Raw genomic sequence first — 67,624 nt, 5'->3', positions numbered from 1 at the left:
CATAAGCTCTTTCATCGAGGCGCGAGCGAAAGGCGACGACAGGATTTTCTCCGGGAATTGTGGTCCATGTTCCTCCTCCGAGCCTCGAAGACCAATTTGAGTTGGACCCTCCCTGCTCTGAGAGCACCTCGAAACTCCTCCGGGATCAGATATGGACTCGGAATTGATTCCCTCCTAAGATGCTCGGGAGATTAGATCCCTATCAGGGACTCGAGCAGTTCCTCTATGGCTTCCGGAGAGGAGAGGAGTCTTCAGGCGGAACACTCTACGGCGCAAAATACAATTCTCATCCTTTTTGAAGGTAGCGAACCTGGGTCAGCTTCCATTTAGGTTTGGAACGGGGTCATAGAGGATCGTTCTGCGGAGCACCCCGCATGAACGAGTTCCTGTCTGAGACATCGCAGCGATTCGATTCTTGCTGAACTCGCTGAAGAAGTTAGCGGTCCCAGCTCAAATGATTGAGCTTTGATTTCCGGCAGTCAGAAGTCATCTCTCATCACGAGTGCAACTTCCACGAAAGACTGTGACCATATTTCGTCGCCTTCCGGGGCTCATCGCTTAAGGGTGTCTATCCGAGCTGGAGGAATTCCTAGAACTCCCGACGCCGGCGAGGACTCCTTGAGTGACATCGGGTACGACTCTCCTACTGATAAGCGATACGTTGTGACACATCTCAATTTCTTGAGGGAAAACGATAGCTTCTTTTGTCAGCTCCCAGAGGGCGCCACCTCATTGGGAGCTCTCGCTTAGCAGCCATTGTGCTTGCTCAGATGAGTCCTCCCTTCTCGAGATGGGTGACTGGATGTCTTGAGCCAGATCGATGGACGAACAGGCTCTCACGTCCGTCTCAAAACCGAATGGGAAACCTCCATGGGAATATCACGGTACCTCCTGCCGAATCTTCAGACTTCGAACGTGAATTCAGGACTCACTCCTAAGGGGTGAGGCCGTATGGATTCCTCGATTTCGTTTGCTTATAGAACCCGAACCAGGAGGCCTAACAGAGTTCGAATTGCGCCTGGATGACCGCGATGACTTACTCTGAGCCCCTCGCCCGACCCAGCATTACGGAGCTGGACATCAAGAACAACTCGCTCGAACCCGTATCTCCCCATCTCCGATGTTTCCGAAAATCAGTTCTTGCCTGCAAAGAGTAGGTTTTTGGAACATCATGTCTGATCTCGCGCTCTGAGCTTCCGGGCCGATCACCGGTCCGGAAAAATACAAGTCTCCGCGCAAAATAAGAGAGAAAACCTGCTTGCCTTCTTGGTTCGAATCCCATAAGCTAACCGATCGTGGAGTTCATACGACTCATCCCCGTACACAACATATCTATAAATCCATTCCTTCTTTAATATGCTCCTTGTGGACACATATGAATAAGCCATTCATCCTGCCAGGAGGCGAAATGCTCTCCTGCTATTGTCGAGGGGCCCGAGAAGTCATCAGTCGCCGATTGCGTTTGGAAGTCTGTCGTCAGTGGGTCATAGTCATCGGTCTAAGCGAATGGAGACTTTGCTCCCTTGATCAGTAAATGTAACATAGATGTAACATAGATGTTTGGTGAACGTTCGCGGCGCCGCGATGCGCTCTCTTTACTTCTCGGAGCACCCAATAGATTCGTGTCCTTGGGGCTTCGAACAATGGCTAACTTCCAAAGCCTCATTGCATGCAATCATCCACCCATTTCGGGACTCTACGCGAAGCGATTTAATCCATCAAGTATGATGTTCCCGAATCCAATGGATTCCCAGAGTTTCATCCTCTCATTTCTCGAGCCCGAGGGAACTCATGGGAAGCTATCCGTGGAAATTACTCGAGCAGCAATTCCAAGAACCTGCGACAGACCTCTTGATAGCATCCTGCGGTCACGTAAATGAGCAGGTCTTGCCTATGAACTATGGACGTACCTGTTTCTGTCGCGACCTCAGACCTGTGATGGAAATGTTCAGAGGAGCTCTTGAGCCTGTCAGACCCCTGAGTTTTGGCCGAGGATTTCCACTCTCCGCTACCATGATGAACGTATATAGCGTTCGAGAAACGCCAATAACCCGAATTTACATACATGTCCTGGGCGCGGATTCAGGACCGAGTATGGCCAAGGATCCCGATAAACGTCTGAGCATGATGCGAACTTCGAGAAAACTCGTCGTAAAGGAATCCGGGTAACGATAAATTTCTTCAGATTTATTCGGGTTTAGCGCATATACTTTTTGTACAATGACAGCACCACGCTAGCCGACATCCGAGTAATGTTTTCGACTCGATCATGGGGATATCATATCATATGTTATAGCTCGGGAGCTCATTAGCAATCGTAGTGCCGGAATGGATACGCATGGAAGACGTCCAATCACCCTCAACTTCCGCGTGTTTGTGACGATCGTTTAAAATCTGGGCGTGCGGGTCACAAGAAATCTCAATGAGAGGATATACCTATCGTCTCGATGATCCGCCGCCTCGCCGTGCGATACAATTCCTACGAACCGACCTTCCTGCTCTCCACGTGATTCCACGCAGCGCAAAAGTATCTCCGACGCTTACCGCAATAGCTCTCCTCCTTTCCAAGCTGAGCATGCAGACGCCGCGCTCGAGCTATCCCCTCCACGACAGTTCACCGATAGATTCGCGTGCTCAAAAGACGCCCAGGTCGCCGCTCTCTGCGGAGAGCCTCAGCTTCCGTAAACTCACGCACTCCCTGGAATTAGAAACGAATCTCGAGAAATCGAGAGATCATTCGCGGGCAATCGCCGGAAGATCGCGGTTTCGCCCTTTCAGCGTAAACGATTATCTGTGCTCGTCAAGAACTTGGTAGATGGAGTACAGAGCTAGGAATAGGTATCGATCGACGCAGCAGCGATTCAGGTAGCGTGATAGCCGAGAAGACAACGGGTGAAGGGCTCGAGGGTATTGACGCCCATCGGAGTGGAGTAGAACCGCTTTGAAGGTCGGGCTGAGGCTTCGAATCCATCATCGGATATTTGCTCAGATTCCCCTCTCTTCATTCCTCCGATAATAATAAGTTCCAGTGCGAGCCATCGCTCCTCCTGAACCTGATGGGGAACGTCCGACCTTCGACATTTTTCTCGTCCGTCCTCGGAAGAATCCGAGTTCTCAGCATCGGTGCTTCCTGCGATGGAAGAAACGAGCTATGCTTGTAGGGAAAAGAAGGGGAGGGGGGGGACCGACCTGAAGAGGAAAGCGTCCGATTGAAGATTGTCGGGCTCTTTCCTGGTATCAAGAAATGGTCGACGGCGTTCCTCGGCTAAGGAGTTCCGAGATTTATGTTCCACCTGGACCGATCGCGATACCGCTCGAGAAGCTGGGATCGAAGTGGATGGCGACGCGGAGGAGCGGCGAATCTCCCTATCACGGACCGTCGTCGGAATTCAGAGGCCAAATGCGGTAGAACCCCGTCATAACGGACTCGAAGGAGCCGGCTGGAGCGGTCCGCTATGTCCGGAGTCCGTTTCATCCGAAGAGAGGCTCGGGTCGGAATGAACCGTGAAAATAATCGGAAAGCCCGCCGCAGGCTCTCTCACGGCCCGTTCGAGGGCGAATGACCCTGCAAATCGGCCAACAGGCTATCGCTTCCGAGTTCTCTACTTGCAAGGGAGGCCCGCCATGACCTATTCGATCAGCATGGGAGGAGATAGGACCGGAGCCTGGAAATCCGAACGTCCGTTATCGGGTCCGCTGTAGCCGAGCCACTCGAAATTGAACACCCCATAGGCTTGTCCGGGACCGAGCACTCGGTCCGTTTTACCCGACTGACCTTTACACCCGGGTCCATTATAACGAGGTTATACAGGTCAGACAACATTGTAAGATAAAATTTGCATCGTTTATTGTTCTTTCATTATTATCATTATTATCGTTATCAAGACTCATTCCCCAAGAGATTTATTAATCACGATGTGTTCGCTGTACTATGTCCCAATAGTCATTTCTTCGGGAGATGACGCGCACGGGAACAGTGGTTCTTTTTGTTCATTTTGCACAATAGCCGGGCAGCCCTAGAATATTTGCGATGAGCTGAGATTTGGTTTGGTATCTACGGAGTTGGGTGTCTGGGCGCTCATGTAGGTCGAGTACGGAGACGGGCTTCCCCCACAATTCCACTTGCTTCCAGAAAGACTTCCGCAGGGGCTCTCAGCGCCTAACTTTCCTGGAAAGCGGAAAAAAAACTCGTTAGGAACTCGATGCAAGACTCGATTGTTCCGATGGAGGTTATGTCCATCAAAAGCTCTTGAATTTCCTCATTCGGCCAGCCACTAAGGGGAATGGGATTTCGCAGAGGGTATTGGCGGCTTAGCTCATGGAAGATCCTCTATATTTATGATCGAGGAGCGATTCTCGCTATCACGGAGCGAGAACTTTGTTTTAAATCACTTCGCAATATTCTTCCCCGCGACTCGCTCCTCATTTCATCCTTCGTCCATCCATTCTTTCGTCTTTTCCGTCCTGACACGCGAAGTAAATAATGACTCAACAGCTTCTGCATAATAAGGCACAGCATCGAGAGGACCGGAGCCGCCATTACCGCTCCTACTCCACTCGAATCTGCCTCGTCCTCTGAAACAGCTTTTCCTAAATAGGCTCCCTCGGAGTGTTTCAATGTCGGAGAGCAGCATCGAGCGATCGTGCGTTTCCAGGTACTGGAGCAGCCATCGTTCGAGCTCCCGCTCGATTGCGAGCGGTTGAGGTCAGTACGGAGCGTGAATCGAGCCTGCTTTTCCTGACTCCTGCGAAGGAGCTCCGCATTGGTCTCCAAATCTTACACGGTGTGATTTGGCTCCGTGTCGGCACCTCTCTTGGCAGAGCACGGGCATTAGGTAGCGAAAGCATGAGGCAGTGTTGTAGGAAATCACAGGAAGGGAAGGGCTTCAGCTTCACCGGAGATTCTTCCGGTAACGACCCGGAAGCTCAGCGAGCCCGCTGTGTCAGAAACTATGACAGCTGACGCGTCTTCAGATCCGCCTGTCTAGTCCAGTTCGGGATCAGAACTCATAGCACCGATCCGAGTCGGAGGGAGCGAGGACACCGGAGCAGAGTCGACTCGAGCCGAGCAGCGGCGAGGTGAGTGAACAAGCGAGCGGACGGGCGGGCTAGCTTGCGAGGGCATAATTTGGCAAATATTGGTTGTCTCCCAAGACCTCCTTTCGCTTCCCTGTGGGCGCAAGCCGCGGACGGGCGCAGATGCGAGGAGCACGGAACAAAAGCACCGAGTTAGCGTGTCAGTTCCTCTTTGCTCATCAACTTAAGGGTGACCGTGACCAACACCAGTCCGCAAACGTGTCCGGAAATCTTGGAAGTTTTCACCATGACGAGAGCCCCGGAGATCATTCGCTCCCCTCGCGTGACATCCTCGCTTATTCTCAATGTGCAGGAGAATATTTCCACTATCGATGGGGAACCCGATTGTTCCCGACGGCTAAGCTATGGAGGGCTGCTGCGGGTACCGTGTCCGAAAGGTGCCAGCCGGAGTCGAGCAAGAGTCTCCGAACGGAGACGAAAGATTGAATTCAGCAAGTGCGGTAAAAAATTCGTATTAACTGCAACGATTCGAGACTGTCGGGGAGCTAACAGGCGGGATGGTGGGCAGGCGTCTTTCGGAACAAGCGACCGAGTGGGCAGAGAGCGCAAAATGGCAAGTGCATTTGTCACAGCGAACGCGAGTCGGCCCTCCAGACAGGGAGCGGCTGGTGGGAGAAGTTCTCCAGAGGAAAGCCGTCCTTTAAATCGAAGTAGTTCTTCTTGCCGCTGCGTCTCCGCTCCGCGGCGGCGGTCTTCTACAGCTCGCTGGCTGGTCGAATGACTTGCTGCTCGGCTCACGGGACGGCTGACACTAGCTGAGCGGCTGACTTGGTCTCCTCAACGTTCCTGCCTCTTTCTTTCTGTTTCTCCCTCGGAGCTGTCATCTCGAATTAGTCTCTCGGCTCTCTCACGGCGGGAACTCCGACGGCTCAGTGTCTCCAGGGGCAAGGAAAAGGCGGGCGGCAGGAACGAAGGGAGCTAGGAACAACCAGCGAACAACAAACGAGCAAGACGCTGTCTGCGAGGCCGTCGAGAATGGTATACGACGAATTTTGACTCTGAGGATGATTTTCCACGCGGGATCGCAGGATGTCCCTGCTTTGCGACAATCTGCCGAGACACTTATGCAGAGTTTAGGAACTCGTGTGCCGGATTCCGGGCGGGGATGATGATGCCGGAAAACAGTCGACCCACAATCTCTCACAACAACGCCACTCGAGGATCAACGAAGTGGATTTCCCCCCGCTGAGGATACCTGATCCTGATGGCATCCTGATTATGTATCAACAAACGGAAATAATCCAGTTAGACATGTACTTATATCTATGTAGGTATGCATCCTTTTCAGGAATCTCAGCTCTCTTTGATCTAACATCAAGACCACTGGAACACATCGAGGTTTGCTCTCAAAAGCCTGGAGCATCAGCCGGAACAGCCCCAACGCGAAGTGAATGGGCTCCTTTCAGCGTAGTATAAGATCAGCGATCACGCAATCTTGCGACAGGTGGAAAATGTTCCGCGGCGATCCCTCTGAGCCGGTGAGCGGGCTTCAGGGAGACCCCCGGTACGACCGTGGATTGAGCCACGTCCTTCGCAAACATCCACGTAGACAGAATTTCGATAAATAACTCACCATTATGGATTGATTTGGAATCTGGCGAATGCTGCATCTCTCTTGATTTTTCCTTGCAGTCTTTGAGCCCCTGACAATTGTTGTTTGTCGTGGAATCGGCTGTAGTCGAAATTGGTGATGGTGGCATTCCATCAGAGCTGCTCCTCTGTTGATTCAAGCGTTCCTGCTTGCGGAACTTTGCGCGTCGGTTTTGAAACCACACCTGCAAGGGGACAAGAAGGACCTTCTTCAAAAGGAAGCTCGCTTAGCGGTAAGGGGACACGCTCAATTTTCTCCTTCCAGAGCGAGTTCAACGAGCAGACCACGGGCCCATACGAGAAGCACCAACGGTAGCTCTCGAGTGGTGTATCCTCCCCAGCCCCATTCGTTATAAGAACATATCTTCCGTAATGATCGTATGATCTGTCATTTGCTGTAAGTGTGCGCGTACAAGAATATGAGCACGCGAAGGAGGAGGATGATTCGTTTTGCGGTGACAAAAGCTTAGTGGCCGAGGGAGGCCAAGTGGGCGGGTCGGCTTCCTCGGATCGTATCTTCTTGGCGGTCCCTCGCTGTTTCTATGCTGCGGTATGTCGCAGTCATCGTGTTCGCTGACGCTTGCCTCGCATTACTTCCGTTACATTAAACGCGGTTTTGTTCGAACCGAGTTGCTTGCTCTCTTCATTCTGTCGCGAACGAGTGAGCAAGCGAATGGGTACGGGAAGGAGGAGAATGGCGGGAGGAGACCAGCCTGCACAAGTCGATGCTCGCGCGAACTCCAGCGACCAGACAAGCGTTCCTCTCCGACAAATCGCGTAGGTCTTCATCATTGAGTCCCGTCGGCGAAATTTCCTCGACGGAGTGCTCGTCGTTGTCCCGAGTACATATATGTCGGCGGTCGTTCTATCGTTTGACGACTCGATCACGGCTTACTAAACTTTGGTACCCGCACACACCCTGGTAGAAGTCAGGCGACAGCGATTGGATTCGGAACGGATCGCCGATTAGCCTTGCGGCTTACTCCGTTCAACATTCCGTTTAGTTCCACTTAAGAGTAATGATCGGAGGAGATTTCGCTATAGTGTGCCAATAAAGGGGCAACACACGCCAGAGCGTGGAATCTATTTCCTCGATTTTGTGGGAACGGAATGATCGGTCGCTCGAAGAATCAGCGCCATACCGCACACCGAGGACTCGTGTATACACATCGGGGGAATGGGTGGGCGAACAGGATCGTTGTCAGCGTAGCCATCGAGCAAAGCGACTGGCAATCAGGGGATGGAGGCGACCGTTCGCGCGCGGAGCAAGTGAAAGAACGACGACTGGTCTCGTGTCTGTCTGTTCGTCGACCAATCGACGATTTGTGAACTTGAACGAGTCATGATGTGCGTGTTGTGTGTCTTCGTCGTCTGGAGGGTCGCGCTTTGTCGCTCGCTCGTCGCTCCAGCGACAGCCATCGACATCAACAACAAATGGCGACGAGGGGGAGCAACGACAAGGCACAGGTCATAACTCAGCCCAATGAGGGACGAGGACACAACAGTAGAGCGTTTCCTAAGGAGCCCTGAAGGGGTACTTTCGGGGGGCAGTTTGGAGAATGTAGATGGGGGCCGGAGGGGGAGCGTGTATTCCGCGCCTGCCACGCAACTAGCGGAGGCCAGTCTGCCGACTTCGGCCGCCGCTGCTGCTGCTGCAGTAACAGTAGCAGCAGTAGCGGCGTCAGCCTAGACCCAGTAAGCTAGAAGGGGGAGGGGGCGAGCAAGTGGGTGAGCAAGCAAGCAGCCTATAATCGAGTTAGGCTAATCTAATAGAAGGTTGCATTGCAAGTGCAGATTCGTCATCATCGGCAGCGCCGCGCAGTCCCGGCTATCCCCGTCGCGGCCGCCAACTTGCAGGAGCCCTCAGCCAGTCAAGCAGTCAACCAAGGAAGCGACCGGCCAGGCTGGCGGGCTGTCTGGCTGGCTGGCTGCAAGACGACAGACGATACAAACCTATTTGCTTCTTCTCTTACTGGTCTTCCCCGTCATTGAGCTGCCCTCATGTCATCTTCAATGTCGTCCTTAAAGTTCGACAATCTCGTGCTTCATCACATGCTCCGCTTTCGAGGTCGAGATCGAGTTGGGCTTGGGGAGAACGTCAGAACTCGTTTCGGAGCGGGTACATCTACGGAGAAATCGCGGAGAGCTCTTCGTCGGAGCCAGAACGCGAGCTCATGGGAAGATCTTCGTAGTGGGGTATTCGCGCGGGGAGGAGGTACCTGTTCCCACATTCCCGAGTCCCGTTCGAGTCAAGTGCAGGCGAATGTCGCGTGTCCGGAAGGAAGTCAATAAAATTCCCCTTTGTCGGTCGGGTGGACTGCCACATGCTCGTGTGACCCTCTATAGGAGGGAGGCTGCTTTAGTGAGGGCAATATCTGGACGAGAATCCTGGATAACGAATACGTGGAGGATGACGAATACCTGGTGGTATTTTTGTGAGAAAAGCCGCTGCCACCACCGGCGCGGTAGAAGCAGCAGACAGCGGAGCGAGCGGTTTGACAACGCGTGGTTTTGCTCTCAACTTCACTCTGTCCTCTGGCGCGCCCCTCGTTTTGGTAATTCGATTAGCAGATATACTTTCGCTACCCTACCACCCCTGGCTATCTGACTGGCTACGGTCGCTGGCTGTCCGCCACCATCAGAGGAAAACGCTAACCGACAAACGGGCAGACGGATGGATAGATGGACGGACGCACGGACAGACCAACAAGGCAGCAGACGAGCGAGCAAACGAAAGAAAGAACTAAACGAAAGACCTACTCATCGTGCCCCTCGCAACGACTGAGCCCCGGGGGTGGGCGAGCGGGCGGGCGGGCGGGCGCGAAACGGAGCAAACCACCTAAACTACCACCCACTCCCTTGGACGCCTACGCTCGTCCCGTTGGTCCGTTGTTATTTTTACAACAAACTTCTCTCGCCCGAAAAAGTCATTCTATCCCCTCAATCGCTCTCCCACTGGTGGTGGCACGGAGCTCCACCACCCCCACAACCACTGAAATCCAAATCGAGGTCTGAGCAGGGTTGCCCTCCCTTGCAGCCGCTGCTACTGCTGCGGCTGCCGCTGCTCCACGTTCTTCTCGACGGAAGCGACGAGCAAGTTGGACCCCACGAAGCGCCGAGAGCAGCAGAAATAGTGTGAGCAACGATCCTCCCAACGACCACTAATAGTGGTGAAGGAGACATCCTCTATCGGCACCACGGAGGGCGCTGCGAGGAAAAATATATCGGAGCACCAAGTAAATGATTCTTGTTCTCACTTTGGCGTTGGGCTGGTTGGCTGGTGAATCCGGTCCGGGGAATCGTCGTTCCGGTCTTACCAGCTCGCCGATCTTTCCGAGGAGTCGTCAAACGGAGCTTTCGCGACGAATTCCGGAAGGAGAACCATTGCGACACGAGTAATTAGCTTCTCCAGGAGTTTGTCAGCCCCGGTAGAAGTTTGTCGCAGAGGCTCCCGTAGTCGGAGCTCTTGGTACTCCTCGCAACATCGAACGCCTTGGTAACTATGCCCTTTTCGGAGGCTGCGAGTTGGTGCAAGTGAGCGAGTGAGTGAATGAAAGACGTACTGACTGATTGAAAAGATAAATACTTGCCACCCACACACACACGCACGCACACACCAGGCCAGACGAGCGAGTCAGCAAGAGCCAAGCCTTTGCCGAGCTTTCCCATCGAGAGACATGGCACCCTTCCACTCGTTCGTTCTTCCAGATAGGCAGTCGGTGTGTCTAGTGAGTCGGCGTGTTTCGTCATCTCGTCATTCGTAGCTTCCCACCGTCTTGGTCGTCGCCAACGTTGGCCGTCTCCGTCTCAGCAGTCGTCGTCATCGTCGTTCTCGCTGTCGTCGTCGCCGCCCTCGCGCAGAACCGGAGAGCTTCTCCATGTGCAAACAACTCTATTTACTCAGAAAAGAGTCTTTTTTCATGGCTCTCCAACAAGCGGCGTTTGCCAAGGAGAAGCAAAAAGAAAAAAACCTACTACGACGCGGCAGCTCTTTTCCGTTTGTCGCAATGTGTTCCGACGGAGAACAAGGAAAAGTGAGACGCCCCGCACTCCCGTGCTTCCGGGAAGACTCCCCAACTTTCCAGGTGGACTCGTCACGAGAAGCAGGACTTTCAGGAGCCAGAAGATATTTGACCGGAGAAGATCCCCGAGCATTGCAGCATACCGGGCAGCTGGGGATGAAACCCCAAAAGTGCTCGCGTCGAGGAATAGATTGCAATGAATTTATGGGATCATATCGTGGGTACCTGAACCTCCATCTGCCTTAATCCGATCCTTTCGCGAGTCCTTATCTCGGATGCTTCGAAAATCTCTCACGCACCTCCTCCAGGTGGTATCTTCTGTTGCTCTTCCTTGATCGCCTCTTCTGTATCCGGTAATTCGACCACGTGTCGACTCGTTTCCACCCGCTCGGCACGCACTCTTAGCCACGCCTTTCCGTGAAGGTATTCAAGTGTGAAGAGGAGCGGGAAGCACGGTGCTGATAGGAGAAGGAAAGCGGCCGTTCCACTCCTTAGCGGTAATCCAGTTTACGCCATCGTGAGGTGTCTGCGCACAGATAACGGACAGCTTCCCAGGCACGGACTCCTAACCAGATCAGCTGATAAAGACCTGCGCCCACCAACGCAGCGGGACTCGACACGAGCTCGGCAAATCGCATTCCTCTAATACGTATTGTGCTTCCTCGAAACGTTCTGTTCCGATGGCGCGTACGAGGCCGTGGGACGAATGAAATCAGGAACCTCGTTCGAGCAATACGTTGAAGACCAAGTGGAGAAATGTAATAGATTCTCAGCGGATGGCATTCTCCACGAGTTCCACAATTCGAGACCTCCGGGAAAACATTCGGCCACGTTCGGTGATGTCCGTCAGAGAGAGACTGGGCTCGCGTAGTTCTCCGGGCTTTCCGTTTTGGGGGAGTGCCCCTTCGCATAAATTCGTCCGCGAAGAAGAATAAGCGTCCCGAGAGAAGAGATCTTTTTCGATTTCTCCGGCTTCCTGAACAGCAGCCGAATCTCGAGGCTCTGGAGAGCCGCTGAGCACGACAGATGCAGAAAAAAACAGCGTTCGTTTCTCCTGTTGGTTATCCGTTCGGCCCGGTCGGCGAATTGCATGCGAGGAAGCATCTGTTGCTGTCGAGGCTACGCACTTGCCCAGCTAATCGCGTATGCAAGTGAGTCGTGCTCCTCGTTTCTCGCCGCGCTCCGTATTCAGTGTCCCTCAAAGCAGAGGAAACAATGCACCCGGAGCAAAGTGCGGCCCACGTTCTTGGGCTTAGGTACGAACGATCTGCCCCCACCCTCCGCCCATTTGATTCCTCCCCGGTCCCTTCCTTTACGTGGTCGTCCTTCCTTGCAAAGTACTTTTCAATTGGATGTAAACGGGGCGGAGGGTCCGCTGGTTAGATTGAGGAGAGCACAAGCGGCGGAGGCGGCACGAGAAAGAGCACGATGAGGCGCTGTTGCTCTGGAGAAGGAAGAGCCGGGGGTCCGACGGTCGGTCGGTCGATCGCTCTGTCGCTCTGTCGTGGGATCTGAGTTAAAGAACTCTTTGCTTGAGGCAGACCGGCACTCAACCAGCGGACTCGGTAGGCGAACAGGCTGTTTTCTCCCTCTCTCTTCGTCTCCCGTTATTTTTCTCTCACGGACTGCTCGCGTCGCTGGAGACGAAGAGACCATACGTGGAATAATACACTACGACCAGCGCTGCGTCGACCCGTAGCCAGCAAGCCAACCCACCTGGCTGCTCACACGTCTACGTGCCCAGGTTGCTCTTTGCATTTTGAACCGGGAAAACGGAGGAGGAAACAGGGAGCGGAATCGAGAACCGGGGAGAACAGAGGACGCAGAGGATCCGAAGCCGGGATCCACGTCTCGTATAGCAATGCTCGGAACGTTTTAGAAATTTTCGAAACCAGTCTAAGGTTGCCATGGGCTTCACTTTCCCTTCAGTGCAGAACGAAACCTCTGACTTCCTCGACGTCCCGGGGCAACTTTGTGCACCTGGAAGCTCAGCGAAGAGGCTGCAGCCGGTTCCTAGTCGCGGTATCGCGCGCCCCGCTCCATCCGGCTCATCCATTACAGTTCGACGTAAGAACCCCGAAATCTGTGGAATATCTCCTCGTCATCTTCATCGGATTCGTGAATCTGAACTAGGGTCGGCGGTCGATGTTTCGCAGCCTCGTTAACTTCGATGGCTAATTAGCGTATGGTCGAATAATTATCCCGAGATAAGAAGCTCCACGCACGGACGCCTGCGTGCCCGCCGCCGTCGATACGAGCATCGTCGGACGAGTGAAAAAAAACGTGCCGGATCGGTCGAGAACGCCGAACACAGCGCAGGTCGAGGTGCGTCAAGCTTGATTTGCGTATCGGTCGTCTCTCCAAAATATTCATTCTCGCGCCCAATAGGCTCGAAGAGAACACCGCCCCTCCTTCGTCGCTCAGCCCCTCGTCGTTGCCTGCCGCGCATATCCGTCCGCGCGCCACCCGTGCCGCGGCGTTCGGGACATGAAGCGCGTGGATCGCGAAGGTAGGTAGATTTGACAGCCATCCGGTACAATGTTCGGCAACTCGGGGCAAGGATCAATCGGGCGAGTGAGCAATCGGGGGATTCCGGCTCCGCTTGCTCTTCGCAAACTTTCCAGAGATCTAGCCGAATTACTTTTCCTCCTGCTGTAAAGTTTTGTTGCGGGCTCTGGCTGAAGCTGCTCAACTGGAGAGACCATGGACGCCGAACTGGTTGTCGGGTGAAAAATGAGACAAGTGAGCTGTTGCTCATAGAGCGTTCTTTGCGCACAGATATTGACTAGCTGCCTGCTTTCCTCGCTGACTGAGCAGATGGTACCGAACGCGCATCTTAATTGAGAGATTTTTAACTGTACTACCACCGCCGCCACCACCTCCAGTGGCTGCTCTGACACTACCTCTACCACCGAGCAAACTTGAATGGTGTTGGGTAGCGGTTGGGGATTCCCGTCCGAGATTGCTTGAATGTCTAGTTCGTTGCTCGGCTGGCTACACTGGATGCTCGTGGATCGCCCGTTCAAGAAATGCACGAGTATACACAGGCCGAGCGAGTGAGCGACCGGCCGGCTGACTGGTACCGCTGCGGCTGCCTAACTCAGTTCAAAATGATAGATCGTTTTGCACTCGAAATCCGGAGGACGAGGGGACATGACGAAGCTTGTTAGAAGGCTTGTAATGCAAATTTTCCGAGCGACCATGCGTCCGCGATGTGAAAGCCCAGCGAAGCAACTGATTTCAGGTCCAAATGCGTCGCGATAACACCGTATTGTTTTTCCTTCCGGTAGCGCTGAATGCGCTACCGGAATCGTAATCATGGGGTAGATAGTTGGGGGCTCGTACGGATAGGACGCGTCGGGAATGACGTCGAGAGTGAGAATCCGAAGGCTCTCCCACAGTGAGCACGGCGCATTTACGTCGCTCCATACATGGGTCAAGCACAGTTGGAACTTGACGGGGGATGTCACGATCTCGATCGGATAGCGATCGCCTGAAACGCTACGCGAATCGAATGAGCCAATGAATGATCTCGGGGGACGTGAATCCAGAAATCAAGGCTGAGGCATTTAATTGAATTCAATCGTGGCCGAGATCTGAGTTGACCACTCGAAAGAGATCGTATCGGGCGAGAGAGCGACTGATGGATCCGCGGAGAAGAAAATAAATTGTGACTTCGACTTGTACCAATCGTTTGATTAAATAGAAAGGGCCCAACACCCTTCAGAACGGACGGGAGAGAGAGGGAGAAAGCTGGATCGGAGAGAGTTGTAAGATAGCGAAAGAAACCATGATTTAGAGAGCCTGTAGAAATGAAAGTGACTGAATGTCGACTGCCCGCGAGCGGCCGACCGGCCGGCCAACTGCGACTGACTGACTGTATTGAGTTTCAGTCTCCTGAGGTCGAGGATTGAGTTACGAGGGGTAAACACAACACAAATATGACGAATGAGATGGTTGTTCTGGTCGAGGTCACCACCGGCCGTCTATACACTCGTTCGGAAACCGCGAGCCATGCGATAGAGGCAGACTCGGATCAGACGTCTGCAGCCTCAGCTTAATTATTGAAAGGAATGCGACCTTGGAAGACGGAACGATTGTTAGGAGAAGAAAATCACTCGCGCCCAGCCTCAGCTCCCCAGATCGGGAGCATGAAAAATCGTCAGACTCGTGAAAACGTCAATAAAACGCCCGAGAATGCCACTGTGTTGGGGAGGTAGCTGAGATGCCAGGAATCAATCTCCCATCGACAGAAGCATCTCGCTTTCGATAGAATCATTTGAGGAGGAACTCTCATTGGACTCGCACTGGTCAGCCATATTGTTCGAGCTCTGACTCGACCCACGGACTCGGACCATTGTTGATTGTTGACCCGTTTCGACTGAATCATTTGAAGGCAGACCGTGAATTTTTGTTCGCAGTCCATCAATTCATCTCCTGAACTAGTTAGCGCGAACGGCCGGTCTCGGACCGCTGCTTTCAAGTCCAGCTTGCTCGGATGGTTCGTGAGCACTTTGCATTCAGCCGAGCGACGGCTCGGACAGGAGGCGTGACTTGCAATTTCCCTTATTTATTGGCTGGTAATTGTCAACCTATGCACTATATGGTACTCCAGAGCCTGGCACTGCCTTAAGTGGTAGCGGTAGTTGCAGTGGTGATGGTCGCCGTGGTGGTGCGCAACGACTTACGCAGCCATTGAAAGTTGTAATCGGGCAATAAAACTGTTGAACTCGCGAGCTCAATGGAATCTCATTCTCGATCGCGCGACTCTCTTGCCAGTTTCGGTAGTTTGTCGGAAGGTCTTTGAGTCACGGCAACAACTCCTAGAGGAGATTGTAAACACTTCAAGGAGCTTCTCGCAGATGGTTGACAGGTGGTGGCGTCAAAGGGTGCGAAGTGGCATTCAAACTTTCGCCGTGGCCTGAAGGATATCGCCGCATCGACACATCGAGAATTGAGTCGATGACGAGATGTCAACCCGGAGCTCGGACTGCTCAGACTGGCATCGATGCACTGCCGTCAGGAGTGCACCACTCCTCCTCACTTCAGCGGAGCAGAGGAAACTCACAAAGGAAAGGATGGAAGCGGCTGAACACCGAAATGGCTCGTCCCAGTAAACTGGGTCTGAGCGGGCCGTCTCTCGACCGTCTTCCGAGCAGACAGCTGACCGGACTTGAGTCACCGAGCACAAAAATCTCGAGTGCGTGCGATCACTGGAGACAGGTTAAACAATCATTTAATTGTCCGTATCGTCATCCTTCGCCCGCTCCCTAGTCCCGCTCTCTTGCTCGTGCCGCCATCTGCCAGCTAGTCGTCAGCCAGCAAGCTAGCTAGCTGCCTGGCTACCGGGAGCGACAGGGTATTTAAACACATATAAGCTTAATAGAGTTGTCATCCACGGTCTTTGAGTCCATTGTCATTGAGCTTCGACAACCGCGACAACAGCGACGACGAAGAGAAGGACGACACGGGGTGGGGGACCGGAGCTTAGCATAGCTCAACTCAGAATCGCATTGGCGCACCGGGGAGAAGCTGTCGGGGTGTTGCGGTTGCTCATCGACAATAGAACTCCCCCCCTGGTGCCGCTTGCTGATCTATTTCTACCGACAGAGAGACGATCAGCAGCACAGCATCCTCGTTGATTATCTGATCAAAATCCTCTACGATATGGAACGCTGCCGGGTCGACCCATGAGTTGCTATCGTGCGGCTATTTTCAGTTTCTCGGAACCTCGGATCGGTTCCTGGATCCGTGTGAGATGTGCTGATTTCCTACTGGGGAACTCCATAGGATTCGGCGGAAGACCACGGAAGTTCCGGATCGGAAGACCGTCGAGCGGATTAGGTAAAATGATTCGCACCGCGCGATCAGAACGCTTTCCGAGATTGGTCTCCGGCACTCGGTCCGCTGTACGGACGTGTAGTCTCCATGAAGCGGGAAATCACAGGCGGGAGAGCCCCGGTGATAGAGAGATGTGACACAGAGCGGATGCTCGGCGCATTTTCAATATTAAAAAAACGAGCGGGAGAAGTGAAGAGACATCGCTTCACGCGCCATTGATCTCGCTGATGAATCTCTGAAGTCAGCGACGGAGTACCGGCCGGCACCTGGTGACAACAATACAACGAAGGCAAGAGAGGAGCGATATCGCGAACGCACGGAGCGAGCGACAGATAGATAGAAAACGAATACAGCGAACCCCGCTCTCGACAGAAGACTTCTCCATTCAACAAAGAAACACAAAAAAAATATACGATCCAGCTCGACATATTGTCACATTTAGTGAAGCTATCGCCAGGCACTCGCTCTGTTCCGCAAGTCCGCGAACCCCGATGACATACAAACGGTTCTCCATCCACGAAAACGCTCAGGACGGGACTATCACTAATAGCAGTAGCTACCGCTGAAACGGCCATTAGAGTTGTCGAAGTTCCCGCATCCTGGATAACGGAACGGTGCCGCGAAAATCACAGTCGTCGAAAATCTCTTCCGGAATGGTCCGGTGGCGCGCAATCTTCGCGAGGGCTCGGGACGATCATGGTGGCTATCGATGGATCGCTAGGCGCTAAATTTTTTCGCCGCAGTACTTGTGTAGCGAGCCCGGAGAACTACCTAGGTGTTCGCTGGTGCCGGCCTGGTGTAAATTGAATTTAGTCCACCTGCACTAGAAACTCTCCCACCACGTCCCAAATCCTGAGTAATCTGTTAATCTGATTACAGCCAAGCTAGCGGCAGCCGGCCGGGCTGACTGAATGGTTGGATGGCCAGCCCAGGAAACGCGTGCCACATCGCCCCCTCCAACTTCTTCTTCCCCCGAGCTCTGAACCCGGCCACAGACATCCTCCGTGGACTATTTGTTTCATAACAGGTGCCAACAGATTGTGCTTTGAGGTTCATTGACGAACTCCACGAGTAAGAGGATAAGTGGCGGATAAGTGAATTCGTATCTGCTATGTAAATACGAGACGGATAGAGACAAACGGAGCAGATGTGCTCGCCGAGGGACGAGAGCCCGAAAGTGCAAGCCCAGAATCCTCCGCGCCGGACGAAAGAAACAAAGGCTTCTATTCACCCGTCAGTACTTATCCACTTGCTCGGCGAAATAGTGAGCTGTTCACGCGGATCGATCCCCGGTGAGCCTCCAGATTGTATATTGCGAGGGCGGTCGGCAATGACAACTATGACAAGAATTCAGTCTGAACTCTTGATCTTGCTCGGGTGTCACCGCGAGCCCTCCGAAAGGTGTTTTCGGTTTTTGAACTCTTCCGAAGCGTACGAACGCTGGCAGAACGATGACGTCTTCGTAAGGGTTGTTATGATGTATGATTGTATAGTTAAGCCCCCGCTCTCGAGCCTTCTGAGGTAAACCAGGTCCTGTCTTCACCCTCCACTCGAGAGCATCGCCATCCCTCATGGGAAAGTCAAACTGTCGACTTGGCGTCCTCCCACGCAGCGAAATTCATCGTTTCAATGTGGTTACACAAAGGGCCCCGAGCCCACTTCCCCCCTATAGACAGGCGAATAGATCCGGCGGTAGATGAGCTAAAAGAGAAACTTGTTTGACCAGTCCCAAGCGAAAGTGAAGATGACACACTCGATCTCTTATAGATTTCATGAAAACTTCACCGACAACAACCGCGGTTCCCACAAAAAAATGAGTGAATCCCGCGCCGTCGTTCCGGACGAGAGTTTTCAAGCCCAAAAAGAAGGGGAGGGCGAAGGCCACGATGGTGTTCGGAGAGCACTTTCACTCTGACTGCAATTTCAGCCAGCGAATTCGGGCGCTTCCGGATTATCTCCAACAATTTATCTCCAGGACTGATGTTCTGAGCATCGCTCTCTGCCCGCGACTGATCAGCCGGACCCGCTCGAATCCGATGGAATTCGAGTCTGGGAATTCGTCCGCGTGTTTGCAGCGGACCCGCCCAAGTGCTCATGGAGAAGAAATCGAAAACTGCTCCTGAGACAGACACGTGTCTTGCTGCTGCTGCTGTCGTGGTTTGTTAACCAAAGCCTCTTCAAATCGATTTTTCTATTTCCCCGCTCCCGTTCGATCCCTCACGGACCGTTCGTGGTATTCCACGAGCCATGTCACTTTTTATCCACTTCAAACTCATTCTATAATAATACAAGCAAAGAGCTGACTGAGCGTCTCTGCGGAGGTGCCCCAAACCATTCCGAAACCGGATCGAGCATCATCTGGACGGTGACTACGGCGGCCAGTTTTTGTTGAATATATGTAAGTGATTCGCTTGCGCAAGGAACTCTCATACAGAGTGTAATTGACCTCCGACAGCCGCGATGAAGGATCGGAGCCCGCGCGCGATCTTCAATCATGGCCAATCAGACACTGGCCAATCAATATCACGGCCCTGCATTTTTGAGCGATGTTCCTTCGCAGCTTGCAGCGTCGAAGAGGGAGCGATTCTCCGAGCCTCGAACATGCCATGAAAAGTGATTCTGCGCTCGGCTGGAATAACAGAGAATCCGGAATGGTATGAGCTCGGATCCGAGGACTGAGCTTCGATCCATTCAGGGAAGCGGCAACCTGCTCGGCTGGTCCTATTCAGAGCTCGACGAGGCGCGTTTCTATTCATGATGAAGCAGCTAATGGACCGAACTCAAATGCAGTCAGTCAAGTGGTTATTTGGTTGTCGCCCATCTAAGGCCTAGACTCCCGGGCTCGACGAGCTCGCGCATTTCCCCGACCGACAAGAAGCCTAACGACGATAGACAGTCAGTGGATCAGTGAACACATGACTGACTCCATTCAGTTTCAATGAACTCTTCAAGTGAGCATCGCAGGTGTGCTACACGGCGGACTGTATGTAGGCGGATTGAAGCTCAGGGAGGGGACTTCGGGTACTGCGAGAGGACTCAACCGCCAGGGAACAGTTTTCCCGCGTACATACCTCAGAAGCTCGCAATTTTCCAGAATTCTACGGGATTCGAATCGACTTCGCGACGTGGAGCATCCGTGCTGCGAAGGAACCTACGACGTGTACTCACCTGGACCCGTGCTTCTGTGAGGTCGGTTTTCATTGCGATCTCCTCCCTCGTGTAAATATCGGGGTAGTGCGTCTCCTGGAAAGCCCGTTCAAGTTCTCGCAACTGCGCCGAGGTAAACGTTGTCCGAATCCGTCGCTGTTTCCGTTTTTCGCTGAGGACGCCCTCAGTGTGCGGCGTTGGGGACGAATAGACTTTGTATGGGAGAGCGGCGGTCGCGGCTGCGGCTGGAAAGGAAACATCGATTATGAATATCACTAGCGTCAACTGCTGATCAGCTGGATACACGTTTAATACGGTACTCCCGGTCCCCCGTGAGATCGTCCAGGAGCTCCCCTCCGAGGACGAGCGCGTTTCCGAGTCGTGGAATGTATGTGGTTTGTTACAGTGAGTGTCTCGATCAAGGTCAGCTCGACTCCGTCAGTAGCTACATTATGCGTCTTGAGACGCACCGCTCGGAGCGAGGGTACGCTCCGAAGCATAACGAGGGCATTCTTCTCGGAGCGACCTCGATGTCGCTAGGAGTTGTTCCGCGCGAGGATCGCAAGTATGGGGCGGCCTCGGAAAAATGCCACGGGATGCGGAAAAGGGCATGAGCTGACGTCACCGATGGAGTATCCCCGAAGGCTTTGCACCACCGCCGCTGCGGCGCTCGCTCAGAGTAAAGCAGCCAGGAAAACAGTCGAGTGAAGTCGTTCTCTGCCGCCGCCGCCGCTAGCTGGCAGCAGAAAAGGCAAAGGAAAGGCAGAAACGGCGTCTCGGGAAGAGGGAACAGCCTCCACCGTCGCTGCGTCGCTCCCGCCGCCGCCGCTGCCGCCATCTCAAACAGGAGGGTTGTAATTTGATTAGAGCTGAGGAGCCAGCAGCCAGCCAGTCGGGCTGCCTGTCTGCTCGCAGGAGCTGGTTCAGGAGAGCAAGCACAGGGACGAACAGCCAGCGAGCCAACCAGTCAGACCGGCAGGCAAGCAAGAAGAGCAAGACGACCAAGGAGGACGGGACGCCATACAGCCAAGGGAGCACCACTCGGTCGGTCGGCCGGCCGACCGGTCGCCTCGTCTCAGCCAGCGAGCCAACCAACCGGCATTCGAAGCAGGCAGAGGAGAACACAGGACGAAAAAAAAGAAGACATGAGAGAAGGTTGAGAGAGACAAGGACGTCTCTGAGAAACAACTCACACACTCAAACGAACAAACGCACGAGCAAGGGGTCGGAACAACAACGAGGGCAAGCAGAGAGGACTTCGCCGGAACTTTTTCTTCATCACCGCTTCTCGGCATGGAGTTCATCGCGCGACTTCTCCGGTTGTGGATTCTATCGGAGGAGCGCTCATCTGCTTCTCGTTCGAAGCAGAATATCCGTACCGTCGCATCTGCTTGCCGTGGAACGATCGCCCACCGACAACGGGGAATGCTTTTCGGCTTATGTCCGGGATCCGGTCACGAGCCTTGACCGTCTCGACGTCCATGAGCTTCGTCCACGCCGTCGGGGCAGCCCATCCCGAGCGGGAGTCTCAGAGTCGAACGTTCTACTCGCTGAACAAGCGACCGCGCCAGGAGGGACAACGGAGCCTCCCACACGACCGAGCACGCAAGCAAGCAAGACAGTAAAGGAAGGGCGAAGCAAAACTTGCCGCCGGCGCCATGTTCCCATCATAAAGCCGGGCTATTATGTGCCGTGTCCCGCTGAGTCCGACAGAGGGCTCCGTTCCGCACTGCTTAGTCAAAACGTCGCTTGCGCGCTCGTCCCGTGGTGTTCCATGGTGTGTTTATGTGCTCATGGACCCTGTCGTTGTCATCGTGCCCATTATACCCATCGTCATTATCGTCGTCATCGTTGCCGTCATCTTTGTTCTTGCGTTGAACCAGCAAGTTGGAGGTCAGCGAGGCGCAACGCGCTCTCGATGCTATGCCGAGATCTCGTCGCGAGCTCTCTGTTTTGGAGCCAGGGCGGGACGGGATATCATATTTAATTTCCATGGAAAGGCTCCTCTACTGACACGTTTCCCGGACTTCAGCAGTAGATAATAATGGTTCGGTGGAGGATTGCTCCCCCGGCAGCGGTCTTCGCCGGCTGATAATTATGGAAGTATTATCTGTAGAAGATTTTCCGAGATCAACTAGGCAGGCAGAGACACGACGAGGCGGGATCAAGGCCTCTACGGCTCCCTGCCTCTCTGCGAATGCTCTCTTGCAAAGACGCTCAGAGCGTCGCCTCGGGTGTGATTTCGGGGACGGAGTTTTGATTCCCATCGCTAAGGGAATCAGGGTCAAGGTATAAGCCGGTTGAGCATTTCCACCGGGGGCCGAGCTTCTGAATCTCTCCAGGTCAACGCTGCCATCCCGAATTTCCGTCGGGAGGGCCCGATTGAAAACGGACCTAAGCAGACTATCATAAGACCCGCATGACGGCTTCGTGTAGCTCATGGCATGTTGACTTTGTTGCGGCAGAAGCCTTCGGCGGCGTCAATTCATTCGCGATTCTAGCCATACTCCATGACCGAAGCATATTCCTGTATGCAGTGTTCATCCCTATGCTCCGAATCTACTCAGTTCCTGGACTAAGGGATGATAATTTTCTTTAATTCTAATTGGTCTTGCCATTGGAGATCAATCCTGTCGGGGGCAGGGTCCAGATTCGGAAGCCCCTCCCCTGCGAGCACTCAAGTATCGATGCATTCTTCCGGCAATCGCGGGAACTCCAGGCGTATCCTCCATATGTTTTGACGTCAACGGAATCAGCTGGTGGGAAGGTCTCATAGAGCAGGCGAGACAAGCGATGAAGAAAAAGCGAGAGAAAGGAGAGAGAGCGGTAACAAGAGGGCGAGTGTCTTGCTTGCCACCGCCGCCGTCTCGAAGTTTATGTCGTTCCTCGGCTCCCAGCCTGCCAGTCGGGCCGCCAAGCTGCGTTGTATGTAGTACCTCGTTGGTTCGTTCGTTGCTCTTCCCCTCGGCTAGCTAGCTCGCTCCGTTCGTTTCTCCATGATAAATTACACCCCTCCGACTCCCCGGAGTTCGTCCATCCCCCACGACCACCAATGCCGCCGCCGCCGCTGCCAACACCGCCGCCGTACCCTTCCCAAGTCGTCGTCGTTGCCTCTTCTGCTTCGTTCCCTCTCCTGGCAGCAGCACCCCAACCCCACGATAGGCGGAGCTTGGGGGCGGAGTCTGACCTGCCGTTATAAGGCTAAGTGAGTCTCTCCTCTCTACACCACCGCCATCGCCGCTGCTCCTTGCAGCAAAAGCACCAGCAATGGACAACAACAATAGCGTCCGAGATAACGGCGGCGGCTGCGACGACGGCAACAACAATAAATGAAAGGATTTGAGCTTCAACAAAAGCTAACGATAAATAAGTTCCGCTTTTTCCTCGGCTCGGAACCTGAGTTGAATATCTAAAGCTCAGACCGACCATGACCGAGTGTTCAATGCCCGACGTGATCGTGGCATGGCGTTCCGTGGCGTAAGGGTGCCCCGAAAGCCGTCTACCGAAGCAGCTAATTGAATCGAATGAATCAGCGAAGGGAATGAATTCCGTATACCACGTAAACGACGTCATCTGCGTTGCTGGCGCAAGGGTATCGGCGCAACTGACAGCCCGGAGCCAACAATGGAACGGCGGCATAGACCGCTCGAAACTCGAGGGTTTCAAACTCAAATTCGATTCTGACATCTCTCGCTTCTTTTCTTCGACACTCGGAAACGATGGGCGAGAACAAGGAAGCGGGGTAAACTTCGCCGATGAAATTTGAGAGCAAACCCGCGACTCCGCCAATTTCCACTCGGCGTTCGCTCAACCCGCAATTTCGTCAATTTAGGACGAAACAACGCAAGGCAAAGACTTCACATTAGAGCTGATGATGCGAGCCACCAAGCCAACAATGCGTCGAAGGCCTTGATTATTATCGTTCCGTTATCAAGATTACAGTCCGGGTAATGTGCTTAACGTGTTGTGCGGACGCCTCAGTGGCCCATTTTAGAGAACGAGCTGAATATTGAATTATCACCCGCAATTCTCATAAGTGTTTATAGCCACACTGCCGAATCCCGATTGTTGTTCGCAAATCCAGAGCTGGTTGCGCTAAATCTCGATGTCCCGCCTGCGCAATTTATTCATTAGACGGAAAACCCTTCAAATAGCGCAGTTTCGAGCCCGTGGTGCTGCGATCTTCGCTAGACGAGACAGGCGATTGCGATGTCGACCACGAAGGGAACGCAAGTCCTTTTGTCGCTCGGCTTATAAATCCCTCCCGGGGAACTCGGAAGAACTGAAACGTCGGACGAATGTCCTCCGGAGGAGTGAATCCGTCCAGCCATCGCTGGGGGTTGTTCTTCGGACGAAATAGAAGTCCTCTTAATGCCTCCAAACAAGGCGTTTGAGATGTGGACAACTTTCGAAGTCGGTTTCCTTGACCTGACGGTGAATTGCTCCGCATCGAAGCGGCGAGTCCTCAGGGAGCAGGCAGCCGTTCAAGCGCGCCGCCATACGATGCGCGTGAATCTGTCTGGCCGCACACAAACTCGAACCCCAGACGACATTAGGCCTAATTTGAGGTGGACACATTAGTGTTAGAGCTAGCTCCTTCCTGTTAATGACTAGAGCCGACCGTTTCCCCGCAAGTTAGCGGAGGAAGATTGGCGAGCTCTCGGAAGGCGCGGGACAGAGAAGGGTTTCAGCGTTGCACTCTTGTCCTAGAGCTGTTCGTCGTCCTCCACTAACACCACCAAACTGTAGCCAGAGTCCTGCAACGGCGCGCTGCGGCGGCGGCGTGAGAGTGCCACCAAGTGGTAATGGTGGCGGAAAAAAACTGCTGGATTTGGTGTCGTCTGTGTCCGCATAAACTCTAGTCGTCCGACGGCCGCAGAACGACTAACTTGTACAATGGTCACTGGAATTCGATTAAGCACACGACAAGAGAGCTACTTCGCCTGAGTTGTTCGTTCCGTTGTTGCAACTTCCCATTGTTCCCGAGTGAGTGTGCCCCGATCGCCACAGAACTCCTACAATCACCCAGTAATCATCCGATGCCCCTCAGAAAGTTCCCGACCGCGTGAAGCGACTTCCCGTCTCAATCCGTTGGAGTCGTGCCCTCTGTCTCGGACTTCTCAGCCGAGGGTTCCATTCTTTCGAACAAGGTGACCATCGCTTCAGAAAATTAGATTCGGAAATTCATCGAAACTCTCGAATCATTCGTTCCATGTACATATTGTTCGAGTTTTCGCTCTGTCGGATCGGTCGAGCCGAAGACTGGTGAGCCTCTGCACTCAGAGGTGTCAGGCAGAACTAATAATCATGACAAACGCATGCGGTGAGTTTTCCGGACGTCTCTGAAGCTGCGCGGAGTTCTGATGAATGTTCAGCAGTCCGCAAAGTGGTGGAGCGCTCAGCTGTCTTGGCTGGTCGTCGGCCGCGACACATTATTGCGATTAAATGTGACAAATGCCGCAAATTATGCGAGCGGGCTCACTAATTGTGAAGAAAGTCCGAAAAAGTTTCGACAATCCGCACATTAGATTAATGTTTCAGTCGGTTTGAGCCCAACGAGCGAGGAATTGGAACGATGGGAATAGCGGCAGCGGCAAATGGAAGCGCCCACGAATCGGATAGCACTCACCATCATCAGAGTGGCCGAGCTCGAGTGCAAATTCCACAACTGCGACGACGACGTTACAGCGGCGAAGAGAAGCACGGAGAGACTAAGAGTCCCAAATGACGATATCTTGGAAGAAAAATGTTCGGTAGCGATCACGCCCTCCGTCGTTCTTCTCCCCGTTCCTCAGACCGCCCGTCCGCCAGCCCGCCCGCCACCTCGTACGACCGACCACACGGCGAGCAACAGTCCCCGCAAGTCGTCTTCGTCGTTCTTGTCGGCGTCTCCGCCATTGTTGAGTGAGGGACCGGGAGGCCTAGCTGAATAAAGGGACGCTTTGATGAGCTGGTTTCCGATCACGTCCTCGGACAAGCGAGCTCGTCTCTCTTCGAGCTCGAGCGAAGAAAGTCCGAGACGCGCAAGCGAGCGTGCAAGAAGAAGTCCGCCCGACAGCCAGTTAGCCAGACCGCAGCGATCTGACTTTTCCGTCATCGCTCAAACAAGTCGATGCCTCTAAAAACAGCTGTTTATTCGAAAACAACACAACGACGAGGAGAAGCAAAGAGACGACTCGTACAAAGTCTTCCCCGGAGGTTCGCTGGAGGCGAAAAGCCACCCTCGGCACACGGAAGCGGAATCGCCTCGGTTCACCTATTTGTCATTCGAGTGCATTGTTTATCAGCGCTGTTTTCGGCGGGAGGTGGAGGAACATTCCGACGAGATACGGTAGCGGCCGGAGCTGCTGAGCGTTTTATGGAATCTTGATGGCCCTCCCGGTTATATCGTCTGGGTCTCATTGTGGGAATTTTTCCCGCAACCTGTGAGAATCGCTTCTTCCGAACTCCCCAAGCAGCGCAGCGATAGGAGGACAGCGAGTCCGGTTCCAGGGAGCGGCCAAGAGCTGAACGGAAGTGTGATTTGCCGCATCCAAATCACATTTCTATTGGTGCCCATCGGTCAAGTCGCCCCGCAGACGTCCGGTTATCGCTAGAGGGAGCCATCGGAAAAATCCACTTGTTGTAGCCGATGCCGACGTTGTCTTCGCTACTGTGGCACCGCCGCATGGATTGCTGGTAGAGCAGCACCCACCAGTGGTGCCGCCGCGAGTGATCTCCTGAGTTTCATCCCTCAAGTCGTCGACGTTCCCTGACTCAGACGAAAGCCAGTTGGCATTCCGAAACGCCAACAGCGCCTCGCCAACGTTGGGGATCGATTTTTCAAGCAGCACTCGCTCGGTCTGTCGGACTCTTCGGTCGACGATCGGCGAGGGGTTGCCGTGTTCCGTTCGCGGAAACAATCCATTTGAGTCGTTTGCAGTAGCGCTCTTCATGAGGGTTTACATCTATCGTCGACACCTGATTGGAGATCTGGCACGGAGAGCGCATGCGCCGATGACCGAGAGACCGCACGCAGAGGACGGCGGAACTTGTTTTTGTAGAGGACGACTTACCTTGACCGAACCATGAAACTTGTCGCCCGGAACGATCTCTGTCCGGACTCCAATCTGATAAGCGGTCGGTGCGAGGCCAAACGTCAGCATCGGTTGCGCCAACAGGAAACGGGAACACTCCTCGGGCTCCACCTGCGCAAAACGAAAAAATATCTATTATTTTCTGATTTCGAAACGCAAGGCCGGGCAAAAGTCTCCAGGCATCCGAGGAGATGGGATTCCCCCTCGTTGATGAAGTTTTCACGCCTTATCAATCTACAATTTCCCCGAGAAGTTCCCAGCATGTCATTCCATCTTATCGCAACAAGTTTGTCTTTATCTTCCCTTATCGACAAGCATGGGCGGTGGGGACCGCCGAGGGAGTCACGTGAGTCTTGATTGGTAGTGGATTATGTGACAAGAAAGAAATACGGGGTGCTCAGCGGGTTTAGCATTCAAATATAAATCCCATTTGCGACGACAAGCCGTTGGGATGGGAGCGCTCTTCTACAAACATACATCAGTGCCGTAAGCCGCCTACATTCTTTTCGCGATCATTGACCACTTCAGCACGACGCGAAGCGCGAATTCTCTTTCTTCCAAACCAGCCCCAGTGACTTTTGCTGTCTAGGTGATACCTTTCATCCGATTCTGCTAATCAGAAGCTCCAACCAAAAGAAGAATGCCATCCCTGATGAGAGGACCGACGGCGAAAGCTCGACCGCTAATTTTTATTCCCTCTCGGTACCTTTCGCATCGGGCGATAAATCATAACTACTCCCGCTAGGGTTAAGGGTAAACTAGGCTCAAGTCGTTATTCAACCAGCGACCGGGTCGAGCCATCCATCATGCTCATTGCTCATCGTCACTATCGCGGTGCAACAATCCGCGTGTTGCAACCGTACTAGGCCGAACTAACCCCTGACCTTTTCTACTCTCTTGTTTTTTTTTGTGAGCGGAGCTCGATGTACCGCAGATTGAGCATCTGTCATTGGAACTGTGTAGGTGAATTGACACGGAGTGCTGACTTGCTCGCTCACTCGAATGCTAGCAAGCACTTCCGTAAAGTAGCCTTTGATTGAGGGAAACGGGCTGCTTCTGACTGACATCTAGTTTAGGGGAGGCTTCTCGGACGAGTCTCCATTCCACGATGTTGTCCTCTCGCTGATATAGATATTAGAATTCTCCCCTATCGATTTGGGGAAATCAATCTGAAGTTCGAACGCCCCAGTCCAATGAGGAGATTTTCTCCCGACTGATTTTCGTCCGGGATTTCTCCATACTCGAATGTTGTCAGCATGGAGGGAAAATGAGCTGTGTTTCTGCAGAGGAATCGACAAATCTGTCCGAGTGGGTGAGTCAAGTCGAATACACAACCACAGCTGAGCGAAACCGTTGAAGCGTTATCTTGTCGCTCGTGGAAACGAGTAAGTCTAACTAACAACGATTCCGCAGAAACCCTCCTCCCGCCTTCACTGATGAACTGCAAAAACTTATCTGAGCCAGAACAAGTCCCTCACGCCGGGTCTATGGTGTGTGCGGTCGGGAATCGCAATCGGGCTGGCTACGCGAATCGTTACTAGTTTGGCTATAAATCAAGTTGCGCAAGTCTCTCTAGTCAGTCGTGAGTGAAAAAGGGTTTCGCTGAACATACATGGGTAGAGCTCCTCGCTTAGCGAACGAGTGTTGGAGCAGGTTCGCCTCGGAGCAGTGTCGGGTTTCTGACTTTTGTTTTGTTTATTTATTGCTCGATTCTTTCTGGTGGGCTCCCGTCGCCCTAATAGCAGGTACATGGGAGTAACGGAAGGGTTTTACGAGCGGAAGTCGACGACGATGACCAGCGACGGGAGCAGCAGGAGGAGGAGGAGGACGAGGACAACGAATCCTCAGAGTGAAATCGTAGCTAGACCGACTGTGGCAATGAGGCTTCTGAACGGGAAATCGAGTCCGACAAAGGACTTCGTTCGAGCTGCTCGAACAGTCCAAAATGTCATTTAGGAAGAAACAAAAGCAAATCGTTCGCTGGCTTTATTGTTATTGAGCGCCGGGTCTGGTCTCGTCTCGAGGCCCAGACCGGCCAACACCAGACCTCGAGCGCCATGAGCAGAGCACAGTACTTTCGAAGAGACCCCGTCGCTGCGTCTACCCGTGGTCGGAGCGCCACGACTGATCTTTGGCAAAGCGTGACCAAATCGTGGGAGGCAGTCTACGACACGATTGAACTGAACTCACCTTGGAGCCCGACTCCCGAGGAAAAAACGTGGGGAGCCGTCGCGTTCGGTGACGGCGAAGAGGTGCCTTGAGACGGAATGGGGCTGTCTTGACGTTTGCTCGGGAAAATGCCCGCAGCGGGATTGGCAACGGCGGAATTTACAGGCGGAGAAGCGGAGAAACCACGCGCGGAGGGAGTGTAGCGGGGCATTGCGTTGGCAGGACTAGATACACCGTAACTAGCATTTATGTCTGTTGAATATGGCGCACAGGGCAGCTGGTGGTCCAGGCCTCCGCAGTTGGCGTCGAACGCCGCCTGGGCAGCCTGGTTCAGATAGGAATAGTCCATCATCTGGGCAACACGGAGGTAACGGGCAGGACGCACAACTTGAGAACTTGTTCGAACAGCGCTCACCGGGTGAGCCGAACGCCTTGTGAAGCTACTGTCTGCTGCTGCGTTTTTTTTTCGCGAACTTGGAAGGAGACTCAACGATAACTTGGAACGTCGGGGCAAAAGTCGAACCTGACGTCGTCCGTCCTTTGGATTTGGGATGATCGTCTCTTTACTGTTTTAAGGGATACACTCGCCTAACTCAATTAGGCTTTGGAGCACACTGAAGTAGCACGAGGTTCGAGGAGCGTAGTGAAGGCCTAGCTCCGCCTTCGTCGAGGGAAAGGGATTTGCACGAGGGTGAGGTTTTGGACAAGGGTGAGGGCTCGGAGGAAAATACGGGGATTATTACAGCGTATCGTTGCCCAGCGAGCTAAGCAGCCAGCCATCCAGCCAGCCATCCGACCATCCGCTCGTTCGAGGCTTCAAATAGATCTCAAGAGAAAAACACTCCGCTAGAATCCATCTGTAAAACAGCAGAATCCTCCTTATACGTGAGCGTGCTAAACGACATCCGAAACGTCAGCGAGAGCGCTCTCTGTCACCAGATAAGAAACTTTTCGACGATACGTTCCATGGGCAGGCTCTGGGAACTGGACATGAGAAGTCATCAATCGAAGTATTCACCTCTGGTTGCCAACGTCTGTCTTAACGGAGGTCTTGCCGCTCTGGAACAAATGAATCTTCAAGGTGGTGGGTTCTCAAGAATAGCTGAGATCGATCTCGATGTCCGCCGTCTTTCTCGGCTGTTTCATCGGGAGCAAGAACATTTTTGAAAAAGCGACTGCAGGCCCTGTTGGGTTTTCGAGACCGCTCCGTGGCACATATTTTAGGCGTCCTTGTCCCGTATCTGGTCCTTCGACGACGGAGTCCCAGATCGGATTACTGAACCCCGGCAGCGATCGTAAGGATACTCCTCCATCTCCGTGACTCGGCTCTCGGATAGAAAGCTCACAACTGACTTCTCGCTTATAAAAGATAATCTCTACGTCCTAGTCTACGGATTCAATTTCATGACCGGTAGCCACCACATGGAGGATTGCTCAGTTTGCGCGAAGCGCTCCGTATGATTGACGACAGAGGCGATGAATAGAACTCGGATTTGATCATCGGTTCCCTTCAGCTGCGCCACACGTATCGAAGCTGCTCGATTGAAATTTAGAGTCAAGTTGAACATGATTTCGTCTTCTTTCGGTCACCTATCTTCTTGCTGGCATTGAGCGTCGATGAGGTTCCCGAAAGTCGTGAGAGCGGCGCGTGATGAGTATCGCTTGAGCGAGCCCGTGAGTAGCGTGGGGCGTCCGCAATCGCGCGAAGCAATGCGATCTCTTGAGGTCCCTTTTGCATGCCGCGAATCGCAGCGGAGGTTTTCATTGGTCACGTGAGAAACTTTTCGGCCTGAATGGTAACGGAATTACTCGATTGCTGACATTGTCGACGGGCTTAGAGGGAACAACGAATGGGCGTTCGAGGTTTCTGCGTCTCGCCTTCAATGAGAATGAGAACAGTCTCCAGCCGGAGCCATCAGACATCGAGTATGGAGCGGATCGGTGAGGCTTCTGAAAGAGCATAGTATAGCAGTGGGACAAGTTGAGCGTTTTGGGAAATTCACCGCCAAAATGAAGGTCGATCTTTCCAGCACCTGGTTCTATGTATGTTGTTCTTCCAGACCATTGTATACCTGGAGAAGCCCCTGTTGTCACGAACTGCTTGGACGCGCCTCACGCGAGAGGCGTGAATGACACCTAAGAGGCTCATCCGATATTATTTCATTCACGAGAGACGAACGACGCCGATGTCATCAACAGATATCGAGAGCACGTCTTTCGATAGGACGGGAATCCGACCGTCGTACGACAGAGGACCAAACGACGAAACGTCGGGAGAAAACGAAACAGTGCCTCATCTGAGTGAAAATCCCATATTCCTCTAGCTGAATGCTCGTCAATGTTCTAAAAGAACACGGAGGCGCCTCCATGAGGCTGAAGAGACACTTGGGGGAAAAAGTTTCATGACCGCTGCTTTAGAAGGGAAGAAGCGTTCGGAGGGATCTATGGAACATTTCAACGAGTCTGACGCGTCACTCCGCTAGAATCAGTCAGACCCTGTATGACAGATCTGGTCTCGCTGCCCTTGCGGTATTGGACTACCCGCGGTAAATTCTTCGAGCGGACTAAATCTCGGGGAGAAGTTCAAGGTGACTGAAACCAATTTGCGTGCTCCGTTCTCGGCGATACAAGTAGCCTACTATTCTGCGCAAGCTCTTAGTAGCAATAAATTTGTAGAGTACGTTTCTCGTTAGGCCACTTACAGGATCCCCATTGAGGCAGACGCGCTTATCGGAGCAATCATGCACGCTGGGAGATCGATGCTTTCCGGGGTGCTACCTCTCGTACGAGTTAGTCGGTCATCGTCTCGTTGGCTGTTCAGTCGTTCACGCGCTCCTCATAGACAAGTCTAGTCTGGTTCATCCTCGAACAGACACAGTCCTTTGCTACTCGTGGGATACACAGAAGATGCGCTCAAAACATTGTCGTATAAGGAGGAGGAGGCTGTTAGGAGGCCATCGAAAGGTGCCTCGAGAAGGAATGAGTAAACGCTTAAATGGATGACCGGACTCTGGCTGCGAGTCTCATCCATTCACTAACATTTGAAGACCTGGCCTCTTCTACTACCCGTCGATTATCACAAGGTCACCAGCTTCTCGAAATCGTGGAGAGATCCGGGAGTCACCTAGAATTATTGAAACTTCCCGCTCGCCACGAAGTAAGATTCGTCTGAGATCTGAGGTTCAGATGACCTATTCCGCCCTCCTATAGCCGCCAGAATGACTCGTTCTGATTTTCGAAGCCGAGCTAAGGCTGAATCACTCTTGACAACATAGTTCAGAGAGAAAACGCCTTCGGATCCTGTCGGGAAAATGTTCCTCAGGTCCAGCAAGAGAGCACGGGGCTCCGTCCCGAGATTCGAGTGTGCGATCGCGAGGAATAAAAACCTAAACCAGTTTATTTCAGCCAGCTGGTTGAAAATCCACCCCCGCAAACCGTCCTAATCAAAGCTGCTTGACCTTGAAAGCAGGTCGATAACTTGCGTCGAGTGTGTCCTTTAACCAACCGGTAACTAGATACGCGGTTTCGGCCATTTATTTCTTTTGTGACCAACAATAGAACTCGTTACAACCACGGGCCATTACGTGATCGTCGGCGATCATCTGCAAGGCCAACCCAATGCCAAGGTCGATCCAAGTTTCTGATGGTTCTCTGCTGCAGCCGCGGGACCTCCGGCAAGCATGTCGTTGCATGCAATTGTCATCCCCTGAACCTCCTCCTCCGCGATCACATCCGCAATGGAATTGCGTTCATCGAGAGCTTTATTCTCGCGATTAAAAAGTTCACGCACTACCTGGATTCGTCTTCATCATCTCTTTCGCCCGCCCGCCCGCGCGCGCGGAGGTGGTCGCGGTTTTTGTCCTGGTAGCGGAGGCGTGGCGCTCGTTCACGGTGACAAATGACTCTGAAACGAGCGAGCCAACTAGGCTCGATTGCCGGCTCGCCACAGGAAGTCCAGGTAAGCTCGTGAAGTGCTTTCAGTCACACACACTCACTCAGTTTCGTATGAAGTATACACACTCGTACTTATTGACTCTTGCTGTCGGCCTGCCTGCCTGCCGGTCGGTCGCTCGGTCGTTGGGTGTAGGAGTGCCTTGCTCGATCGGATTTTGAAAATTAGCAAATGCCGAGTAGTCGGCCCGACCACCAGAGAATAACGGGTTGAACGCTTCGTTGAGAATGATTCCGAGTTCGAGTGAGATTCGGGACGCGTCGATGAGAAGTGAATGAGCTCCGCGGCACCCCAGCTTAACAGCAAAAGACTAACAGAAATGGTTTGATTCAACGGGAGGGGATCTCCGACACTTCCTCGCGTCGACTAAATGATTGGATTCTCTGCTGATACCCTGAAAAACCTTATTTGTGTCTCGGGCTCTTACCAAGCTGAGTTTTCGACATGCGCCGCGAAGAGGCGACAAACTGAAGAGTGGCCTCGACGGATCTCATAGAGATGTCCTCGCTCCCGGTCCAAGTTTCAGTGAAAACCTCTACTTAATGGGCCTAACGCAATGTCCCGATGAACAAACCCACACTTCCATTGGAGCGGAGCGCTGACCAATGACCGAGTAGCGACATCGGTGAGTGGGACACCGGTCAAGCGGGCTAGCGCCTGAGTCCGTGGCTGTCACTTGTCTTCTCGACGAGCGAACCTGCACCACCCCTAAAGCTCCAAGTTCGAGCTCTCGACCTAATAGGAATTAAACGCACTCTGTCTGTTTATCTGACTCCCTGTTTCTGTTCACTCATGATCTCTGGGGAATCTTGGGAAACACAGCTTCGGTCATTCCTCCAGCCACCCATCCATCTGAAGAGCGTGCCAGTCGCTCGGCGAGAGGCACTAGCCGGAGTCGTCCCGCAAACGAAGCAAATTGATTTGTCAAGAATGGAATCAGCGGAGCGATCCCTCGGTGAAACTGAAGCGGGAGAGCCACAACTTTTTAGACCAGCCGCGAAGATGACACGCCGCGCCCGTCGCTCATCGTCCCCCGAGGGAGTCTGAAAGGAAATAGACCCGCTTCGATGCCCAGGAGGCAGCCACGTAGCTCAGAACGCAAGATTCGCGTCTCGAACTGGGTTCCCGGCAGAAGATGCATCGTGTTCCTAGTGCGCAACTTCTGAGCTTCGAGCGATGCGCGCCTCAAATTCCAGTGGAGGCCATTGCAAATAAGATTTGATGGTGCAGTGAGTTATCCGAGACGATGCCCGGAAAATCCGCGGAAGCCGTCCGAGAATCTCCGAATTTTTCGCGCTGAGTTCCAGCCCGGAGCTCTCCTGGAAAGGACGACAGACATACGAAGAGAATAGGCTATTGGATCCGAGTCCGTGTTCTTCGGGAGTGCCAGTGCTGTCGGGGAGATCGGTGAGCCCAAGGGTCTGGAGTTCTGGAGCCAGGGCGAAAATACATTCGTCGACTTACCCGGTTGTTGAACTTGGGATCGTTCGATCGTGGATTGAGGGTGCGAAGGCCAAATGACAGCGCGGCGCAATAAGTATTCTGTTACTTATCTGCATGGGCTCAGTAAATGCCCTTTACGCCCGAGGCTTACGTCAATGTAACGTGGGGCTCGGCCCAGATTCGATCTCGATGGTATGGCGAATATTCACTCAGCCGAGAAGTGCGGAGTTTTTGTGGAATTCGAGGGCGTCCATGCGAAATGCTTCAGACTCCCTCGATAAAATCAAATGATCAAATCGACAGGGAATGACATATCCCCTGGAAGCTCGACGAACGGTGGATGTGAAAGAATCGAACGGAATTCCGCCTGTACCTGAAGCAGGTGAATCGCTCGAATCCCTATCTATGCTCGCAAGAGATGGCACAGCGCGCTCGTGAAGTACTCCCAGAGTGCCTGAAGACTTGAAGAATTCTAAGAATGACCGACCATCACAAGAGGCTGAACCCTGTGGAGGGTATATGCCTCCAGAAGCCGGATATAATTTTCTCCTGATCCCGGGATTTTCAGACTCTCCACGGATCGCGTGGCGAATCATCGGTCGATTGACTGGCTCAATGCATCAACCAATCCGTGTAGTCCGCTCGGTGGTGGAGGGATCGCCTGCCAAGCCTGTCAGAGATCGTGTTAGATTAGGACGGCGGGAAAAACGGTGAAACGAAAGGAATAAAAAGCAGGCAGAACATTTCAGGCTCTCAAGAGCTCTCGATTGCGGGGAGAAAATATGCCAGGTATAGTCTCTCCGAAGCTGGAGGAATGCTCAGTTTTCCATTCGAACCATCCTCAAAAGAAGATCGCCGGCGTTCGAACGACTCCCGCGACGGCACCGTACTACGAGCTACGGCGTCGCAGCGTTCCAGCGTCTCGGAAATGCCGGGGGGCGACGCGTGATCGCTACGGAAAACCAATTTCCACGATGCTCCGCTGTCGCGAACCCTTCGAGCCAGCTTAACTTTTTCTTCTCTCCGGGCGCCGTAGCGATTTGCCGTGGTCTGCCCGCGATGCACCTAGTTAGGGCTCCAGTGATTAGGCTGGTAGCGATCCTCGGGCCGAATTTCCCTAAATTCATAGACATTGCACGGTTTTGATCGCATTCCCAAAACCGCGATAACATGTGGGATCAATAACGACGCGGGTAGTGGTAGTGCTGCTGCCGCTGCCGCTCGGGGGGACGATGCTCGAGGGACGGTTCATTTTCATTGAGTTTTCGAGGGTGAGCCTCGACTTTGTGACTATGTGTGTGTGTGTGTCGCCCAGCGCTCTGTTCCGTTATCTGAATAGCTCCATTTGCGACAGGTTGGGCATCGCTTGCAAGTCATTCTTCTATTGGAGCGGATCTCTGGGAAAGTAAGCTTTCCCACGATCAGTGTCAGCCCCAGTGTTCTCTTGTTCGTCATTTACTGGAGCTTGCAAGTGAGCAAGCTAGCGACCGAGTCAGGTGCTCGAGCAGAGACGCGTGCCAAAGTCGTTTGTTGTACACTTGCTCTCGTTCGGTACAACATACAATGTAGATACAAGCAGACACTCGCGGATGTAGGGACGGACGGGTGGTCGGTCGGACGCACGCGCTCACACTGGCGCTCTGAGGCAGCTAGCTATTCAACGGTTGACGAGCAAAACGGAGTCTCTCGACAGCATCGGCAAAGCTTGTCCTTCATGTGAAGTTCGTAGATGAACAAAACATCGCCGTTCAGCTGATCTCCCTGTTATAAATGAGTTAGCAACAAAGAAGTAGCTTAGCTGGCTAGCGGGCTGACGAGCGAGCGTTTACGAGTTAGCCTAATACTGCGACCTACAACACTCCGACATCACATACATACACAGCAGCCAGTCGATGTCGATAGGGTGTTAGCCTTTGTTTAGAATTCTTTACGAGACTTCGGGCCGTTAGGAGCGATGGACTCCGCGAGCGCCGAACTTTACAGCGCGAAGGAGAAAACATCGCAGGTGACTTCGAGAGTTGAGTTTCTCCCAGTCGCGATGGCGTCCACTTTCTCCGCGAATACTCGAACCTTGACACAGCGCACGCTTCTTCTCAGAGCACTCGGTACCTTCTGCGCCGATAACAGCTCGAGAGAAATTCACGGAGTCGTGTGTTGCTCGCACTGTCTCGCTCATGGGGGAGTCGTGGCTTCGCACTCGTTCCCACGCCTCTCCTGTCTCTGGAGATTTGGAGACAGGTACCGCAGGAGGAGAGACAGATGCGAGGCATGACAAGGTCTCGTTATCGGTTTTTTTTCACGCCTCACATCTGACCTCACACATTATTGCTCTAATATTCTATTGACTAGGCACAGTATGCACAGTCGGGAGCAGAGGGTCCATCCTCCGGCTCCGTGGGCTCTGATTGTCTCAGGGGACCCCACCACCGCTGACCGCTGCGGTCAGCAAAGAGTCAGACCATCGAATTTCTGTCCAGCAAGAGGACGACGCGTCCTTTCCCATGCGCGTCCTGCTCAAATGTATCGGGAACGACTCGGCTCCGACATCGGAATCTTGAGAGCTATCATCAACTCTATTAACACAAAACGCGATATCAGAAATGAGATTTATGGAATTCGTATGTGACAAAGTTCTCCGTATTCGACTCCGATACGTTTCGATGCCGTCATCCGATTGCGAGGGCCGTGCGGAAAATGCTCAATGGACAATCGAAGTACTTGGAGCAGTTCCGTTGGGTTTCTCCAACCAGTCGGGCTTCATTGAAGTCCAGCATTTCCGGAACGTTGTTCTCTGGTACGCTGCGGGAATGAGATACGCAAGGTGACACGAAAACTTTCAATCGAAAGCAGACCTTGAATACTTTTCCTAACTTGAATTCCGAAACGATTTTTGTCGATATTGCGAGTCGACTAACCTCAGAACGACATTTATGAGCTCCCCCATGAGGATCTCGTCTCTAGCTTGCGTCGTCATGGAGGCCTCGCATATGGCACGCTGAACGCAAGAATCTCCGGGCATCCCCAGCCGCGACATCGAGACCGCAATGGCTGCGGAGAGACATATCATAGTGAATGTTCCTCGTGGAGCTTGAACCGGGCTCTCACTGCTCACTGAATTGATGCGACGTCGATGCGCAAGGAGAATTATTCTCGACTCACATTTATAGAGCTGAAGTCTCTGCAGGATGTTCGGTGGAATCCCTTCCATGAGAGAACGACCCGATCGACGTCTCGCGTCGTGCGAAACACTATTGCTCTCCATATCCGCCTCTCCTGGCGGCATGAGAGACTTCTTCAAGTCGACTGTGTTGACGGAGCAACATAACTAGGATCGGGAACATTGGTATTTCTTATCAAGCGACTTACCGCGAGTGCTTGTCGCATCAGGGAGCGACAGCAAGGCTGGCAGAAAAGTCTCAGGAATGAAGGGCAGAGGTCGCGGTGGAGGTTTCGGGGCAGTTACGGCCATCTCGATCGGAAAACCCACTCCGACAAGAAGGTCCGTGTTCGGATACAGATTGATTTTCTGAGCAGGGGGAGAATGTCAGCAGAACCAAACCAGGATTATGCGAGGTTCGAAAGGATATCGTACTACCGGAAGGCTCAACTGCGAGAGCTCTGGGTCAACTGAAATGCCTTGGATGGACTTACCTCCTTGATATGGGGGAGAACAACGACGGATGCGATGGATTCTGGCAACTTGAGATAGCGACCCGCTTCACCTGCATGCGAGAGGCCGCCAAGAGAGCAAAATATTGAAAGCAACCCAACATACGATCCGGGAGCGAGCGCGAGCTTCATGACGCGGCGTTTTAGATGAAAAATGGATGCCATCTAGGAAAATACAGCTCCTTTATATCGGAAACGACGTTCAACGAAAGGGCGAAGCTATCCGATGCGTGGATGAGTCTCAATGGAACAAGTTACGCCGGTGTTTCCTGCATGGCCCCAGTTCATGAGAATTTGATTAGAGACGTCGACGGAAGCTGATTTCTTTGAATTGACTGTGAGACGAGAAAGTTGGATGAGCCAATGGGCGTCGATGTCACGGATGCTATTCACAGGCGCTCAACTCGATCCTCCGGAAGCAACATCGGCCCATCAATATCAAAGTGAATGAGCAGGAAAAATCAACAGCAAACGATGTCCACCGCGACTACTATACCCGCAACGGCATGCATCAACGCCCGGGAGACAATTGAGATTTTCGATTCCACGCTCCGGAGCTCGAGCTCCTCGATAATTTCTTTCGACCCGAGGATACTCAGGAGCGACCGCTCCATGGAAAGGGCGCGAGGCTCCCGCCGCCTGAGCGGAATTGTTAGTTTTTGTCAGCTAGGGTCGTTACAACCGATCTCAAGTGCGCTCTCATGTGCAAGGGTTTGGATCGTTTGTCTCGGAAAAATAAATTTCGAATTTACAACATATTTTTTCTTCCTGCTTCTCTCTGTGTAGGTGCACTCAGTCGTAAAGCTCACTTCCAACTGAAAGCTGTAATCATTGTGTCACCGAGAGAAAGGAGTGTATGTGGAGGGGTATCCTCCCGCATCTGTTGCAATAAAACAAGCATGCCGACAATGAGACCAATGACCACTTGAAGTACTGGCTTGCTCCCGGTCGGTCGGGAATTTCACGTTTGCGTCATGTCAGTACGTAATGACGAGCCGAGAATTTCGGCGAAGATGCCATGCAGGCTCCGTTCCTGCTGCTTCCAAGCTGATCCCATTGACAGATTTCGAGCTCTATTGGGAACCTCGAGCTCCCTGCATGAAAATCTAAAAACCGGGGCACCGTCTCTGGACAGAGGCATATCGGTGATATTTGATGATAGGGAAGTTTCGATGAAATTATCCGAGCGTCTAGGATCTGCCCAAGTGTCCGAGCTCGGAGCATAGCATGGACGATCGTCAACCGATTACCTCGACTCGCTTCACAGAGTTTGCGAAAAGGGGGAAGTTCGCTCTCGATGTCGATCCAGTGACTCCCAGTGCAGCAACGATATCGAGGGCGCTGTAATCAACAATCATTGACTTCGAGCCTCTTCCGGGTAGCAGAGGGATGTAACAAAGTTGCGCCAGGTACCTCGGAGATGTCACGAGTTAATTGCAAGATAGATGCAATAGAACCGCCCCTCCGCCGTGGAGTCGGGCGCGCAGGTGAGGAGAGAGTCAAGCAATAGAAATGTCGTAGGTGAAAGATCATCAATTCTCTCGCAGAATTTACGACGCCGGTGCGTTTTTTTTTTCATGCATGACGAATGTTCCTCCCGTGTACCCTCAGAGAAGTCTCCTAGCACGTGGAAAAAACACTGAGGAGAAACTCATGTGCGTCTCTGTCTTCCCCATCCATCAATTGAGGGCTAATGGAGGACAGGGGTTATTTTCAAATCATTTGAGAAAAAATAATTGAAAATTTCGATTCGTCATCGAAGCTATCGTTTCCGATTAGGGGGAGACAGGAGTGTTGACGAGAGCTGGGTTTCACGGAACTTCATGGAGTCAGGCCCGATAAGAGGGCACAGTCTGCGAAAGAACAAGTTTCTGATGCCCTCCCTGACATGTGTGGGAACTTCCGACGGAGTTCGCGATTAGGACAGGCTCGAGGTTGACACTCATAAGTACGTTCGTATAGGATCGAAGAAGGGACGGAATGTCTTGATACTCTTCCACCAAGGCTCCTCGGCCCGGAGAATCGCAGGCTACCTTGATATTCCAGAGGAGCTGATACTCCCACGCTCATCACGATGAGGCTCCCAGGGCTACTGGGAGATCGTGGGACGCTGTCGGATATTCGGGAAATCAGGAACTGACGGAATCTCATGATTGAGCTGAACTTGTTGCAGATGACTGCGAATTCCCCATGATTCTCCAGAGAATTGAGACATTCTCGAGTGGGATGGAAGAGGAAACTTGGCAGCCGGCGCGCCTTGCCGGATTTCTCCTGCGTCAGGAAAAGGGAGTGCGATCAGATCCACGATGCATCTCGTACTCCGGAAGGTCGCCATCGGGCTTTGTTGCTCACCCCAAGTCCATACCGCACACCAGGCAAGTCAGGGTCTCGACCATTTTTAGTCCCTCGATTCTATCCCCATCCATCTATCTCCTAGAGAGGACACTAGCTCAATCGCCAAAATCGGCCCCAATAAACTTCTCGACGCTTTGCCGTGAGAGCTGGTTTTGGAACCACATTCCCCAGTAGAACGCGCCTGATCGACGCGGGTAATTCCCCGAGGCGTCAGTGGAGCTTGCCCTTCGTTTCCGGGTATCCCGGGATCACTCCCGGATCTCTGACTTCGACACAGTTCCATATGAGCGTCGAGAAGAATAGATTATCGTGGGGAACGACGAACCCCGTGTTCGAGTCCATTTGAGGATTTGACTAAAGACCACTTCGAGTAGGAGATGTCCCGACGAGGTTTGACGGAATCCGCCGGAGGAATCCGAATACCGCAGAGATGCACACTTGGTTTCACCTCCAAAAATAGCCCGGATGGCGTCGATCGATTATGTTCACGTATTATAAGTTGTAAGTTTATTTCATGCCCAAGGTCTGCGGAGGTTCGCCGCTCATCATTGTATCGGTTATAATCGATTGTGAGCCGCTCAGAAAAACTGACCCGGACATCTATGTTTCGCTGATGGTTGCGAGCTCGATTTCCTCTGAACATACGCGTATACTCCCACGAATTCCCGAGCCATACCGGAAATCCTACTGGCGACGAAATTGGGGGCCTCCGCGGCCCTATTCATGTAGGGAACTCCACAATTTTCGCGGAGGTAGGAAGTAGATTTACAGGTCCACAAGATGGTCACCGCTCCCGGAACTTCTACTCTAAATATCCGAGACCGAATTGAAAAAACTGAATGTGACCGATAGAAAATAACGTTACGCCTCTCTCATGGCTAATCCGAGGATCGCTAGCCCGAATCCGGATTTCCGGGCCTTAGAGCCGGAAACCTAGAGGAGAGTCCGCCGAAGGAGGAAACGTCTCGGCCGAAAATCGAGAGAGAGAGATTGTCATGCAACACCATGACTCCATTATGGTCATGCATGCGAGATAGAACGGATCGTCTTGGGCGGCTCTCCCGATATATGGAGTAGGAGGAAATTTTTGCTTCAACAGGAAGTCTATGAGGAGGGCTCCTCCGCTCTCTGTCCAGCCAACATGAAATCACGATCACTGACGATGAATTGGAGAGGGACATGTGGGAAATCAGGGTCCCGCATTCTACCGACTCTCCCGAATCCGGGATGCTCGTGGAGAGACTTGAGTCGGTACTCTTGAACATAGCATCGGCCAACCTTGAGCAATTTCTTCAATATTTTTCGGTTGCGGTCAGCCCCTGTGATTTCTGAACTATTCATTATTTAGGGAGAGCGATGGTAATGGAATGCGTCAAGTCTAGATCGGATGTCGGATTCTCTGAGAAGGAAACTCGAGTGTACAATCTTTGTTCGGTTTCACGATAGAGAGGGAATGACGAGTATGTGAATCGGGAATCGAGTCGTGGAAAAAGGACACGTTTCCTATTCCGAGAATTTGTTTCGCCTGGAGCTGCCGAGCTGCTTCTAGATTAGTAGGCACCCCGGTCGCCAGCTGCCTCTGGAATTTTCACTCTCGATGAGCGGATCTTGCGTGCCTTGCCTTCTCAGCACTTCTTGAGATCCGAGACATGATTCAGCAGTCCAAGCCCAGGGTTGAGGGGACCAGGACCTTCAAGAGACTACACTCATTCATTTTCTGAGTCACACCTATGTATTCAAGATCGCCCACATTTTCCGCTCCAAGCCAGAGCGAGAAGCCTGAGACTGTATATTTTTAACGGATTTGAAAAAAATGGTCGCACAACTGCAGCCGTCAGCTGGTGACGCAGAGCCTAAACAAGAAGCTTCTCGATTTCATTTCTTAGGCCTTCGACTTGCGGCTTCAGCTGAGATCCTTCGTTCGAGGTGATCGAAGCAGCAATGACCGCTCGAGACACGCCGCAAGCTCTGCCGAGAGCTGTTTTCGATGAAACGAAGACGTACGGAACGTTCTTATCTTCGCAGAGCAGCGGGAGATGGAGGAGAATTTCAATGGGTGTCGCATCTGCAGCCATGATGATCATCTCCGAAATACCTGGGAGAGCGGAGTTTTTTTTATGGAAGGTCGTCGCGCATAGATTCAATGTCACGATATCGAGGCAGTAGCATTTGCAAGGCAAGATCGGGAGCGATACTCACCTCTGTTTAGAGTTTTCGTAGCCTCGTTGGCACCCTTACGCATTTGTTTGTAGTTCGTGGCCTGCTGCACGAGGTTAAGGATTTTGGAGGATAGCTCTGCGGCGGATGGAAAATGCGTCAAAACGAGTCCATCCAACGGAAAATGCAGGGGCTTCACACTGGGGGAAACCTACTTCGTACCGATGCCGACAGAGATCGACACTCCATGCGACATTAGTCTCAGAGCACGGAATATCGAAGCAATTTAGGCATTGAGGTTTGTAGCGTCTCGTTGTAGCGGTTCGGAGCCGGTAACTCGAAAAAACGCGAACCGACCGGAATTACGAAATTCGTACTGAAACCGAGAGGAGCGGCTACTCACATCGAGCTCCGCGTTGCGAGTCGCGGGTAGCCGCTCCTCGAGGTCTGAAAATTCGCCAAACACGTGCCGAAGCACGAAGCGACATGCGACATCGTCTCGTCGCTTCGAACGAGATCTATAGGTGCTCCTCCGCAGTTCACCGTGCTCCCGACAATACGTACCTGGGTCTGCCAATGGGTAGGCTTTGGGGTTGACCTCGTCAGTCATCGTCAAATCAGAGCGGAGTTTAGGTCGCGGAAGTTTCAGATACAGGTCTTCAACTGGCAAAAGCGCGAAAACGCGTCTCGGCTTATAGGAGCGCTCAACGTCGGAGAGGAAGCAGCAATAGCAGAAGCGAGAGCCGCCGCTCGAAAATGAAAACACACGTGGTCTTGTTTGTGGTTCGCCTCCGCGGCGGCCCTCTCCCGCCAGAGGTGTGATCTCAGAGAAGCTTCAGCATAGAAGCTGCAACCTTGTGCGAGAGGAGAGCCCAAAGGGACGACCATGGGTGAAAAGTGGAGATTTGAGCTCAAATACGAAAGAAATATCGATATACGAATAGTGCTCATATTCATGGCTGGAGCCGCTCCATTGACAGCGCATCAGGATTATACCTTTGTTCCGCGAGGCGTTTCCAAACTTCTCGAACCCGACGTGGATCTTCAATTAGAATTTAAGCCGTATGTCCGCTAACCGGGACAAACGAATGTATCCTAACTCGGAGGTGACTTGCTACGTCTAATCGCGCCGATAGCATTCATGTGAGATACTGAAAACAATTCGCTCTGATTATATTGTCAACAGAAAATTTATTCCCGAAGTATAACCCGCGTAGCATATGCCTCTCTGCCGGGAAAAATCACATGCCGTCCTCGTTACCGTACTCGATGGAGAATGAATGCATGGATGAATGGAATGTGAGCGAAAGTTTCTCGCGTAAACCATCCCATGGACTGAGTGAAGAAATCTCCGACTCCGCTCGCGTCATCGTCTCGAGAATAGTACGATATCTTTTATTCATTATTTGCGTTTGCGCCCGTTCGCTGGCTCGATAGCTCAGAATGAATTGCGTAGCTAGGCGGATCGTTCAAGCCCCGCTCTTGTCTGTCACCAACATTGACTCGGGCTTAGCATTTTCCAACGGAGAAATTCGACGTGATTACATGGGCACATGGCTGAACAGATACGACACTGACTCTCCGTTGTGAGTTCTTCGAATAGCTTCGGCCAAGATCATCGACACGTCGATGCATTGTACTTTCGCGCTATCTTTCATGTGTTGGTCTTGGGGAATCGTATTTGTGACGACCACAGCCTCAAATGCAGCCGAATTGATCCTCTGAATTGCGGGTCCAGAGAAAATTCCGTGGGTAAGAATAGCGTAGACTTTCTGTGCACCAGCCTCGACCAGTCTGCAGGAAAGAAAATATATTGTCAGCAGAGGAATGTCGTGGGCTCGGAGGAGGCATAGCAATCCCGTCCTCTCCCATGATCTCGTCACGGAATGTCCAGTCGACATCGAGAACAATCTCGTCGGCATCGGATAAGATTGCGAACGATGCGTCGATCAGCGATACTCACTTATCAGCAGCGTGACACACAGTTCCGCAGGTATCGGCCATATCGTCCACGAGGATGGCGATTTTTTCTCGAACGTCTCCGACCAAAACCATTGAAGCGACTTCGTTGGCTTTTTTTCGCTCCTTGTGGATCAGGGCAAACTCGACGTTGAGCCGATCCGCGATCGAGGTCACCCTGTTCCGAAAGGAGTCGGTCAGCCTCTCGGGGACAATGATGAACACTGACCGCAATGAACATCGATCTATCCCACAGAACTTAGTGATGAATAGAAAAAGACGCACCGTTTGGCTCCCCCGGCATCTGGGGACACTATGATGGCGTTCCGCCAGTCAGGGATGTTCTCTCTGATCCATTTGAGAACTGCCGGCTCAGCGTATAAATTATCTACGGGAATATCGAAGAATCCCTGAATTTGTGAGGCATGCAGATCCATCGTGATGATGTGATCCGCCCCAGCCACTGAAAGCATGTTGGCCACTAGTTTGGCTGAAATTGGGGCTCGCGATTTGTCTTTCTTGTCCTGTCGAGCGTAGGGGAAACAGGGAATGACTGCCGTCACTCGCGAAGCAGAAGCGATCTTGCATGCGTTGATCATGATGAGCATCTCCATCAAATTATCGTTGACTTCACCGCATCCGCTCTGAATAATGTAGACGTCTTCGCCACGAACAGATTCGCCGATTTCCACACTGCACGAGAGAACGTTCATTAGCGTGTGCGTTGAGGAATTCGTTCCTAAACAGACCTCGATTTTATCTTAAGAGCGGAATCTCCGTGCCGCCGGACAACAAAGAGCCCTGACAGGAGTTCAATCTATGTCTTGTTCACACCGAGGCAACGAAAATTACTCGCTCTGTCACATCGAGAACACAGGCTCTCCTTTCAGCATAAACATCAAAGCCTAATGAGCAAGACTGTGATCACCGAAGAGACGGTTTCTCGGAGGCTAAGAACGCCCGATCTGCTCGCGAAGCGCTGCTCTGCTTACCATGTCTCTTGATTGGAAAATTTTTTCAACACAACCTTCCCGAGGTTGATCCCGAGTCTGTCCACTACACGTTGCGCTAAATCGCAATGTGAGGAGCCCGAGAAGACTTTGATGTTAGGCATGATGTGCTTGGAACCAGCCGGCTTTTCAGGCGGTGGAATCGGTTTGGTCCGAGTGCGGTCCTTGGATTCGAGATCCTGGATGAGCTCTTTCCAAGGTTCCGAGCCCGAGGTGGAAGCTGTGGAGGTCAGGGCGGTGCCTATCGGTGCTTCCTGGAGGAAGGAATTCTTCGTCAGACGGGAAAAATGTGTTCAATCCAATGTATCGCCGGAGAAATCGAGACCGCAGAGCTCGTGGAGGCAATGCGGGGGAGGATCGCGCACGAGAGGGGTTCGAACTCATGCGATGCGCTGCCGCCGAAGAGGACGGCTCGCTGTTCTTGCTGTGGTTGCGCAACCCCTCTGGCCTAATGGCCGGATAGCCAGAGGTCGTTACCGAGCTCGCTTGCTTCTCTGTCGCTCCTTCGCGAGGACCGACGGAGTATTTCACCAGAGCGTCTTCGCATTCCGGGGAAGTATCATATCCATCTTGGGAGTCCGCAGCCGGATGGCAGCGCGGAGATTTCACTCGGGAGGCGCTTCCCGCAGCTTCTCAAACTCCCTCGGAACTCAAGGGTCCTAGTTGAGATCGAGAGGTCAGAGTTGTCCGAGCACAGAGGAACAAGTGGTGATTATCCGCGATGCGAATGCTCAGGAGATGACAGATCTCGAGTTCTCGGACGAGAACATTGGCTCGTGCAGGAAGTACGGGGGAACGATCAATCTTAGACGTGCTAGAGCTCCGTCGGCAGTCTCAATAGACGCCCCGAACCCTCCCCTCCCGTCTCAGTCCGGGAGCTCGTGCTGTTTCGGGGTTCAGGAACAGATGTCCGAACTTTTAGTTTTTCGAATGCGTCAGAGATGCATCTCAAAAGGTCTCAACCCCCGACATGCCTGTCAAGAAGGAGAATCCGAGGCAGGAGCAGCACGGATAATCAATCTACTCACTAATTCTAGAGAAGTCTCACACTATGTACCGTCCAGCACTGGAGTTACACCAGAAGACAACGCCACTCCGCTTTCGCTCTAGGAGCGGACTGGGAAGACTGCCTCACGTAACGCTTCTCCGCCGTTGAGGGCGTGAGATATAAGATAAGATCAAGACGGTGACCGCTGATTATGGCTGATTCGGACCTGGTCCAAATAATGGGAAATGAGACAGAAATGCCAACGCTACCATGTTTGTGGGACGTCGTCAGAATACTACCGGCGGATATGCGGCGGAGAATCGATCTCATCAATCGCACGACTAGACGATCGGCTCGCTGTTCGACGACGACACCGAGAGGGAAAACATTTTTTTCGGGCAACCTTTCATTCAGATTCCAGGCGGATCGTCTGAGAGATGTAACGTATCTGTCTGGACGGTGACGGACGTGTCTCCCGTCATTCGGAATTCCAGAACTATTCTAATCCAGATTCGTTAGACGAGGGCGACGTCATCCGTGGTATCCCGTGGATCCAGACCCGAACAACGGTCTGAGGGTCATTCGGAAGGGGCTCGAATTACCGTGCTCGGATGACGGCAGGTTCGTCGGAGTTTCCAGTCCGGACTGATCCGTCTCCGCTTGATCCGTGAAACGAAACCCGAACTAGAAAAACAAGTCTCGCATCCCGGTCCTCAGTATACAGTATCATTCGTCTGTTCGATCAGACGCGAAAGGTAACAATCGATGATCGAAGCAGCGACGTTCACGGAGTGGGAAGTCGCGCCCAGAACCGAGTTTTCGCCCTCGGTGCTGTTCGGACACGTTCTTCAGAGGCGCCATGGCGATGAGGGCAGCAAGATCGAGATCTCAGTGGGGATTCCCAGGCGGAGGCGAGCAAGGTTCTCGTCATCCAGAAACGTATAGAGCATCGCGCAGTTCATCCCGATACTAGAGGGCTCCTCCCCTGACTTGAAAGGCGCTATTAGTGCGGAGCCCGTTGCGGAGCGAGGTTCCAAGCCTCCAGATCGGGTGGAAATTACTTCCGAACTCGATACCGTTCGACCGGGGCAACTCGTACGATCCACCGGTCTAGAGGTCATCAAAAATCAGAATTACCAACGGAATCAGTGTCCGCCTATCTCGAGCGCAGTAGCCGGAGCTTGTCCTATCGATTCTCATTCCCGAATCGATGCGATAATTCATGGTCATCTAATGTCTAAATCTGATGCCTCTCATACACTATCGATATTGAAGGCAGAGATTGTGTGTCGACGCAAGAGAATCGGCGCATACGGGGTTGAAGCCATCGAGATGTCTTACCTGCTCTTGAGCAATCAGACACGGGCAGATGGCTGGCCAGGGAAAGAAGATCTCTTCGAGCTCGTCGACAGCACACTGCGTTGATGCTGCGCGAGAAGGGAGCAGTGGCAGCCTGCCGCAGCAAGCCAGCAATATATGATCGCCATCATCATCGAGCCAAAACACAACATACAGGTCCTCACACAACCACGAGAGCAGACGCTTCCAGCTATCATCCCAGCACGGCTACCATTTACCATCACCCGCGCGACGAGTCGCGGCGGTCGCCCATCCGTCGTTGTGTGAAGTCGCGGATTCGAGGAGCTCGAGTGGAAACGGAGACAAAACTCAAAACTGGTTATTCGAAGACAGAATATCTGTATTTCTCATCCAAGTCAGCGGGACTGAGTCCGCGAGCCCCGACGAGGTTCACGGTTCTCCCATCAGCCGCAGCAGCAGCGACGTCTGCTAAATTGAGCGTCAAAAAAGAGGATGGGGTTGTTGGACACAACAGCAGGTGATTCAGTGACGGATCGACACAGCTCGTGGTGGAAGATGTTTCGGACGATGCGATTTTTTTATTGGGAAGGATCGCTCGACCGACTGACTGTCCGTCCGTCAGTCGGACGGACGGGCTCCAACTTCCGTAAATATTTTGCCGTGAGCGAAAGGCAGCAGTCGATCGATAACGACTCAGCTGGCCCGATATCGACAGGCTGCTCCGAGCTTGAATCCTCGTTCTGTCGCCGATAGACCTCGGGAGCGGAAATCGGGGTCCGTGAATTCGAAGCCTTGAGAGGGCGACCTTTCTGGCGCGTGCCTTCGATTCCGTAGGAAGTTCCCGGTAAATATTCCCGATCGTGCTCGAGTCTCGAGTGAAAAGAGCGGTCTGGTGTCTGGATGAGAACTTTCTCTCCGCGATTATCAAACGAAGACATCAATAGTGATGGATGGAATCCCGAGCGTTTTTCTGAGTAGTTCCGAGTTCAAGAGGCCTCGACTCGTCTTGTAGGTGAAGACCCGGATCCCCGAATCGCACATCCCCGAAAAAAAACTCCCATTTGGGATGAACTCTTCGCGCGGCTCAACGTCAGCGAAGCTTCTATGCAAGCGATCTGACCTGAGTGAGGGGTATGGCTGATGGCGGGGGAATCCCCGAACGATACATGAATCGGGATTCGATGAGCTGGAACCGGGCCTTCCTACGTATCCAGATCCAATCCTGGGGCCCAGGCGGCGGCGGTGGCGTGCCCCGTCCATACCCGTCGGACTTTATGGCTACAGCGTGCTCAGGGAGAATTATGTCCGCATGCTCGAATGATTGATTTGCTCGGCGGGAATCGGCCGTAAGCATGACGAATAAAGAATGTGGCATCGTGATGGACTTTTGGGTCGAAATCGAACATGCTGTTCGTTGTTGGCCGGGAGCTTCCAACAGTTGAGTCGAAACCGAATCGAGGAAGCCATGAATGCCCGAAAGCTTCTTCCCACGGAAGGGAAACCCTTGTTCCTCGTAGACAATCATTTGTTTGAGAAAACTTAAGAAGATAAGTTCTACTGTAGATGCATCAGGAAGCGAGAGGAGGGTTGCTCGGCCAGAGCAATGCTCCGCAGAGTGCCCGATCTTATTGAGGAACGCACTAGCGGAATTCACACTCACGAAGTCGATCGATCAAGGCAATTTCCTGAAGTGGTCCAACCACTCGAAAATGAAGCAGGCCGTCCTCGAAAATCCTGAGAGAGGAGTCGAAGAGGTGTACGATACCACTCTCGTTTAGACTGTTCGGCAAATGCAGAACAGGTATGGATCGATTCTTGACGAGCACATTGCTCCCATTCGTGGCTCATATCGTCTGGATTCGATGCCGTTCTGGTTCCAGACTGGGCTTCATGAAATTGGCAATCATTCACCAGGTGTGATGACGCGGGGATCGGCTCGAGCGTGCCACGATACGTTTGCTCCTCCATGTATCGCGCTCGATCGAAAATCAGACCTCCTTTGCCACAATCTCGGGCTGATATCGTCATCGACGGTCCTTGGGCACGGACATTGGATGACGAGTATCTCTTCGAGCTCTCTACGATCTTCGGCTCAGAATACCGTATCATTGGTTCCAGCACGGCGGAAATGATTGGAGTCCTGTATGATGCGCCAGAAGTTTACATGGATGGAACATTCCGTGTGGTTCCAAGTCTTATCCTCCAGCTCTATTCCTTACACGCTTTTTACAGGGGGAAGATGATCCCTTTGGTTTACTTTCTTCTCCCAGATAAGCGGCAAGAAACATACTGTCGAATGTTCGAGCTCCTGGAGAACTACGCGGTGACAATCAGCAAGAGTTTCGGTCCTATCATGTTCCAATTCCAATGCAGCATCGGTTCTCAAAGCCATTGAAGTGACTTTTCCTCTCGCGGAGGAAAAAGGATGCTCCTTTCACTTCACGCAATGTTTGTGCCGCAAAGTTCAAGCTCTAGGCCTCAACTCGTGCTACGACGAAGCTGGCGTCAAGAAGCTGCACAGGATCGATGATGCTTGGCTAGAAATAGAGTGCGAATCCCCAGGTGTAGAGGACCCAGCCCAAAAAGCAATTGAGGGCTTCAAAGAATACTCTATAAACACCTGGCTTGAAAACGAATCGGTTTTCCCCAGGCGTCTATGGAATCACTATAGGAACTTCGGCGCAAGAACTACCAACCACATTGAAAATTGGCATCAGGGGCTCAACCGGGTCGTCCAGAAGGGCCTCGTGAGTATTTCGAGATGATTAAGCATCTGAAGGATCAGGAGGCCATCGTGGCCCACATGCTCCTACTGAGATACGGGCGAAAGCTTGCTCCAATGGAAAAAAAGTATCAGGTCCTCAATGAACGGCTCGTGCGCTTCGTAGACGAGTCGGAGTCGAATGAGAGATCGTTAATTGAGTACGTACATCTAGTCGGTTTCATTCTGTGTCCCTAAGTTCCTAGCTCGATCAGAGGAGACAGAGAGACATGGGTGACAAGTGTCAAGAGTCCTAGTCCGGGATAATTTATTCAGAAATGTCTACCAAATAGAGGAAAACAGCTACCAGAGTCATAGTGCCATAGTTCGGCGTCTGCGGGATGTGCGATTTAAGGACGTGCGATTCGGGGATGTGCGATTTGGGGATGAGCGATTCGGGGATCCGGGAGGATACCGTCCGAAAGTGAACGCCGAATGTTGAGCTCATCGAGTAAATCTCGTCTCTTCATGGGACGCTTCGGCGTATCAATGATGAGGGAATCACCATAGCAGACCTGAAGCTCCCCTGGGAATCGGGCTCGTAGCGCATCGAGAATCAGATGTCCTCTGAACTCAGCCCAGGCTAGCCGCCAGAACAGGTTATTCATAGGTATTGCCAAGGGCGTTCCGCGGTGCGCCTTTGGATCTTTTCATTCGGAGTCTCTGAGCTCCAGCAAAAGAAACTCAGTGCGCCGTATCACTTACAGCACAAAAAATCCATCATATCCCCAGTGTTCGTTCATCCGTAGTCGGGAAGGTGAAGAACAGGAGAAGTTCTCTGGTCGGTGGACAGGAAGATCGAGACTCTGCGTCGATCGTCTCTACACCTTTCTTCTCTCTGGTCTCGAGACGTTCGGCCGAGCAGACCTCAGCGAACACTCGGAATCCATACCTACTGCATGAATATATCTCAATCGATCCGGACATAGACTCCCCAGATATCCTGGCGCTTTGGTGGAGTTTCAAACCGAGGGTGATAACTTGTGCTCTCGAAGCAGAGTTCGAAATTCCGCGCCTCCCTAGTGCATCTCATGACGATCCGCGACCACCTGATTCGGTCACGAGTTCCTCTATTTCTCTCACGCACCGAGTGCGCGACAGACGGAGGAGAACTTGAACTCATTTGAGTAGATGCGCCAAGGGACGACGTTCCGTGGCTGAATCAAGTGAGAATCTCGTTAAGACTCTATTCAAACCATGGCCGCTTCGGATCCGACTTACGTTCAGAAACAGGTGGGTTGCGATCTTCGCTCTCCGTGACTGAAGCAGACGAATGGGATTCGCGACAGTCAGCTGATTTTCGAAAAGCCGGAATCGCGCGAAGGCTCTGTGACCGGTAAGAGCCTCATGTCGCCGTTTCCCATCATGTGCGTCCTACAGATATGGCGAGCATCAGGGACATTGAAAGGAACATCGGAACGAAAAAGAAATGTTCCTCGCTGATCCTATCTGGCTGCGAATGGGATTCGTGACTGAATCAGTCTGACTCGCGATCCTCCTGCGGAAGCGTGGGGAACAAATGCAGGATGGAAATTGGTTAGAGAGGAGGACCGTTCTATGTAGAACCGCCTGATCTGAAGGGCTAGGTTCATGTGATTGCAGATACAGCACATGTTGGCCTTCATCGAGCAAGAGGCTCATGAAAAAGCCGATGAGATCGACTCCAAGGCCGAGGAAGAGTTCAACCTCTCGAAGGGATCGCTGGTCACCGAAGCGAGGCAGAAGATTATGGATGAGATCGAGAAACGCCGGAGGCAGATCGAGCTCGAGAGGAAAATGTACGAATTTCTCTGACAATCGTAGTCGAGGAAATATTGGGCAAAGTGGTCGTCCCGCAGCACCCTCTGGCGCGGAGCGAATAATCGATTTGGAACATGCGCAAACGCCCTGAGCCTTGGCCACGAGAGCGGATGAACTCGCGTGGTTGATACCGACCTTGGTACTAACTGACGAATCGATCTTCCATTCCCCTAGTCAAGGCTCGAAAATGCTGAACAACTGTCGCCTGAAGGTTTTGAGGGAGAAGGAAGACCGAATCGATTTGCTTATCGAAGAAACCCGCCACAAGCTGTCGTTCGTCACGGCAAGAGCTGACCAGTACCGTGAGATTCTTGAAAAACTACTTTTGCAAGGACTTCTGCAGCTCATCGAAGAGGCAAGGATATATATCAGGTCAATGAGTCGTAGAATTACACCCGAATGAACAAGGCTGTTCCCCGAGATCCTCTGTGAGGTTCCCCGGATTCTTCAGTTCTGAATATCAATGATTGGTGTCTCTGCAGAATGTTCTGGTCCGTTGCCGGAAAGCCGATGTCCCTCTTCTTGAGAAAGCGAAGATCACTGTCGCTCAGCAATATACCCAGCTAACGAACAAGAAGTGCGCCATCGATATCGATAAGAACAACTTCCTCAGCGACCGGAGGTGAGTTTGCGGAGAATTCTGCAAAGGGAAGATTGCGCTCTCTCGGAGATTCACGAGCTCGAATATGGCCTCAGACCGGACATCCCGAAACCTCGGAGCGAGCATGGTTCCTGTCTTCAAATTTTTCTACAATTCGCAGCGGAGGTGGAATGGAGCTCTATGCTCGCAGGAACAGGATCTTCATCGATAACACTCTGGAAAAGCGACTCGAACAGGTTTCGACTCAAATGATGCCACAGATTCGGAAACAACTATTCGGCGCGAATGCGAACAGGAGGTTCAAAGACTGAATCTACGATGCCGTCGCTTGGTTGAAGTCATCGGCACGTCAGTGCAGCAGACTTCGAAACGAGAGTCCCCATCCCTTGACCGGACGTCCGCTCCGGTACGTCGTCGGCTGATTGGTGCATGGAAAGTTCCCCCGCCGAGTACGATGCTCGATCTGGATGGGAGAAGAACACGTGAGACCTTTTTTGAGCTTGCAGACTTCTGTTCCACCCTCAGGCTGTTGCGAGGGTTGAGTTACTTGCCACTCGGTGGCCGACGAACTCGAGAATTCAATAAAGTATGACATTGAACCCGGTTCTCGCTTCTCTTTCCCACTCCTGGAGCCCACCGTGTGATTCCATTCTCTTGCAAACGTTCCTGGTGTTTGAAGATAAGGCCTCCCCGCGTCAATTTCATGAATTCACAAGTACGAGCCTTCGGGTCCATAACTTCTCAGCTCTGCGACAAAACACGTGACAAGGGCATGACATCGGTGGTAACACATGGACAGTCTCGGTAGAGCGGGCTCTGAGTGAGGGTACGAGGAAAAGTCTATCTGGGCTCGGGTTATCTGTTCTCTTCCCGGGAGATGATACAAAACGGCTCCCATCCTTCCCACACATGTAGTATAGCTCAACGACGTGAACATCACCGATGCCGCACGGCGCAGAAGACAATCCTTCTCGGCTGAGGGGAGTCGGCCTGGATGGGAAATCTTCTGATTCCTTCTGTATAAGGGAGCTACACTGGAAATGAATAAAAAGTTACGCTCCGCTCACGCTTGTTGTATCCTCCAACATTGCGTCCGAGTTTTTCCGGGGAGAGGGGCCAATGTTGTTGTTGTTTCTGTATCAAGCCGGGTTCCGGACTCAAGTTGTCGTCCCGCGATCGGGAGGGAGTGAACCAGCAAGACTCCCAGCTCCGAGCTGAATTGCAGTGCCCCGATCACCAAATTCTCTACTCATTCCCGACAACAATATCTCTACGAAGCTCACTGGTGGGATTTATTCCCGCATCGTACATGTTGCAGGAGCGCACATCCAGGTCAAGAAACATCAGGCCATGTTACCGAGGCGGGTAGAACAGGGAAATCTGCGATGCTGGCGAGATGAATTCATTATCGTTTTTCATCGGAAAGACAGAGCCCTCGGTGTGATAAACGAGACGCTTACTTTTTCCTACATTTCTTTATTTCGTCCTTGTCGATCGCTGTCACTTCTTCGCGGCACCGACGTCTTCAAGAAGTCTCCGTTATCGAAGCTATTGGCCTCACTTATTGACAAACACTCATATGCACACTATAGCTGCCTCTGGATTATGGGTTGTTGTATATACAGAGTTCATCCTTCAAGTTTTCCTTCCATGCGTTCCTTCAAACCCCAGAAGACTATTCAGCCATTTGCTGAGCTCAAAGTTCGTTCTGGTGGAGGTTGAGTTTAAGGGTTGTGCTGTGACAAGCCACGTGCCGATCCGCTCGTTTGACGTTCGCCCTGATGAAGAAATCACCTTCTAACAAGAATCCCGGGAGTTCCGGAACTTCGTCGATGAGGAAATCCGTGGGCGGTAGTCTCCAATGGCCCTTGAAGAGATTTAAAAAAATAACGACAGAATTATGAGAAGGATGCTTAATTCTCATGTGTCGATATCGTTCCCATCAGCCTCCTCCCCGACAGAGAGACGTTCTACCTCGCAAAAGCAGGATCCGGGCCGTCTGAACAAAATATCACTCAGAGCGTCTTGAGACAAAATAGGACAATGACGCAGCCGCCTCTAATCGTAAGTTGGAACGAGTGGTCAAAGTGAAGCGCAAACTCTCACGAGCATCCAGAGCGGATCGAAATCGACGAGCGGTCGATCAGTTTTTGTGTCGTTCCATCGTCGTTGGGGAACTTCCACTCACTTTGCTATACGGGCATTGGCATTCAACGTCTTCGCCGGTGATCATGTTGTGGCATTGCGTCCCGTTGAACATTTCCAATTTGCATAGGTCGTCGTAAGTGCACGATCCAATCCCAGATGCTTTCAGGCACGGTATTTTGATCCAGGTGTACAGTCCGAATAGGATATGGAACTTCTTGTGCATTTCCAGGGAGAGCTAGAAAGGGTCCTCCAATGAGCGGAATATCGCAGAGCTCAGAAAGCATTCTCCGACTCAGCGCGGGTATTGATTCAACGTTGCCCATACACAATAATCATCGGTCGATTCGCAAGGGTTCGATCTTCGAATACAGCCAACCAAGGGTAGAGCCCTCCGTCAGAAGAGCTCAAGAGTCAAAGAGCGCTGAAGTCGTAACCCAGATTACGCAACGAGCCAGCACGGCGTCCGGGTCATGACGAGAGTATTTGGCGCGAGAAAAGTACACAGCACGTTCCTGTTCATTCCTGAATTCCCCTCTGAGCGGACTTTTGAGTTTAGGGCGGGTGTGTCATCTTAATCATTATTATTATCATGAAGGATCAGACTCGCGGAAGCGGATTGAATATTACGTGGGATTCATATAGAATCCCGGCCCTGAATTCCCTGATCGTCGAACTACCTGAATCTTAGAATCGCCGATGTCTCACCGATAAATGGTCATCGACGGTTTCTCGAATCTTGAACTCAACTTGAACCTTGAATCTCCCAGGTAACTCTATCGGGTTAGGGTTTATCACCATCGCTCTGACATCTATCAATGGTCTTCTGGAGCCCGAGAGCTCACAACTCGTCGAATCAAGTCTGGCAAAACCTCTCCGCGAGGGCTGAAATCATTCGAGGAGTTTTCAGACTCTCTGAAGAGCAATATTCTCTCTCAGTGATCGGCAGTGGTGAATGTCCGAAGCTCACAGATTTTCGCTCACCCTAATTTCGGTTCCATTGTTGCTGACTGCCGCGACCACAGAATGCAGAAAATACAAGCACAACCACCACATAATCCTGCAGATTGGAACAGGTTATGCAAGCAACGCCTCCTGTGTATATCTTGGAAAAGCTTTCAATGCATGGCGACTCCGTTTTCTTTCGGTCTACTTCATCTGGCAAACCGAGAGTGATCAGAAAAAGCGTTACCTTCAGGAAAGAAACCGTCGTTGGCGAGGAGGTAGTGCTTCTTGGCTGCAATGGCCACCCGGATCCAGTGTCTTCAAGAGTTTCACTGGAACTGGGTTAAGATTAGGCGAGGAGTAGGCTCGAGGGAAAAGCATTGAAGGCCACCGAGACAAGTGAGAAGCCGCTCCGAATGAGCCCCCGAGATCGTATGAGGCACCGGTGACCCACTGCCCCGTTCAGAATTGAGCCTCACCTCAGTCAGACGGCCGACGTGCTGCTCTTCAGTCGCTCTGCCCGACGATGAGACAAGGGAGTCCTCCCAGGCACTCGTCGAGGATTCTACCGACCTTTCCAGGATATTACTACTTTGCATTCCTGATTCATATGGTCGGATCTGGGCTTGGAATGCCGGCGGACACGATGTGAGACTCTGGCGACGAGGTCAATGACCGCCATCGAACACTAGTCGGTCTTGGCGGTGATTTCTGAAGATTTTCTGATTGGCTCATCGAGATATTCGACTCGGATTAGTCGGACGGGCCAATCCGCGACTAGGAGCATGCACAAGCGCTCCTCTGATCATTCCTGCGTTTTCTCGATTCAGACACGTGATTAAGCATCTATCACGGTGACGCTGAGAGAGTAGCGTAAGACCATTTGCTTGGATTCCGTCGCTGTCAATTCATACCAGTGAATGTGAAGCACATGTTCCCGCTGGAAAACCACGAGGCTACCTGATGGCGCGAAGTTTATAATGATTGTTTGAATAAGGCATGAACGTGTTTTGGTTCTAATGTCCGTGGAAAGCCTCAGTATCGACTTTGCGTAGCTCACGACGGACGATGGGCGGTTCCTGCGTCACGAGAGTAATTTCCGATTGTTCGTGGAGCGTCACCTTCAGAGTGGGAATTTTACAAACAGCAAACGAGATGGACCTACTGGCACTGAGGATACCCCAACACTTTGCTCTGAGAATCTCCGCCGCTCATGGGATCGGAATCTGTCTGTCCGAGAGGATCCATGACCCGGATCAGGATCGTTTATGACGCAGACAGCTGGCAAAGTTTCGTGTTCAGCAATTTGCGAGTTTCCGCCAATTTTTCATAAGCGATACTAAGTGTCAGCTTTCGAACGCGAAACTTGACACCGGTCGGATGTTTCCCGTTTCCATAGTTTTTCCATCTCTTTTCATTCTTTCATTGAAGAAAGCGGGGAACATTCAGACACAGATTTATCGAGTTACGAGACGGAGCATCGAATCGATCCGACTCGATATATTTCTCGGAGAAAATCATTTCTGCCGAGGAAACTGAGAGGATTTCCGCTCCGGTTGTCCTTGCGAGGAAAACCGGCGATCCGAGCGCGGAATTCTCTGCCGATGCGAAAAACCGCACGATGACCCGGAAGCGCACAGAATGAAGCTTGCCTGTCTCTCTGCAATGAGCCCCAGAGCCCGCAAGGGGAGACGATTCCACAATCAGAAAAACTCGAGAATCCCAGACCTGAGAAATTGCGAGATCCAGATTTTTCGAAGGGTCTCTTTTCTCTTCCTATCGGCGAGAAGTAGACAACGAATGGAAGCACCAGAAAAAAAAATACGTCAGCTAAACAGAGGACGAGCGATGCGTCATCTCTGACACGTCGAGGGTCATCCAGAAATCGTAAATTCGAGCAGGTACTGCCGCTCACGAGTGTCCGCGCGGTGAATTAGATTTGAGGTTGCCTCGAGCGGAAGTTGAAACACGCATTTATCAGCGACGTCAAATTTTCCATGCGTCAATGAGAGGAAATCTCTGCTCCGGATTTCGCGTTTACGAATCGTCACAGCAAACTACATCAGTATAAACAACGAGGGCCTCTTTTCAATGTAGGTACAAGGTACAGAAACTTTATTGGTTCGTCTTGGCTACGACACCATAAGATGAGCTACGAGCTCAGGTCTTCGTAGTCTCGAGCTTTTCTCACGGCAAAGCTGATCTGTAGGAACCATGTTCTCTCATATACATCGATATGTACAGCTTAACGTAGAAACTATCCTGGGACAGTGGCTGCCACTCGACCAAGTTATTGCTAATGCAAGACCATAGTTAGCACGCAACCGAACCTAATAAATACAAGTCTCATTCACTATGAACTATAGAGAGATCTTTTCGAGTTTCTCCGATGAAACAGACATATCCCAACAAGGCGCGAGAAACATCGGGTATCCAACGTCTCGAGGGGCGACTCAACAATCCGTAGCTATATTCACATGAGAAACTCTCGGCCGAGTAGGTAATCGTTTCTGAACGGGTGCTTCAACCATCAGAAGTGAGTTCTATCAGATACGTAATCACCGTTGGGGCAGCGGAAGGTGTCGTGGAACAGCCACGTTACGTTTTCGTTGCAAAGTTGACCTCCTGCTCGGGAGCTGTGAACAATATTGGACTAACGAGTCATTTTAGGACAATGAGCGAGGAGGTAACCAGAGATCATTGAAAGTTGGAATCGAGTCAGAGGCGCAAACAACGTTTTCATTCGATTCATCAACTCGCGGCGAGTGGCTGCGGTGAATTTCGTCATGAGACAGCCCAAAGTGAAGCCGGCGAACACCAAGTTATACCCTAGTACAATAGTGAAGTTTCCCAGCCAGCGAACTTTCCCGAAGTTGCCGAGCAAATCGAAATCTGTCAGTCCGATCACTCGTGAGAGCAATGGTAGCGCCGAACTCAGAATAGAGAACACCGCACAGTTTATGATGACGTTCATGAGCGGGCACGAGCTTCGCCGTGGCGTGAGAGACGTCAGATTAGAGTAGAAGCCCACGAGCGATGCTCCCCATAGATACAGGATGAGGATGATTTCGAGAGCGCATCCGACAGTCCCCAGACTCGATAGTGAGTTGATGCCCAGGGCCGGTACTGTGTCTTGGATCACGATGGGCAGCGTCTTCATGCCGAAAAGTAGTTCGAAGATGTTCCGTAGCACGAGCAGGAACGAGTAGACGGTGAGAACGAGCAGTAGTGCCATCGCTACGGGGTAGATAATCGTTCTCAGAATGGATTTCCTGCGTTGATTCTCGAGTTCAGAGAGGCGTTGAGCGGCTATTCGGTGTCTTTCGGCTAAGACGTCTAAGCCGTTCGACGCCATGAGTGCCAAGGCGGCGTTCTTGGCAAGCCCGTCGAGTTTCCATTTCAAATGCTGCTCCTCGAGTAGAGCTTCCTGATATTCTTCGTCGACGTCGCGCAGAAATGCAGGCTTCATGATCCACTCCGACATGACGGTGAAGAGACGAGCGAAACCCAAGGGCGTGCATATCAATAGGAGGAGACAACCGAAGAAGCTCACGATGGAATACAGGAACGGCAGAAACCCCGACGTGAATATGTACTCCATGGAGTAGGTTGAGTCGATGACCATTGAAATGACAGAGACCATCCCGATCAATATGGTGATTGTGAGCGTCAAGACAAGTACACTCTCGTACACTCGCGAGAGGACGCCTCTCTTCGAGCCCGGGAGGCCTTCGGATTCAGTGAACAGATACGCGAACGGCAACAAGCCAAACAGAGATGTATTACTGCAGAGGAAAATCGCATTCCAGAGTCCTTGCACGAGGGAGCTGTTCAGCCATTCCCAGTAGAAACTTGTGGGACATAACAATTTGACTTCGTTGCTGATGATCGATAACGGTAGCAGCAGAGCCGCTCCCGTTGATGTGGCCAGACTGAAGCTGCACATGTACAACGATATCTTGTAGACCAGAGCATCTTGAGCGTCGTTCTCGTAGTACGACTCTTTCTTCTTGCGGAAAAAGTCTATGATGTAATAGCTGATCATATAGAGAAGCAGGAAGAACAGCAACCCGAGAGTGTATTCGCGAACTGCGTTATGGAACTGCTTCTCCTGTTCTTCGGGGTCTTCCATGTCCCCTGATGAATTTCAAACTCAGTCAGAATGAGAGCTGCGTAGAGCAGAGTTGCGACCGACTCCAAGAAATCATCGCAGCGCACCGCGAATCCGATCGAAGTCTCCAACGAATACTCGAAGCAGCCGTAACTCACTCAGCTTTCGTCTACACCACCACCGCCGCCACCACCATCACCGAGAAAAAAAAACACTCAACAGCACCCGCAGCTTCGACGCAGCCTCTCAGCTGATGGATTCAAACGCGTTCCTTCGTTGTTGTTTGTTGTCGGCCGAGACACTCGCAGCAGCTCGCAGGGGAAAGGAACGACATCAGGCTCTCTCCGTTGGTTAGCAGACGCCCACTGCGGAAAAGGGCGAACCCTCGGGAAACTTTTCGACTTGTTCTCGCTTTGCCATAATCAGAGACTGGCGTGGGGTGGTAACCGGCCACTCATCCTCCGCCGCCGATTTCCCGCGGTCTCAGAATCTCGAATCGAGGAGCAAGAAAAAACAGAATCAGGGCTGTCAGAAACATAGGGGCGCACCTTTCTCAAGTTCTGTGTTTTAGTACAGATCCGAGAGAGAGGGGAACCTGGAGCGAAAATTTTGAATGTAGCAGAGGGAACCTAATCGATCGGTTTCGCATCTGTAAACGTAAGTAGCATGACAGACATCAGCACTGGGATGCGGATTTTGATTTTTGGAAAAAGCGAGCTTATGATGCCGGTCGTGCCGCCCTGAGGGACAATTTCATCTGGAGAGTCGAACGCCGAATTCGCGCCTCGCTCCCGTGTCCGTTTCGTGCTCAGGATCCGGGAGGGACAAGCGCCCGTGCTCTCGTTTTCGATTTTTCTTCCCGTCCTCTCGAATTGCTGTGGTGAGCCGAGATCGGTCCGAGCTCTATCCACCCGGAAAAGGGCTTTCTCTCCCTCGGGAACGGCGCGGCGCCACCACCATCGCCTCACGGTCGCACAGGGAATGCTCAGGAACGGGCAGATATATGTACATATGGATTGAACTGTCACAGCGGTGCTGTTTTGAGAGTGACAGGTGAAAATGATTCTTTCCGGTCTCAGATGCCCCCGAAGAAGCGGCTCTCATCTTTGCGGTGTTTGCACGGTCCGTGCAACACGTATTTCGTATCGACTCCAATCGGCACCATGCAGATCCTGAGCTGTGCGAATGGCCTTCATTCGGTAGGGCAAGTCGAAGACCCAGATTTCCAGCCCGATCCCCAGTGAGTTCAAATTTTCCGCTGGAAGAAATGGATATCGGACCCCTGCTTGCGCGGAGCCTCCGGAGAATGGACGTTCATTTGCCTTCCAGAATGTCAATTGTCCTGCTTCGAAAAGAATTCGACGATAACGGCTACATGTTCAAACCTGCCCTCAGTTGCATAAGTTGGTTCGAAGCCTATTTCAAATACCCGAAATCCCTGGCAGACTTCAGCTTGCCACCGTTTTGCCAATGCATTTGCTCGCCGAAGGGCTTGTTCCTCGAGACAGTAAGTTCGTCCACTGAACAAAGCTCCTTCTACCACGAACCGTCTCATATGATATTATTTACCCCTCTCCGGGACTCACAGCGACCGACCGAGCGTTGATTTTCCTTATTCGAAGTTTGGTTTATTCCTCTCAGGTCTGGTTGACATTGGCTTCGAAAGTACCTTTTGGAACCACAACGAGCTACGGAAGCCTCGCTAAGCTCGCGGGACGACCTGGTGCGGCGATTGCAGTCGGTACGGCATACCTGTTGCTACGATATTGTGTACCTACATAGATGAGACACCTGCTTCCACTGGAATTGAGATCCCAGATTCTCTTAATTCGAACCGAGCTGAAATTCTAATGGAAGTTCCCGACTCCAGGGAGTGCCATGCGAAAGAATCCATTCCAAATCCTGGTGCCGTGCCATCGTGTAATAAAGAGCAATGGCCAAAATGGGAACTACTGCGGAGGAACCAAAAACCAACTGAAGAATTGGCTCCTCGATCACGAAAGAAATTCTTTGTCTACTGAGCTCACATCGCGGAGCGTAACGACTGTTTGTTAAGGAATATCTTGTACTGTAACCGTCGCCTGATCACAACCATGTGATCTTCGCATTTTTTTCTTGACGGAACATTTCTCATTTGTACATCGGTTTAGGATGTCATACACATATTTATAGGTGAAGATCCGAGCCTCGGAGAACGAGTGATATAGAGTACGTACCTGATGTGAATGCTGTTTTACCGTATATGAATCCGTTTCCACGCTTATTGGGATATATTTAAAGTTTTTTCGGTGTGTGCCATGAATGCTCCGAACACGATATAAAATGCCTGTGTCATACGAACGGGCAGCGAGGCTGAACTCGACGCTCTGTGTTGAAACTCGAAGAATCATGATATTCGGCTCGTCTCATGAGAATTTCCTCTACCCTTCCGCAAGGTTGTCGACGGAGTACAATAGATTTTTGAAGAGGATAACGGCGAGCGAATTGTGGGATGGCAATATTCCTTGCATAAATCCTCTTCCGTTCATCCGTGGAAGTTTCCGACAGGGTTCGTGAAGCTCCCTCGTGACCCGTTATATTCCCGCTCCCCCGCAGTAGAGAAGCTGTGTGCTGGCGAGTAGCTTCCTCTCGTAGTCTCGCCTATCTAGGTTGCCTTATCTTGTGAGAAATGGGAACGACGACCGATGTTCGATCGAATCCACTCTCTCGGAGGATTGTGCGACCCTCCACGGACAGCCCCGGAAAAAAATTGACCGTTTTCGGTCATTGAAGCGTTGCCGAGCACTAGGAGAATGGCATCCAAGATAAGGGAGTACAGCGAATCAGAGAATCGAGTGCATAAAGCGTCAAAGTTCAACACGCAGCGCACGATAGAATCGATAGGACGGAATCGGATTTCGACAAACGCCGCTCTCCACCTCGAAGCTCGAGCCCTGGCCTTGATCGTTTGGGATTCGAGGCATAATGCATGAGGGGAGACGTTCAGTACCGACCGAATACGATTGGTTTTAGTAAGCTTATAACAACGCACAAGGAGTGCAAAATTTATTGCCTCAGAAAGTCTGGCAAAGTCAACAAAGAGGAGGTGTATACATCACATTTTGGCATGCTCGCTTGGCATAAGGGGAATCACTGCATTTTTTCCTTCTCGTCACTGTTCAATATCGTTTCGGGAGTGCAGATCCTGAAAAAACATCGAGACCTTCATTGAGGAAAATATCAACGATGGTCGGATCAAGCCGCCGCTCTGCCCCGATCGCCAAGAATTCATTTCACACCCCGGGAACCGTTCGGTATTTCACTCACCGCGTCTGTACCTCGAATCAATCAATTGTGAACTTGTAAACCATTGAGACAAGCGATCAAGATGTCGGAACAGACTCATCCGGAACGCCCTCAGAAATTCACTCACCGATCAATGAAGCAGTCCAGCTTGCGATTGAAATATCTGGCGAGGAAACCGCCGAATATATTACCGCCCCAGTAAACAGCGAAGTGCTCGAAGTATCCGTGCGGTCCGCATCCGAGCATCAAGGCAGAAGCCATCATACCGTTGAAATAGCCGCCAGTAGAGTTAAGCGCTGTAATGGGTCGAAGGTTGAATCATTCTTTCCATAGGAAGGCAGTCGGACAAGAGTTGAAGCTTTGAAACTATTTCATTGAGAGGCTCATCGAAGACGTCACTCACCGACGAGGCAAAGAATGACGGTCACTACCGAATTTATCCACAGGCTCGTCTTCTCCGACCAGTATTGAGATCTTAGAGCGAAAAACCGCGAAACGCATGAGATGAAGGCTTCGACCATGAAACCCCACGAAGCCGTCGTCTGTAAAAAATCTCCTCCTCAGGCTCCGTGCCCACGGAATCGCTCCCCATAGACTTCCAATATTTTTCATTTCTCGCTCTTAGCCGCTGGAGTTCACAGTCTCGCTCACCATAAGGGAACTCTGGCATTCTTCTGTGTTCATTACTTTGTGTTGATCGATGAGATGCAGAGACCAGATCTGCTGGATGTAGCTGCGCGGAGAAATGAATTCAAATCCAGATCACTCGAAGATTTCGATGTGAGGCAGAATTATGTTTCTTCGGTCAGGCCACCGGAGATATCACAGGTGGTGCTCCGGCATCTGTCAACTCACGTGCCAGTGATGGCCGCGCCGAGAGTCTGTCCTAGGAGGCGCTGTTTGTAGTCGCCCGCACCGTAACCGAACAAGACGTCTTCCACTGGACCGTTCGGACACGCTTCAGCATCTCCGAAATGTTTTCCCCACCACAAGCACCAATATAGAAGGAATATTGTATATGCTATGATCCCGTGCCGCTCGTAGACGATACCTGGGAGAAGGATACGATTCTTAGACATTCACATGACTCGTCCCTGCTGCCGGTGTTTTTTTTTTCAGAGGAGTCCGAACACCAAGCGTGACAAAAAACATTTTTCCGAGTCCCGTGTCACTCACCGAGCTCCGCCACGTCGGCACAAAGTTCCCAGGTAGCGAGGAATTCTGCCAGAACAATACGAGTTTTGGCGAACCTCTCTTTCACAACCAGAAAACACAACTTACGCAACAGTATGAATATGACGTTGTTCATGAAGAGCACCCCGTATGGGGTGGACTCTTCGAGGAGCCACCATACTGTGTCCATTCTGGAACATATATACCGGGGTTGAAGAGCCTCATGATTCAATGTATTCAATCGTAATCACCGACCTTCTGCCCGCAAACAGGGAGCTCTCCGTGGTACCAATGATCAATTCCGATAACTCCGATAAACTTAGTTGATCTCTGAATCGATCCACACCGTTCCACGCTCAACATTTCCAAAGCTGGATGCGCATGAAAATCACAGCATCGGCCGAGCCCAAGGCACGAGATCTCGACCGAACTTTTTGTCACGAAGAAAAATCGCTGTCATCTATAGATACGTCCGAAATAATCAGGAGGTCGCGTTCTTCGGGCAATATGAGTATGTTCAAAGGTGGGAGCACTGCTGCCTGTCACAGCAAGAGCTGCGGCTAGGCTGGAGCCCAATGCTGAGAGATAATCACTCTGTTGCTGCTACGGTAGCCTCCAGAAATCTTCGCAGACAAAAAGGTTTATGGAATGGCGAAACGTACTGAAATCGTCGCTCCATCGAGTTGCAGAGATTTGTGATAGAATTACCTCAGGAGTCTTTCGGGAGCTGAGAATATTCGGGAATCAAATCTGATCACAGACACGGGGCACGGTCGGAGAATCCTCGAGTCGCCCTTAGGATCATTTGCAGTCGCAGCAGTATCTCACGGGCGGCGATCTCGTTCGTCCACCGAAACATTAAGCCCATGAAATGGCTCAACTCACCACCGTCCAATCGCTTATTTCGTGCTCAACCGGAGAGAGATTCTGCACGACCAGTGCGGCTCGAACACGCAAAGTGTTCAGTAGCACCGTGGCAAGCACTAGAACCCAGAGAGCGTGTTGCCTTCGGCAGGTCTGGCATTGCTGCTATGAATAGAGTCAGCTCGAAGCCCGACAGACCATCGACGACGACGGTAGCGCGGCGTCGTGGTCCATCCAGAGACCTGAGTAAGACTCGTCTACAGCTTCCTCAGACTGTCACTCATGAAATTCTATCACGGACAACCGCTATTTCTAATCGGCCTGGCGAGCCGGAGGGCACATGGAGCGACGGGTCTATGAAAATTGCAGCGACCCGTAGAATGACCGGCGAGCCCTGAATCAGAGGTTCACGCGTCGCCGATCAGCCGGTGCTTGAGAGATTTAAAGAAACAGGTACTCACTAAATCTGGAAGCCTGTGGCGATACTCCATGGCGAGAAGAGCCACCAAAGCTGATGGTTGAGGGATACAGTGTAGGGAGAGGACCGCGCACCACTCCACCATATTCGGTGGCCTGGAGACGTTTTCGACAGGACGCTCGGAGCGGGAAAGGGACAGTGACAAAGTTGTCCAAGCGTCAGCGAGCATCGACTGCCGGCGACCTTGGGCGCCTGATACGCGCTCTCTCCCGCGATGATTGGCTCCATAGCTCGCCACTGGAATTAGGTAGTTAAGCCTCAGCCTCACACATGTATATAGGGTCTCGAGTCGCTCCACCAGAAGCGATTGAAGTGTACTCCAGAAAGCAAATACGTTGCTCCTGCGATTTTTCTGAAGCAGCATTACGCTCGGATTCTCGATCTGATATTCCGACACATAGCCACATCGGGACTCTGACCGAGTTCCCCCAATCGAGCTCAATCGGAACCCTTCGAAATCTGAGTATCATGCTCACCAGAACTTCTCTGGGCAGGGGTCAGAATGTTAGGAGAGTGGCCATCCGGGGGGGGGGTGCGGCTTCTACATGGACCACCTCATCGCCGGAAGTGTGATTATTTCTTCTGCGAGTCGTGGAGCTTTAGGTCACACGGACGAAGGAATGGGAATCGATTACCTTCCGGCCTCCGTGAGCGTGTCAGATGAAAGACTTTTCAACTCGATTCCCAGGGATGCCTGCAGGAGAAAAACTTGACATCAGTTCATGTAGGTGTTCTCAACTTCCGCGAAGCTCCTCGCAATATTGTAGAAGAAGCGTTGCGCTCATTTACCTACATGATTTTCCTCGTCAAGAGACGGAGACGATATCCGGGGTTGTTCCTCGAGAATTTGTTCGCAGATACCTCTACTCCATTGCCTACGTCTACATCGACGCCATACGTCGAGGAAGGGAGCGTGGGAAAAACGAGATCAAGGCCGGCGTGGGTTTGTCGACTGGACGAATACGCCCGACGATCCACATTTGTGCGTTCTCCAGAGCCAGAGTGGACCTTAGCGATTGCTCAAAACTTGGGGCCAACAGAAACATGGAGAACTAGGGCGAGGAAGTCCCAGGACGGCAGAAAAACGGGGCTTCAAGGAAGAGGGAAAGGGAAAGACTGTCCCTCGAGGACGTCAACAACCAAATCGGGCTCTCCCATCGGACTTGCTGCGGCGACCTCTAGAATGAGCACCCGGTCCGCCGCGCAATCTCGCAGCGGAATAAGTATGCTCTTCCCTGAGGAGCCGAATGATTGCCCGTGAACGACTTAGGAGTCTGGTCTCTAGAAACGAACTCACTCCATACAATACTTCAAGTAAATCAAAGCTTCTTCCATGCAGTGGGTCGGATGGACCCCGGCGAGCCCTGAAGTCGTCATACTAGAGTCGGAGATGCATTTGGATTCCCGTGGGTTCAGAGTCCGAGGTTTCGACGTTCTCGAGACCACCACGGATACCTCGCTCTAGGAAGACATCTGTTAAGTTGGCCATGGGTCTGCTAAGAGATCTGATTATCAATTAAGATCCCCGCAATGAAGTGAGAGCCTCGAATCCGAAGTAGCGAAGGGCCCGAGCTCAGAGGATCCCCCCGCGCATCTGAGCTCCCCGTCCATGAACCAATTATTTGAGGAGGAATATACGGAGATAAGAGCCGCAGTCGACTGGGAT

The 67,624-nt window shown here is 52.1% G+C and overlaps 8 protein-coding genes across 8 annotated transcripts; 2 read left to right on the top strand and 6 right to left on the bottom strand.

Annotated features, from left to right (window-relative positions):
• Window positions 1-4,016: 4,016 nt before the first annotated feature.
• LOC100905961 (retinal homeobox protein Rx3) lies at window positions 4,017-29,294 on the bottom strand. The gene is made up of 6 exons (XM_029110662.1): window positions 28,964-29,294; window positions 26,753-26,884; window positions 19,719-19,942; window positions 6,671-6,872; window positions 5,157-5,159; window positions 4,017-4,168 (listed from the first exon to the last, which is right to left on the bottom strand). The coding sequence occupies exons 1-6, from the start codon at window positions 29,292-29,294 to the stop codon at window positions 4,017-4,019; spliced, it is 1,044 nt and encodes a 347-aa protein (XP_028966495.1).
• Window positions 29,295-42,081: 12,787 nt separating this feature from the next.
• Window positions 42,082-43,241, bottom strand: hoip (NHP2-like protein 1 hoip). The gene is made up of 3 exons (XM_003740472.2): window positions 43,083-43,241; window positions 42,561-42,656; window positions 42,082-42,456 (listed from the first exon to the last, which is right to left on the bottom strand). The coding sequence occupies exons 1-3, from the start codon at window positions 43,126-43,128 to the stop codon at window positions 42,215-42,217; spliced, it is 384 nt and encodes a 127-aa protein (XP_003740520.1). The 5' UTR covers window positions 43,129-43,241; the 3' UTR covers window positions 42,082-42,214.
• Window positions 43,242-43,686: 445 nt separating this feature from the next.
• Prps (phosphoribosyl pyrophosphate synthetase) lies at window positions 43,687-47,949 on the bottom strand. The gene is made up of 5 exons (XM_018638407.1): window positions 47,817-47,949; window positions 45,470-45,741; window positions 44,763-45,170; window positions 44,482-44,655; window positions 43,687-44,312 (listed from the first exon to the last, which is right to left on the bottom strand). The coding sequence occupies exons 2-5, from the start codon at window positions 45,589-45,591 to the stop codon at window positions 44,060-44,062; spliced, it is 957 nt and encodes a 318-aa protein (XP_018493923.1). The 5' UTR covers window positions 45,592-45,741; window positions 47,817-47,949; the 3' UTR covers window positions 43,687-44,059.
• A 3,678-nt stretch (window positions 47,950-51,627) lies between these two features.
• Window positions 51,628-53,530, top strand: LOC100898199 (V-type proton ATPase subunit E). Its single transcript, XM_003740471.1, has 5 exons — window positions 51,628-51,789; window positions 52,159-52,334; window positions 52,531-52,711; window positions 52,839-52,978; window positions 53,118-53,530. Exons 1-5 carry the CDS (start codon window positions 51,754-51,756, stop codon window positions 53,266-53,268), a joined length of 684 nt encoding a protein of 227 aa, XP_003740519.1. The 5' UTR covers window positions 51,628-51,753; the 3' UTR covers window positions 53,269-53,530.
• Window positions 53,531-54,417: 887 nt separating this feature from the next.
• LOC100898060 (ganglioside GM2 activator) lies at window positions 54,418-56,262 on the bottom strand. The gene is made up of 4 exons (XM_003740470.1): window positions 56,087-56,262; window positions 55,811-55,987; window positions 55,146-55,340; window positions 54,418-54,824 (listed from the first exon to the last, which is right to left on the bottom strand). The coding sequence occupies exons 1-4, from the start codon at window positions 56,156-56,158 to the stop codon at window positions 54,654-54,656; spliced, it is 615 nt and encodes a 204-aa protein (XP_003740518.1). The 5' UTR covers window positions 56,159-56,262; the 3' UTR covers window positions 54,418-54,653.
• Window positions 56,263-58,585: 2,323 nt separating this feature from the next.
• On the bottom strand, window positions 58,586-60,419 carry lili (LMBR1-like protein lilipod). The gene is made up of 2 exons (XM_018638416.1): window positions 59,644-60,419; window positions 58,586-59,595 (listed from the first exon to the last, which is right to left on the bottom strand). Exons 1-2 carry the CDS (start codon window positions 60,177-60,179, stop codon window positions 58,701-58,703), a joined length of 1,431 nt encoding a protein of 476 aa, XP_018493932.1. The 5' UTR covers window positions 60,180-60,419; the 3' UTR covers window positions 58,586-58,700.
• Window positions 60,420-60,805: 386 nt separating this feature from the next.
• Window positions 60,806-62,213, top strand: agt (O-6-alkylguanine-DNA alkyltransferase). The gene is made up of 5 exons (XM_018638405.1): window positions 60,806-60,815; window positions 61,238-61,398; window positions 61,554-61,665; window positions 61,800-61,899; window positions 62,029-62,213. The coding sequence occupies exons 2-5, from the start codon at window positions 61,238-61,240 to the stop codon at window positions 62,211-62,213; spliced, it is 558 nt and encodes a 185-aa protein (XP_018493921.1). The 5' UTR covers window positions 60,806-60,815.
• A 951-nt stretch (window positions 62,214-63,164) lies between these two features.
• Window positions 63,165-64,806, bottom strand: AQP (aquaporin). Its single transcript, XM_003740517.1, has 6 exons — window positions 64,620-64,806; window positions 64,299-64,494; window positions 64,095-64,176; window positions 63,847-63,985; window positions 63,571-63,739; window positions 63,165-63,342 (listed from the first exon to the last, which is right to left on the bottom strand). Exons 1-6 carry the CDS (start codon window positions 64,804-64,806, stop codon window positions 63,288-63,290), a joined length of 828 nt encoding a protein of 275 aa, XP_003740565.1. The 3' UTR covers window positions 63,165-63,287.
• Between the last annotated feature and the right edge of the window lie 2,818 nt (window positions 64,807-67,624).

This window comes from Galendromus occidentalis, unplaced genomic scaffold, assembly GCF_000255335.2.
Source record: "Galendromus occidentalis unplaced genomic scaffold, Mocc_1.1 scf7180000076951, whole genome shotgun sequence".
NCBI lineage: Eukaryota > Metazoa > Arthropoda > Arachnida > Mesostigmata > Phytoseiidae > Galendromus > Galendromus occidentalis.
The sequence above is the reverse complement of the archived record's forward strand: the minus strand, read 5'-3'. Positions and strand labels throughout refer to the sequence as shown.

Bases quoted from the DNA above. Each gene is read 5' to 3' on its own strand.
- agt (XM_018638405.1), top strand. From the start codon at position 61,238: ATGCCCCCGAAGAAGCGGCTCTCATCTTTGCGGTGTTTGCACGGTCCG. The intron at 61,399-61,553 runs GTGAGTTCAAAT...ACCTGCCCTCAG, and splicing joins GATTTCCAGCCCGATCCCCA to TTGCATAAGTTGGTTCGAAG. The intron at 61,666-61,799 runs GTAAGTTCGTCC...TATTCCTCTCAG, and splicing joins AGGGCTTGTTCCTCGAGACA to GTCTGGTTGACATTGGCTTC.
- AQP (XM_003740517.1), bottom strand. From the start codon at position 64,806: ATGGACACAGTATGGTGGCTCCTCGAAGAGTCCACCCCATACGGGGTG. The intron at 64,177-64,298 runs GTGAGTTGACAG...TTCTCCGCGCAG, and splicing joins GGCGCGGCCATCACTGGCAC to CTACATCCAGCAGATCTGGT. The intron at 63,343-63,570 runs GTGAGTGAATTT...ATGTTTTTTCAG, and splicing joins CTGGACTGCTTCATTGATCG to GATCTGCACTCCCGAAACGA.
- lili (XM_018638416.1), bottom strand. From the start codon at position 60,179: ATGGAAGACCCCGAAGAACAGGAGAAGCAGTTCCATAACGCAGTTCGC. The intron at 59,596-59,643 runs GTACATATTCAC...TTCCATCGTGAG, and splicing joins GACTCAACCTACTCCATGGA to CTTCTTCGGTTGTCTCCTCC.
- hoip (XM_003740472.2), bottom strand. From the start codon at position 43,128: ATGACTGACGAGGTCAACCCCAAAGCCTACCCATTGGCAGACCCAG. The intron at 42,657-43,082 runs GTACGTATTGTC...CATCCGCCGCAG, and splicing joins CTACCCATTGGCAGACCCAG to AGCTATCCTCCAAAATCCTT. The intron at 42,457-42,560 runs GTGAGTATCGCT...CCGCTCTCCCAG, and splicing joins TACGAAAACTCTAAACAGAG to GTATTTCGGAGATGATCATC.
- LOC100898060 (XM_003740470.1), bottom strand. From the start codon at position 56,158: ATGTGGTGGTTGTGCTTGTATTTTCTGCATTCTGTGGTCGCGGCAGTC. The intron at 55,988-56,086 runs GTGAGCGAAAAT...GAATGATTTCAG, and splicing joins ACAATGGAACCGAAATTAGG to CCCTCGCGGAGAGGTTTTGC. The intron at 54,825-55,145 runs GTGAGTGGAAGT...AATCTCTTCAAG, and splicing joins GCCAATGCCCGTATAGCAAA to GGCCATTGGAGACTACCGCC.
- Prps (XM_018638407.1), bottom strand. From the start codon at position 45,591: ATGCCTAACATCAAAGTCTTCTCGGGCTCCTCACATTGCGATTTAGCG. The intron at 45,171-45,469 runs GTAAGCAGAGCA...TCTCTCGTGCAG, and splicing joins TTTTCCAATCAAGAGACATG to TGTGGAAATCGGCGAATCTG. The intron at 44,656-44,762 runs GTGCGTCTTTTT...CTTTCGGAACAG, and splicing joins GATGCCGGGGGAGCCAAACG to GGTGACCTCGATCGCGGATC.
- LOC100898199 (XM_003740471.1), top strand. From the start codon at position 51,754: ATGGCCGCTTCGGATCCGACTTACGTTCAGAAACAG. The intron at 52,335-52,530 runs GTACGAATTTCT...CCATTCCCCTAG, and splicing joins ATCGAGCTCGAGAGGAAAAT to TCAAGGCTCGAAAATGCTGA. The intron at 52,712-52,838 runs GCAAGGATATAT...GTGTCTCTGCAG, and splicing joins TTCTGCAGCTCATCGAAGAG to AATGTTCTGGTCCGTTGCCG.
- LOC100905961 (XM_029110662.1), bottom strand. From the start codon at position 29,294: ATGATGGACTATTCCTATCTGAACCAGGCTGCCCAGGCGGCGTTCGAC. The intron at 26,885-28,963 runs GTGAGTTCAGTT...CGTTTTGCGCAG, and splicing joins CTCGGGAGTCGGGCTCCAAG to GTGGAGCCCGAGGAGTGTTC. The intron at 19,943-26,752 runs GTAAGTCGTCCT...TTTCCTTTCCAG, and splicing joins AGTTTCATGGTTCGGTCAAG to CCGCAGCCGCGACCGCCGCT.